This window comes from Rhamphochromis sp. 'chilingali' (assembly GCF_963969265.1).
Source record: "Rhamphochromis sp. 'chilingali' genome assembly, chromosome: 12".
Classification (NCBI taxonomy): domain Eukaryota; kingdom Metazoa; phylum Chordata; class Actinopteri; order Cichliformes; family Cichlidae; genus Rhamphochromis; species Rhamphochromis sp. 'chilingali'.
This window is the reverse complement of record NC_137939.1, coordinates 4,313,837-4,381,807: the sequence shown is the minus strand read 5'-3', so window position 1 is coordinate 4,381,807 and position 67,971 is coordinate 4,313,837. Positions and strand designations below refer to the sequence as shown.

Genomic DNA, 67,971 nt, shown 5'->3' with positions numbered 1-67,971 from the left:
ACTTGGAAAAAGAAGGATGCTGTCCAACTTGTCACACTGGAGACTCTTTCTTGGATGCCTTTGTTCACTTTGTCATCATAGGGTGTTGTGTCCAGAATTTTAAAGTGAAAAATAAAATTGAATCCATTTTAAAATAAGGCTGTAACATGACAAAATGTGGAACAAGAGATACGGTGTGAATACTTTCAGGATGCACTGTATCTGCTGTGGGCACCCCTTATGAATAAGGAAGCAGTTCAAAGTAGCTTTCTTTATGTAAATGTCATTTTCAAAAGGTTATGGTCTAATAACTACATTTTCAAGAGCTTTCTGTTGTTGTCTTCATCAGAACATCACTCCTTTGTTAAACCAAAATACCTTATTATCAGACATATTTTGATTGTATGACAAACAAGCTATTTGCATATCTTCAAATCATGTGGATTTTCACATGCAAAATGTCCGAAAGCAAAATATAGCGATACAGAGAGTTTTGTGCTGAACTTGGTGCTCACTCTGACTCACAGGGAGGGGGGACGAGCTGGACATGAAAACAAAGTGCTCTTTGTTTCATGTCTTTTACTCATGATTATCAGCTACTGACGCAAGCACTTCTTACTCCCATGTTCTTAATCAAGTGACGTGCTGCATGTTTGTTACTTTTGAGAACCTTTCCAAATGCATTTGCTCTGCCTGTTGAAAAGAGGAAATCACTCCAATGCAAATAAGATTTATTTTTTACAGACACAAACAGCTTTACTGAACACAAACCACACACACGTTTCTGTGGGAGGACACACAGTGCTTTTGAAATAGCAACAAGCAGCCGTTTGATGACACCAGGACCTAAACTGAAGGCAGGAGTTTGTCAAGTTAGCAGATTCTCAGTTCTGTATAAAAATGACTTTTTGTTGATTTGGCAATGGTTGAACTTGTGCAAGGAGGGAACACCGAGGGAGGGGATCAGCATGCACCACTCACTGTACTATTACTCAGAAATAACTTAATGTAAAGGACAGATGGTACCATAATTAAGTTTAGACTGCCAGAAACAATGTCACAAACTAGGAGTATAATACAAATGAGAAGCGTCACTGCACACAAATGCTTATGTGCCTTCACTGCACTGAGTCATTGAAACGACTGCTAAAATAACAGTAAAACTATCTGAAGACTGAGACTTTTTAAGCTAGTTACCCTGCATAAGGTCCTGTGGGTAATTATAGCAGAAATGTCAACCATATACCCACAACAATTCAACCAAGTTCGTCATTTTTACTACGGACATTATTAAAAGGCTGTTGTACCGGATGCTGAACCGATTCACTACAAATGTCATGACTGGTGGTGGTCAGAGGGCCCGGTGGCGCCTGTGTCCGGCAGCCTCGCCTCTGTCAGTGCGCCCCAGGGCAGCTGTGGCTACAATGTAGCTTGCCATCGCCAGTGTGTGAATGTGTGTGTGAATGGGTGAATGACTGAATGTAGTGTAAAGCGCTTTGGGGTCCTATGGACTAGAAAAGCGCTATACAAATGCAGGCCATTTACCATTTACCATTTAGTAAATGTAACGATTTCAGAAACTATTAAACAATAAGTAATATTTGTAATTTATTTGGCTGTTAATTTAGGAATGGGTCTGTTAGCATTTTAAGTTTCTGTCTGCTCGGGGGGAATTCCTTTTCTACAAGGAAACAAAAATGTTACTGAAGCAGGTTAAACTTTTAATAAACTCTGACAGACTCGCTATAAACAGATCAAACCCCCCTGACTAGACTAGCAGCTACATAATCATTTGCCAAGAAACACTCAAGTTAAAATTATATTTGAACATCTAAGTCTCAAATAACCCAATAATAATTAAGTTAGTGTGACTGGAAACGCATGTGACCCCATTCAGTCAAAATCAATCAGCTGTTCATAAAAAGGGCATGACTGCTGCCGCTCAACTTGTTACACAAACCACAATCTGTAGATGCAAATTTGCTTTTACTAATACTGTGGATGTGTGGATTTTGAAGTAATTTAAAGTGAGAACCAAGGACCAGTGAATTTGTGAAGTCACGATGACTTTAATCTTTGACCACTGAATTCTAATCAGTTTGTCCTTGAGTCCACGCTAGTGTTTAACTCTTTCCTCAGGTTTCACTGCGACTGCAAGGCGTAGTTTATTTTGTTGGTCTAAAAGTAATATGAATTCTTGCTGTATCCTGCTTTGCTTAAGTTTAAGGTTCAGGTTATTTCAGGTTATAAAATCCTGGGAGTTCATCTGCTCCATTTCTCTGGCAGCCTTCCACGTCTATATAGTCAACTTTAGTTTACTCTCCATGGGACTCTTACGCAACACTCTTCAGTACATTTCCAGTCATCCACGTATCCTCTGTATGGTCTGTATTACTGGTGCCTTGAACACCTGCCTTACTTTTGAGACATAGTTGAATAGTTTCTATGCCCTCTCCTTTCTTAATAGTTTAAGCCTTTTACGGATTCTCAAGACAGTTGATCTTGGTTTACTTAAATTGCACGAAAGGCCTAAAAGAGACCTGCATGGCGTTACGCTGGAGTCTTAATTCTTTGTTGGATCCAGTGTATTTTTTATGAGTTTTGAATGTGAATGCTACTCAAATCTGATACAGGAAGAATTACATTGTACAAACATGTAAATATGACACGATATGGTCACAAACCATTAAAAAAACAAAACAAAATAAAGAACAAAAGATGTTATGAAATTCTAATTACTGTGATAAAATAAAGAAAGAGGGACTCAAAAAACTAAAAGAAGCAAACACCTTGGGTGCACAGACTATAAATTCTCTCCCTGATATTGGCTACCAGCAGCTCTCATTATCTTCCTGTAGCGTAGCTTTTCTCTTTTTACATGATGTGATATGTTTACATGTAAATCTGTGCAATGTCCTGATGTAAAAACAGGGAATGTGGTGAGAATTTTGTTTGTGTTGTGCAGCACGGTCACTTCTCCGCCTGCACAGCTCCCATACAAAGACTTCCCTCCTCTCTGATGGTCTCCAGCTCATCTGTGTGAATGGCCTGTGTGATTAAATTTAACTCCTCACACATGGTCTCGTACCGGTACGCCACACGGATGTCAGGAACGTTGGTTCGCCTGATGTCATTGCCTTCCTGTCCCTCTTTAATGTAGTTTGGGCCCAGCCAGTAACGCTTTGCCTGATTTAAAAAAAAACAACAACCCACAAATGTCATATTAAACACTCTGCGAACACCAGAATTTGTGATATGCAACAAAAAATGTATACCTTATGAGAAAATCCACTCATCAGTACACTGTTTCTGGCAAGCTCACACATGTCACAGGAGCTCAGTTTCCACACTTGAGCAGCAATGCTGTACTCTTCCATCAATGGCTCCTAAAAAAAATACACGCAGACAATTATATAAAAGCATTTTGTAGTGAAAATGCAAAGTTAAATTTGAAAATTTAATTTAGTTGAAAGATTTTGTCTGAATAGCTTAAAATTTATTTGAAATAGCCAAAGCTGAATTTGCTGAACCAGCTCAATTACATTAGAACACAAAAATGTAAACGAGGTTAAACGTAGAAGTAGAAAAGGAGTGAACACTGAGGAGGGTAGAATTACCAAAAACTGAATATTGTAATAAATAAACCCCAAAAAGTACCTAAAATAAACATCACTTGTTGAAATTGCCTTTTTTTTTAAAGTAGTTTAAAAAAGCAAAACCTGGAGCTGAAGTGCATCAGAATGAAGAACACACACACACACACACACACACACACACACACACACACACACACACACACACACACACACACACACACACACACGGGAGATATAGTGATATAGCGGGTGTGTTTTTTATGCCAAACTGAAATAACAAGTCTGGATTTGTTGAATATGAATCTACCAATCATGAGCAGCTTGTTTCTGATTGGTTCCTGTGTCTGCAAAGCACAGAGCTTTTCCAACAGTGGCTCCCAGGCTCGGTGATTCTCTCCCTCCGAGCTGGAGATCTGTGGACTCAGTGGTCTCTTTCTTTTTAGACTTGTGCTTGCTCTTTTTTTAAAAATTATTTTCTTGTGAGGTTTATCTCAAAATGTGCTATAGAGATACATTTTGACTTAGTTACTTTACTTACTTAGGATTTTACAGTGGATTTATGACTTAGTGAAGGTGGAGGTTTAAAGCATGTTATTAAATGTTTGACTTACCTTGGTAAAGTGAAATTGCAGAGGGTCATCTGTAGACAGAGAGACCATGAGGCCTCTGGACAGGTACTCTGGTAGTGGGTTACGATGGTAGCTGAGAAACAGGCTGTTATTGCTGAGAGGAGACATGGCGATGCCTACCTGGGCTAGGTAGTATAGATACTGCAGCACAGGAGCCTGGAAAGAAAACATGGCACAATGATGACCAACGCATCAGAAATACATCAGGTCTAAATTTCCAAAATCTTATAAGGAAGAAACATAATACATAATAAATAAAATCTAATAATAATAATCTATAATCTGAGGCCTTCATAAACTCTTGGAAAAATAAGCTCCCCTGTTTGTGAGGTAAACAGCTGCTCAACAGCTGTTGAAGGTCACACCTTCCTGAGCAGCAGCCCATGGGAGATATTCTCGGTCAGCATGAAACCAGAAACCAGGTGATGGATCGGCCCTGCCTCGCCACAGTGAGGACGCAGGACGAGTGTGTGGAACCCCCGCAGCCTAAAACAATAAAGCCACACAATAGTGAGTACTGAGTTCAGCTGTGTTAGGGCTCAGCGCAAACACTCTTTGCTGCTTCCCAGTGACTCATATACAAAGAAGATGACAGATAAAAGCAAAGTGCGAATCTCCAGTGTGTATTATTTGCTCTGTAACCTTAAGCACTGTCGAAACAGAATTTGCATTTGTTATCAAAGTTTTTCGAGCTTAATTCACATGAGATAAATCCAGGCTTTTCGCCTTTTTATCCAATAATGTTATTAATCTTTATTATTGATGTGCTGCATGTGCTTTACAAAAACTGTCTTTTTGTGGTTAAAACAAAGGTTGACAAACCTTGACAAAAGGTTAACAAAATTTTGCAAGCGGGCATTTTTTGCAAGGAAAGAAAATTTTAACACTTCCTTTTACAAATGCATTAAAAATCTTCACCTATTCCTATCAAAGACCAAGATACTAATAACTATAACAAAAAAATAACAAAAAACGCTAATAGCTCAAATGACACATTAAGGATTGATTTATTTGTCTAACTGATGTTAAAAACACAAAAAATATACAATCATGGATCAAAAATCTCAGGCAGTCAGATCAAGTAAAGTCTGATTTATGTACCTGCGCAGGTGATTCAGCACAGTCATGTTTGCATACATGTAGTAGAGGTAGTAGGAATAGGGCGGGTTGTCCTCTTCTGTCCAGTTGACTGGGAGCGGACTGTCCAGGTTGAAGATATGTTGCTCTGGTTTTGATTCATCATCCACGCTGTCGAAACCCACAACCTGTTTGAGGGATGAAGAGCAGATCAATAAAACGACTACCCAAAAAGTGACTGCAGTAAAAGCAAATGACCAAAAAAGCTTAGATGTCGTACGTGCTGAAGGAAGAGGTGCAGCTCTGGGTGGCTGCTGGGGTCGACCGTAACCTCAAACAGAGGCATGAAGATATTCTCCAGCATTTCTTGGAAGTTGCACAGCTGCTTCTTCGTGTGGTAGACGTCACTTTGAAGAAACAAGAAAACAATTCAAGAAGCCCACAGGGGAGATAACTAACGAATGGGTTGAGGAAATAATAGATATCAAATCTTTATTTTACTCATGTATTCAATAGATATTTACAGAAGGATCATTCATAATGTTGACTTGGATTTGTGTCAGAGTTGCTAGATACATGGAAATGCTTAGTTTTCAGTATAAGTTGTATAAATGACACAAAAACAAACAACAAAAACTAAACACAGTAAAAATCGAAACAGTGTCTCTTTTCAGGCATTTTCCAGTTATAAAAAAAAAGAAGCCAAAACCGTTTAATATAGGGACTATTTTCTTTTTACTGTCTACTTCTGCAGTAGTTCTGCGGTAAAATACAAAACATTTTGTTAATGGAGAAGATGCATGACAACTTAGTTACGTTGCTACTCTTCTTTTTATCACTCAATTTTTGTCACATGATATATCACAACACCACATTTATATTTACAAATCTCACGTAACGTCGAGTAGCTTAGCAATAAGGGAGTGCAAGTATCATCAGCTTTTATTAGCTTACTTAAAATCTGCTCTAAAGAGAGAGGGGACTGCTTTTTCATTGTTGTTTATTTAATTCAGTTTGCTACTCTTTTTAAGCTCACAAGAGTCGTGGCACTTGGACAAGCCAGCGCACGTTGTCGGAGTAGACCTGATGTTTGACTGCCCATCTGGCCAGTTTGTCCCACTCGTTTCTGGAGCGGCCGTAGATTGACAGCCTGAGCTCCACGTTCTGGTACTTGCTCTCCTCCAAGTCGGCCATCACCTCCTGAGAAGAAGAGACACACCAAGTCAGCCAGAGGGCGCCAAAGCCCAGAGAGTCCGCCTCCAGGTACCAGAAACGACTGGTCTGTGTAAGAAACAAGTGTTTGCAACTTCAAGTGTTTGTGCATACAGTGAGCACCTTAATAATGTGACCAAAGTATTTCCCCTCAATGTAGTTGTCCGTTTTGATGAAGATCTCTCTCAGGATGGACTCGCCAATGGGATTATATTTGGCATTGAATTTGTCAAATCGGTGGAAAGTGTTACGATCCTGCAATAAAAAGGTGAAATACGGAGTCACAATCTCTGACCAGGCAGCACCTATGAAGACCTTTTTTTAAAATCTCCTTTATGGGCACTACTCACTGCATGCATGTCCAGTGTGTCAACACTCAGGTCAAAGGCTGTAAGGTGCATGCTCTCAAACACCTCCATCAGTGTCTGACCCCTGCCTCTTTCCACGTGTACAATCTCTTTGGGATACTTCTTCATGGCTCTTTTGATAAAACGTAGAAGGTGCTTCTGGTTCATACAAGAGGAAGCATGAATGTGTGTGTCAACCTGTGGAACAAGTCAGACAAACAGGGAACATAAACCCTCTAAGATACTGCAGTCTGCTTCTGGATTTAACAACACTAACCATGACTGGGTGAAACAGAAAAGCTCTCAAGTTCACCTTACGGATATTATAAAAGTCTCGATGTGGGACTTTCTTCTGTGCTGCCAGCTCTTTCATCTCATTGAGCAGGATGTGCATTTGGAATTTGGAGCTGAGGTATTGCAGACGTCTATAGCAGAAGGACTTTCTGTGGCAAAGCCAAAAGAAAGACAAATGATGGACTCTTTCTGTGACAGTCTGAAAATAAACTTCTGTTGATCCTTTTTGAGAATCTATTTTTTAACTATAAGGTTAAATTAATAATTTATTAAAAATGTGGGAAACCTACACTGGCCCATTTATAATGAGAGCCATCATGACGTTCATATCAGCGATGTACTCCTGCAGGTCTGGATACGGCAGATCCAGCTCTGTGGTCCTGTAGGCAACATAACAACTAAAACACTCTTTCCTCAAGCAAAATGTGTGAACTCAAGTCTAAAAACAGACATAAATCTAGTCACGGTGAGGACGAAGCATGTGTGCAGAAAGTAAAAGATTCCCGACAGATATCTCACTTATCCATAGTGTTCCTCGTCGTGTACAAGTGCATAACACCATCCACCATCTTACAGCCGTAACCCATATCAGGGGGCATGCTGGTGGGGTCCACGTTCTCATAGGGGTGTGTTTCAGAAACAGGTGGGTGCACTGTGGCATCTAAGAGGAGACAGAATGATCCAGTGTGTCACGACTTTGATCAAGGTGGGCAAGCAAGTGCAGCTATGGTCTGACTTTAACTGCCTACATGCTGTGACAGCCTGCAACTGATGGATCGTGAGATCTGTGGGTGTCCCTGGTTATGTTTTAATATGAGAGAATTGCACAGATTACCAAATATTTCTGAGCAAGAATGGCCTAAGTAGAGCACTCAAGAACACAGGTGCAAAAAACTGTTGGTAATTATTATTGTCTTCAAGACTGAGCTGAAATTATCCTGCAGTTAAATCTCCTGGGTCAAATTTGTTATGAAATAAATAACAGCTTTGATTTGTATTGAAATATTTAAAAAAAATGAAAAAAACACATACATTTCTTTTTTTTAGTCTAATAAACCAGATAACCTAAATTTACAAAGACAGACATTTACATTAAATAACACACTGACATACAAAGACTCCTAACATTTTGAACCGTAACATGTTCCTTATTTACTTGATAAAATCTAGTTTAATCATGGGTTTAAAAAAGATCTGTTCATCCATCCCTCCCTCCTTCCTTCCTTCCTTCCTTCCTTCCTTCCTTCCTTCCTTCCTTCCTTCCTTCCTTCCTTCCTTCCTTCCTTCCTTCCTTCTCCTTATCAGAAGTTAGGTCACAATTTGGTCCCAGGCCAGAGATATATATGATCTTCAGGTAAGGTTCTGGGTCTTAAAACCCACATCTAGGGGGGCACCCTAACAAGATATCCAAATGACCCCAACTGGCTCATTTTAACATTGTGAAATAGTAATTCAACACCAAACTCCCTCTGGATGTTCAAGTACCTCTCCCTATCTTTATATATCTATATGACCTTACTCTTCCAGTAATTACCCAGGATGCACGACCATATGTTTTTTTTTCTTTTTTGGGGGTGGGGGGGGGGGGGGGGGGGTGGGGTGTCTGGTAAATCATTTTTCCTTTTCAGGCCAGTCCCTTCCTCAACTCTGAGCTCTGCACTATTTTCCACTAAAGAACCGTGCCCTGCATTTTGGAGGTTCTGACTCTCATCCTGTCCCTTTCACACTTGGCTGAAAACCACTCCAGTGCACGCTGAAGGTCATGCTCCAATGAAGCCAACAAAACCACATCAACCGCAAAAAGCAGGATGCTTTTCTCAGGTTTCCAAAGCAGACACCCTCCTTACCCCAGCTACAGAATCTGAGACAAGGGGAAAACCAGGCAGAGTCCAACACAGACTGAAAACGTGCCTGACTTTGTGGCGAGGACACAGACAACACTCTCACCCCGGTTGTAAAAGGACCTGATGGCCCGTAACAACAGACTCAGAACCTGTGGGGTATACTAAATAAATATTGTTTTGACTAATTTAGATTACAGTATAAAATGATGCAAGAGCAATGGTGCAGATGAGGACATTCATACTTGCAGTGACTGTGGTTTCTGGGATCTCTTCCTCATAGATATCTAAGTCTAGGGGTCTCTCACTCAGCTCCTGCAGGTAACGAGCAGTGGTTCTGCAGAAGCTCTGCAGCGACAGGCCCATGTACTTTTGCCTGATGAACAGAGCCTTCACTACACATTTGGCAGCATCCAGCAGATCTGTAAATGGAACCTAGGACAGAAAAACAGATGTCTTCATGAAAGATTTGACTGTAAGAGAAAAAAACACACACACACAGTCTTCCTGCAGTGACCACTCTGACTTACCCCACATTTCTCTTCTCCAGAAATAGTGACTCGCTGGTACTCCCTCTCAGGGACCGGTTCTCTCTCCTGCAGGTCAGGAATTTGGCTCTGCTCCTTCATGTATCTTAAGATAGATAAATAAACATATGAGATCACCATTCTGGCAGTTTAAGATGAGCATTGAGGGGTTCATGTGACTACGGTTGACTCACTCAAGATCTGTGGCACTGTCAGTCTTCATGAACTCTTGCTTGGCTCGTAGGAGTATGTCAGGTTCAAACCTGAGATCACAAACACAAAGGCCGAGTTGAGTTCATAGTCTGACTGCAAAGTCAAGTACCTCTTTTGCCGCTCACGCTTACTTGACATCCTGGCTGATCTGTCGCTCAAGGCGATGACGTTTCTCCTCCAGCTGTTCAATGGGGCTGTCCTCTGGAAATTCATAGGGGGCGCTCCGCATCTCGCTCTCTGCCAGGCTGCGTGAGAACAGCTCCTTCAGACAGAGACAAAGAAAAATGAAAGCCACGGCGTAACTTTGAACATCACTGGTTAATTATTTGCACAGTGGCTGAACACTGACTTCGGCAATCTCCTTGTATTTTCCATCCATGGAAGTACGTAGGTCAATGGATTGTTTCAAGGCCACAGGGATCCCAGGCAAGGAATGCTGGGAAGTGAGGAGGTGGCGGGTACCACGGAGATCAACTGCAGATAAATAGGGAAAGAAAGTAGGCGCTGAGCAGTTTCTCTTCTGTGATAACATATTCTCAGGAGCCTTATTTCGAGACTTCAGTAAATAATGGTCTAATTACAGTATGAAGAGAAGAAACAACCCACTGAGTGGAGCACATGGGGGCTAATGTTTGCTGTTTATCTTTATATCATGTCTTTGCCTGTGCTGCATTTTTAATAACCTGTAGGAAATAATTTGTCATTGGTGTGCATGATAATAGCAACTTGCTTCCATTTAGGGTAATATTTTATAATACAGCCCGTGACTAATGGCGTAATTAAATTTAATTGTATTTAATTCGAAATTGCAATGTGATTATATTTACTTACAAATAATTAATATCCTGGTAACTTATTGGAAAACACAACAAATATTTCCCCATCTTACATCATAAGTACACTGTACTCTTGGGCACACGGGCTGTATTATGGAGTAGCTTAACCTTAACCAACTTCTGGATATTTTGCAGGAAAGGAGGCACATATTATAATGTAAGTAATTTTAAGTACATCATAAGTAAAAAAGAACAAATGAGCAATAGAAACTTCATTATGCATTGTAAATGTAGGATTGGAAATATTGTTTTCCTTCAAAATTACTAAGAAACATAACATTTTCTTGTCTCCCATTCTGTAAAATACCTGAAAGTTAGGCAAGGTTATGCTACTCCATAATACAGCCTGCACCCCAAAAAGATGGCACAACAATGTTTGGTTTTCCACTAAATTACCCAGAAATTACGAAGTACTAAAAATGACATGTGCACTACTTAAATTTATTTACAGTATAATTATTTCTTTCTTTACAGTAAAACTGTAAAACTACATTTTGACTTCAAATGAAACACACTGAATGTCCATTTAATTACAGGGGAATTTTAGCCTTAGTTGCGGGCTGTTATAAAGTGTTGCTCGCTTTGATTTAAAGATTTACTGTCAGAGTCTAAGACGTTTACTTTTTTCTAGGCTCCTCAGAATTATCAAATTATAATGGTTTCGGTGGCTTTCGTGGTTCGTTAAAAAGCTTTTGAGCATGAGGTAATGCATTGTTACAAATTGAAAAATGCACATCTCAGTCAGGGAAGCTCCACTGCTAAAAGCTTTTTATTCACTCAGCAAAAGTATCGATTCAGTGTAATTTACTCTTAATGTTACATGTTAGGACCGATAAGATTGCTTGTAAAACTTTTTCAAAGTCACTAAAACAATCTGCAGAAGCTTGTTGTTCCTCTTCACACAGCAGTGGAGGTCTGAGCTCAGTGGCTGTTTGTGCCTTCAGACACAATGAGCCATTCAGGTGGAGAGCCCATCAGCACATACACCGACTGATGCAAGCCATTGTTGCCACTGCAAGGCTTGAGTTTTATACAAACCCTGTTGTCATGGGAAGCTGAAGAGGGGAAAATAAAGGAGGCTGGTTCTTGACATTCAAAGACTTAGGACATGAGAGGTATGAGTGGAAACTGTTTTTTATAGCACAAAAGAAAACAGAGATCACACTTTCCCCTTTCGGCGTATATTTAGACAGATATTAATCTTCCCCTTGAAACGATGCACCTGCCACTGAAATATTCATCATCCTGCTAAATATTTCATCCTGTGCATGCTAGGCTGTCACTGAGACTGTTGTCCGTCAGCATTTATAGACCATACACACAAGAAGGTCAAAGAGGGCGCACTGTTTGATACTTAAAGTCTGCACTCAAGTTTGACTTATTTAACGCAGCATGTCTGAGCATGCCTGCTCCTTGGAGAAAGCAAAGGAGACCAGAGAGGCCAATTAACTGGGCCGATTAGCACTTCACAAAAAGCTTCATTAAAATTTATTTAATAAAAAAAAAACACTCAGTGAAGTAGGCGAAATGGCTGCTATAAAGAGAGACGGTGGTAAAATAATTGGCTGGACCACCACCAGTTTATCACCTTCTGCTTAACACCGTCCAATCAGCACTTCCCACTCCCACTCACATGGACTACAAGGGAGTAAAGTCAAAACAAGCACAGTATTTCTGGCTAAAAGGTTTTTCAGATCATTATGAGAAACGCAAACTTTTTTCTTAATTATTTGAGTATGATAATGTTTTGCCCTGTAATAGTTGAATGAGTTTAACTCAATTTCCCTTTATAAAAAATATCATTTTTTACTGAACTGTGTTGAAAAATGATCTTTGATATTTGATATATATTTACTAAAAAGCGGATTCATTTGATTTAGGAGATGCACAGAATCATCTTGTATAGCTTCCTCTCTGAAATACACATCAGTGCTGGGAAAGTCTAAAGATAAATGGTTGTAAAATCTTCTTTTTTATGTCATTTTGAAGATTTTTTTTCTGCTTACACACTCAGCAGGATCAGTCCAGTTTAAGTGTTCATCATAGTGCTGTCGACAAACATGGCAAAATTAGCCTCAAGTGAAAGTTGGAAAGCTGGTTTTTTTTTGCATATTTATTTACAATTGTTTGGTTAGAGTCACTATGCATAACTATAAACTCACCAGACACTTTATTAGGAACACCGATTTAACTGCTTGTTAATGCAAATATCTAATCGGCCAACTCAAAGCGTTTAGACATGCAAGCAGAAAGAAAGTGATGACCATAATGTTTCTTCATGACTATGAAGGTAGCACAGCTGATGGTGCCAGACTGCCTGGGTATTACAGAAACTGCTGATCTATTGAAATTTTCCCACACAACCATCTCAAGTGTTTAAAGAGAATTATTCAATAAAGATAAAACATCCAGTGAGCTGCAGTTCTCTGAGTGAGATGCCTTGTTGATGGCAGAAATCAGAGGTGAATAGCAGGAAGCTTCAAGCTCATCTCTGAAGAGTATTTCCAGCACCTTTTTGCATTAAGCACAAAGAATTGGGTCAGGGGGGCCTGGAGCATATCCCAACTACCATAGGGCAAGAGGCAGGGTACGCCCTGGACTGGTCACCAGTTTGGTACAAGGCTAACACAGAGACATAACCCCATGCTTAACTTTGGACTATGGGAATAATATCCAGAGAGGCCGCACACAGACACAGAGAAAACATAAAAATGCCACACAGAACTGGATATTTTAATATTCATAAAATATTTATACTTCAATATTGGAAAGCTAATATTTTAAGTACTTTATACTCACTTCAGGTTAAGTTTGGAAGCCATAATTATCATTTCCCACTATTTTGACAGTTTTTAGTGCACACTAACTGCTGATACAAATAGCTGTTAATAGCAGCTCTAGTCATAATGGAAATATAAATATATAATAAATCATTTATATAAATAAGAAATTATACTGATGCTCGTATAAGTCAGCTTCCTCTTTCCAAAAGCAGGGTTGAGTCAGTAAAAAAATGCTGCGATGCTCCAATCTCAGCTGAAAACTGAAGTCACACATAGACGCTTCTCTGCTATTAAGAAAGGGCAAGTCTGTCAAACGTAGCGGTTGCCTAAGATATGTCTCCGCTGTTATTCTGGGAGACATCAAAATCATCATGATTACAGCGGACACTTGTGCGGAGGGCGGGAGGTAACCAGTGGCAAAGACATGCATGCTGGGCCACAATAGAGCAGAGCCTAGCCAAGCCTACCAGACCCCAAGCTAATCCCCTAATGGCTGCTATATTTGGATCAGTAGCATCAATGGTTGCATAACAACTCATCCCCCAACAGAAGAGCAAACCACTCAAAAATTAAAGTCAGCCATAATTCATTTGCCTTTAAACTATATATAATCTGGCAGGCTGAAGCTTTTAATGCACTATGAGGCAGGTGCATGAGGGTCCAATTAAAACACAATTTAAAGTGTTTCCCGGCTCTACCACATGTGTAGGAGCAAAAAACACTTTGAACATGAGACAACGCAGCTCACATGCTCTCTCACAGCTCGTCACTACATATTGCCTCAAAACAAGGTCAGATAGTATCAGCTTGCAGAGAGACTTCCACCACATGAATATTTCAGTAGCAATACAGAGCATGGAGAGGTCCCAGCTCAAGTCTTACAGCATGGTGTAAAAAGTCACCACAGACGCAACAATAACTGGGAAGTCAACCTACTCCTGGAGCTGCTTTTTTCTCAACCTTGTACAGGAATAAAACTTTCCAAAGAGCGTTAATATTCCCTGACCGATCAGAGTTAAGATTACAGGATGGTTATATTTGTATATTGACTGTCTTTTACCTCTACACCCTCCCCTCTTTCTGGCTACAACCACACAGGCCATGGTTCACCAAATGCTTTCTACCTTCTTCCACTGACTGTGCAGCTTTCTGCTCACAAAAAACGTCAGTGACTCACAGCCTCTGTAGCAAATCTCTCTCAGTGGAAGCCGTATGTTCTCACAGCGCACATGTGTCAGCACTGCTGAGATGGCAGGATTACTGGTGATGGACAAGTATGATTAATAAGTCAGGGGAGTAAACGTGGATAGTCTCGGAACCACTGTTTCAGTTGTTTTTCATCGATGGGCGCAGATTACCACTTCAGCGTAACTAAATTACCAAATTTGGCAACTCACCACTTGTATGGGCAGTCTCCTGGTCATATAAAAAAAAAAAAGGATCCTATCCAGCTATGCATCAATCAGCCGCCATCTCTCATTACTGAAAGTTCTTCTATGCCAAGTGATGGTTTAGTCTCTGCAGCTGCACAAACTGCATGTTCACAAATCTCCTCTCTGTATTTATTTTACTGTTGTCAGACTTCTCAGTTGAACCATAAAGAAAAGCAATACCAAAACTATAAAAAGCTCAATGCCCACTAGACTTGAAAAAAAAAATTTCTGCAGGGTCTTGCGGTTGGAGGCGTAGCTCAATTTATCGATCCTGGCTGCTTCTCTTTGCACGGTTGCACCTTTAGAGCACTCTCAAAAGACGCGAGAAAAGCAGTTTTTGGGACAATCAATCGACACACTTTCTTCTCAGCGCACTAAAGACAGCACTGCTCAGGGCTGTTACACAAAGCCACCAAGGGACAGGCAGAGGAGAGTGGCAGTGATTGGGAAAAAGAGAAAGGAAAAAAGGAGGAGAGCGAAAGGGTTATTTGGGCTTTTTTTTTGTTGCAAGGGATGAGGGTAGTGGAGCGTACCTGCCTCCTCAGAACCTGTCTTAACCAGCAGCTAGCAGGGCCGAGGGAGGAAAGAGAGACAGAGAGAGGGAGAGAGAAGCTGTCCTGGCAGGGCGATGGAGCATGCCAAACAGCAAATGGCCCAGGATGGCGTCTGCTGTCCTTTTAAGATGGGTTAAATGTGATGGCAAGGACAGAGGGATGGCAAGAAACAAGAAAGAAACACTTCAAACAGTCAAATGTCAAAACTGGCAAAATAAATGAAAACCCCCCACACGCGTACATATGCTTTCACATCAATGCACTCACAGACTCACACAGTCATACCCTCTGCTCGCTTAATCTGTCCCTGTCATACATACAAAGAGCTGGTCCAGCAGATCCATGAACTCCCCTTCACATCCCAGTATGTGACCCCCCACCCTCTGCTCTGTCTGCCTCCTGGTTCAGGCCAGCTGTCGTTGCACTAGCTGCCTCTGGAGCTGATCCTCCTCATTTGAATGCCTCTGACATCTATCTGGAACGTACCACGGGAGGGTAAGGAGGCAGGGGGAGATGGCGCACATTACCAGAGGATGTGCACTACTACTGCTATGAGTTACTGCAACAAGAACCCCCCCGCTCCTGTCTACCTTATAGTCCATGCTGTATTTTGCTGAGGGGACCATGTGTTCAGGATGTTTGTATCCTCAGTGTGTGTGAGTAAAGCGGTGCTGTCTCAGCAACAAGGTTTGAGACGTCATTGTCTCTCTCTTTTTTTTTTTGCCGCTGAATAGTAGCAGTGTGAGAGAGATGCCTGTCCGATAGATGCAACCTGCCTCCTTCTCTTCTCACATGAATGAAATTAAAGGGCCAGCAATGTTGTCCCCATTACGGTTGCTGCAGCAACATAATATGCTGCAGGTCTGCGACTGCATTCCCAATCACAGAACTATGCATATGCTATTTGAAATTATTCTTCAGTAACACAATGACCCGCATTTCTACAGCCTGATTTCAAAATATTAAACATTTGCAAAACCCTCCACTGAATAAGCTCTTTACTTTTTTTGATATACTTTTGTAATAAATGTAAATTTGCGCTGGATAACAGAAGCAACAATGTGGATCTCAAAAATGTGGTGAAAATGCAGTGAAGGTGGTGAATGTCCCAGTTTATTTATACATATATATATATATATACACGTATATATATATATATATACATATATAGTGCATTATGCTTTTGTTTTGTGTCTGAAACACAATTAAGGCTCATAAACAAAACACTATGTGGCTTGAAACTTGAATCTGTATCATGTTAAAAAGTGAGTGCTTGCGTCAAACATCTTATCTTCTCTTGCTCAATATTATTCAGCTCAGTTTGTCTAAACTCAGAGCTGAGTAAAAGAAATTCCTACCTTTTCAGTCCCTATCTTAGACTCTTTTTCTATGCTGTCTTTTTATTACAAATGATACAGGAGCCATTATTCTCGCTTGGAACAGATTTAACATCTAAAAAAGAACAAATGAAATAATAGCTCACATTTCAGAGTTCAGAAAATGTGACTGAAATGAAGTAAATTGTGCGTTTCTTTACTTTAGCAGCAGAAACATATGTGAGGAATAAACTGTAGCTACCTGTGGAAAAAATAAGACATTCATTGGAACAGTCCCAGGTACCATAAGGTGAGAAGCGGGGTACACCATGGACAGGTCGCCAGCCGGTCGCAGGGCCAGTCAGAATTTCTTCATAACAAATTACAGGTGATGCTGCTGATGCAGGTAATTTGCATAGAGTTTGACTGTGCAGCTGTACTGGACTACAACAAATTACTGATTAAAAGCACTCTGGCCATCATTATACCACACTGCAAAAAAAGTATCCTCTTTTCAAGCTCCAGACTCAAACATGATGCCGTCAAACAAATTAGAGCACTGAAAAGTCCATATAACTACCAGCAAATTATCACTCTGCCTCTCAAGCTAAAGGGATGCGTTTCTTTTTTCAAGGCACTCAGATTCCAAATTGCTTTCAAGAGGTCTAATCAAATTGTTGAGGCCTCGCAGAAACAACACTTTCTTCAGACCAGGCTCCCTCTGATGGTCGAACACAGAGTCACACACTGATTAATCAAAGCCCTGAAACGTGTCATTCTACAAAAACCAGCACCGAGGATCAATATGGAAAAAAACATCAGTATGTTGAAGAGTACCTCTCTGATTGTTAATATGCTTTGATAATTATACATTTCATTACAGATTCATCTAGATTAAATGAGACATTGTAACAATTATCTATTCACCATTTTCAATCATAGCAATGCCTCATATTTTTATATAAAGATGTGTTGTCATTCATTCTTCAATCATAAATTAAACCGATGATTTGCAGGGGTTATTTTGACATGATTGGCATGAAAATCCCAACAGTTCAAATCCAAATATACTCAGCTGATCTGGATATTTTCAGAATCAAGAAAATATTTTTGCTTTCCATGTTGAAGCTTTTACATTAGGACTATTTCCTTACAGAAAAGATTATTAAGCACCGTAATTACTTCTAATTACTCACTTATCACTGCTGCTCTAGTAGAAAGCTGTATTAAAAGGAAATACTTAAAATACACAAAGATTCCTCTAAATGTGTCACACAAACCACTGAAAATATTATCTATATTTTAGCAACTAGATGCTTTCTAGTCTTTCTATTGAAGAATATATCTGTAGTAGCCGGCACCGTACCTTTCAAACAAGACAACTCTCCACAGATCAATGTGCTGCAAACAGCAGATGACATCAGAGGACTCTGCAGTATACCCCTTGTAGCACCACATTATTAAGTACGTGCAAATATCCTTTGAAACGATGGTCCCACCCTTAGGGCACAAGTCCATGAGACCCGTATAGGGCCAGATAAGTTGGTTCATGTAAGTAAGAGATATACCAACAGCTAACCAGCAGCACAGACTGAGGATGGACATAAGGAGTGACTGACTGAAGGTTATCAGCTGAAGGTGTGTTGGGTTGAGCACCATCGTTACAGGATCTCTGTCGGGTCATTACTGTAGCAGTTTATGACACAGACTCTGACTTATGTGACATGCAATGATGACAAGGCGTGGCACATCCGAAGGAGGTGTGATCGAGATGTGGGCGAAGTGCAGTGTGTCAAAGATCCATTACTGTATGAACGACCAATTAGAATTTTGTAATACTTGAAATTGTGTTTGATATTTATTTTTTTTTATGCTGCTCTGCCTTTCCAAAGTACTAGAATGCCTTTTCCAGCCCTAACTCTGACCCTTCACTGCGTTTATATGACAGCTGCTGTATTGAAGATAACGATAGCTAATCAATTATTGCAAATCTGTGAATAAACATCCACTGCTACATGTTATTTGCACTGTTTTAAGTGGTTCAACAAGTGGAACACAGCGCACAGCACGGACTAGCCAAACTGGTGAGTGGGTGTCGGTCTAATATCGGCACTGGCTCTTTCACAGCCACAGAAGTGATTCACCTACTGCTTCTCTCTCTGCCGAGGTTTGCTCCACAAATCCTGCACATTTTTGAAGAGTTTCACTGCACAGCATATGCTACACCACAGCCTTTCTGCCTGATGGACATGGTACAGGGTATTATGTGTACAGAGGTTTTACAACCCTTGAAGAAAATTAAGCTGTGAGAGATTCATTTAGTTCTGTTTATTCCGCTCTGCTGGATTTAATAAGATAAAAGCTCTTCCAGCATGGGGAATATCAACTTAAACAATCATTCAGCACAGCAGCGAGCACACAATCTTGAATTTATGATCTCTAATAAGCAGCTGGAGCATTATTAAAAACCTTAGTAATTCTTCAAATAGAACATCTAATATAGTCACACTCTCGCTAACCTGCAACCTTTTTATTTTTACTCCATCTTATACAGACTGCAGTGTACTGTAGTGGTGTGAACTAGAGGGCGTCCTTTTGAAAAAACAAAAAAAATGAGTCACTTAAATGTCATATTTGCTTACTCAGAAGGTTCCCTGGATGCTTTAACAACATAAAATGTGATGTTGTCCTAATGCGCCTCTGTGGAGACTTTCTAAATCAAACCCCGGAGGCTTCAGTACTGAATCTGTATTGGGCAGAGACAGCCTGCGCTTCCTGTTTCTGCCAGTGCTGCTTCTCTTCAATGATTTCTTCCAACAAGAACGCAATTTTGGAGCAGCAAATGAGGATAATTACAGGGAACATTTCGACTGGAAGGGAAGGGGGCTGACAAATCCCTCAGACATCCTGCTGTTGCATTTATTGTCAGGGTTGAAAATCAATCCCTAACTACCTCGCCAATCATCGTAACGTCATAGCGTGCTGCTGTCTATCCCCAGTGGTGACATGACCTATCTGAAGGAGCTTTTTTTAAAGACGCAGTATATTTTTTAAGAACATGTTGTGCGTGCATTATGTCATACCAAACTCTCAAATGTATTCCAGTGAGGAAAGACTATATTACTTCCTCCAAATGAAATAACATCGAGACTCGGGCGTCTTCTTCCATTTAAATACAGTTATCTATGGCTCAGTTCATTTTCTTGAATCAAAAACCTGCGGTGGGGTGAAATGATTTAATATTTGCGTATTTTACTTTCTCTCTGAAAAACAGATGACCAACAAAGACTGACAATAGTTCTGAATGACACTGAGGTGTTTGATTCCTTATAAACAACTCATAAGGTCTAAGTGTGATCTTTCATTATATCACCATTTGCATGACGTAAATGTAACTGAATGAAAACATTTTGCATTTCAAAGAAGACTAATGAACAGAAATAGCTGCTATTTGATCTTTTGGTCATTGTATACTCTTTGTAGTTTCAGTGAAAGCCTGACCAGCGTGTGCATACATCAGAAGGGAGGCTAATCCTCTCATTCAGTGGGGGATCAAGTCCTGATGTACCAACTTACATATTCTCTGCAGGCTACATACCACCATGGGGCTGAGTGAAAAACACTGCTGTTGCTGTTTATCTAAGCATCCAATCCCGTTTCTTAAAGGAGAAGACTAATTCTACATGCTGCACAGGGACTAAAATTGTTTTTTCACTGCATGCAATATGTTTCGAAAGCATGCAACAATATAAAGCACTTCCAACCTGTCAAACAGCCTGTAACCCTTTAGGCTAAAACAGGCAAAACATCAGTTTTCACCTAACAACAACAAGTTATGCAACATCAAATTTGCTCCATACAGCAGCAGCCGATCATACTGTAAATCTACTTTGGATGATCCAGCTGATGCATGTTGTGTGTGTTCTAAAATGAAGCTGGAAAATAAGAGTTGAAGGGCAAAACTAGAAGCCAGAATGCTGACATTAAACTGCAAGGTATGAAGGCAAAATCCCCCGCAGAGCATCCAAAGCATCCTCTGCTGCACTGCTCTAATCAACAGGTTTGCATTTCCCAACTACTTACGAAGAAAAAGTAATTACCAAAGATTCTTCTTTAATGAGTTTTTTCTTGTTTTCTAAAATAGAATAATCTAATTTCACCTAAATATGCATAGTACAGGGCTAATCCCCCTGGCTTCAGATCATATTGTTCCTCCTTCTGTTACAAGATCAGGATGCTCAAACCGTCCTCCTTCTGCAGTTCCAGTCTGCCACCACTCACCTGTGCTGGCTGTGTACTGCAGGCTTCCCCTCTTCCTGAAGGGAGACAAGGGCTTGTTTTTGGCCCCTGTGCCCCCGGCTGAGTTCCCGGAGGTCAGGTTGGAGGACATGTTCCCGGGTCTCGCTGGCTCAAATTGGGAAAAGAAGAGTGAGTCAGAGCTGCGGCTGACGGAGCGGCGATAAGAGACACAGTGAGAGAGGACAAGAGAGGAGACCGGGGACAGACAGGAGAGGAAGGATGGAGCACAGATGCTGGGAGTTTGAGGGAGTAGGTGCCAGTCAGGGTGTTCGTGTGTGAGTGTGTGTGGATGTGAGCAGGGATTTCCAGAGTGGTTGGTGCAGCGTGGGGCTGCGGAGCATCCCTCTGCATCGGAACAGTCCCCGCCCCCTCAGAAAGACTCCCGTGCCTGAGCTGCAGCACTGATGGAGGGTGGGGTTGTGATGGAGAGGCCCACCCCCAGCACGCCATGCGCCATTTACATGCACACTGAGTACAACAACGCTCAGCACTATTGCGCAGTCCTGCTGTTGCCATAGCAACCACAAATCTAAATGTGGGCAAGCAAGCGAGGAGAAAAGTTGTGGTTATAGCGAAACTGAAGTAGTAAAAGTCAATTCTACTCACTCTGTTTTTGCAAACCACCTGTTATCTTCGCAGTCTTTGCAATTTAGGGCAGAGACTGAACAGTTACCAAGTAATGAATTAAACACTCATTATTATGATGAATACTGGGATTTTTCTTTTCTTTTCACAAAAAATACAAATGCTTATTACACTTAGTGTAGGTACGTGGAGAGCATCTGTAACCATAACCGTAAAAACTCTGCTCGGATTTATGTCCTTATTTGCAAACTGCAGGGAGAGAGAGAGACGCGCGGATTCCGCGCAGTCCTTCAATTGTTTGAGGAAATGGACTCTTCGACGTAGGTCAAAAAGATCCTCGGATTAGGTAAAACACTCCAAATTTAACTTGTGAGAGTACATTATCAGGATGTTGGTATCTCTCATTTTAGGTGAATTGTCATGTAATTTCTGAAAGAGAACGGCCATTTTTCATTTACTCTTATTTCAGTTTAACCCAGACTATTTTTTCAGGTGCCACTGAAGCACAATCAGCACAATGACATGGGTATTATGAGAAAGATTAATTGCGCCATTGTTGATTCGCCACAGGACGACTGTTTTAAGTTAAGCAATAAATGAGAGTTCATATCTTTGCTGTGAAACAATTTTAAGTGCCTACTTTCATTCAGGAGAATAAAAACTTCAAAACTTAATGTCCTGATGATGGTGACGTCACCAAACAGCTTGAATCCCAGTGTAAGGCTCGCAATGACTCGTTTTCGCCAAAAAAAATTCGATTTACTGTAACATAAGCAGCAAATCCTCATTAACTGAAGCTGGAGCCAGGAAAACATTTGGTGTATGAAAATTTATCACCCCATTTATTTTTATCACTTGATTATTGTAACTTTCATCTCTTATAAGCCAGCGAGGTGCGATTAGAGACAGCAGTAACAAAGCACCCTGAGGTGGGGTGAATTATTTTCTTGGAAAACAACTTGCTGGGTTGCTCAAGGGAAGCTTTAAAAAGACCACATTTAGTGAACGCGTTTGATGCATTATACTAAAAAACACATGGGAGGAAAATCGTTGTGTACGATTAAAGAGGGATTTACATGACGTCAGTGTACTATATTTTAATTCACATCATTACACAGAAACAGAAAATGTGTAATGTTCATATTGGTACTGGAATAATAGGATTGAACGTTTTCTGATTATAAAGCACAGTCGGATATGAGGTCTGTCTATAAACACAGCTGGAAAACTCTGACAGCTGGAAGTCTTTTCTGTTTCTCCTTCATCCCCGAGCGTGTAACTACTGCTGACAATAATCAAGACCTTGGTTGAAACAGCGGTGTCATAAGATTTCCTCTTTTTATGTTGCCGGAAGACAGCTTAGTTTTATCTTTCTGTGGCAAGCCGATATTTGATGCACATTTCTTGACTTGTAAGTGTATAAAATTAGACCTGAATTGATCTGGACGCACAATAATTGATGCCTGCAAGAGGAGGAAGGTGCACTTTGGAGTCAGCGCCCTCCCGTGGTGAAACAGTGAAACTGCTCGAAGGGCAAGAAAAAAACAGCAGACTGTTTTTAATACAGAAACTCGAAAATTGAAAGTAAAATTTTCCCACACACAGACTGCATCTCTGTGTGTGGAGTGAAGCTGTGGAACAGACTAAGTAAAGATATGAAGCAATGTCCAAGCATGGCGCAGTTTAAAAAGCGGTTTAAGGATATGGTTTTTACAGGGTACAGGGAAAAGGTAGAGATTTGATAGGGTGTTCTTGTCTAATATTTTCATGTGTGTGCGCATGCACGGGTTTGTTGGTATGGGTATATATGTATGTGTATATGTATGTATGTATGTATGTATGTATATATATATATATGTGTATATGTATGTATGTATGTGTATGTGTATGTGTATATATATATATATATATATATATATGTATGTATATATATATATGTGTATGTGTGTGTATATATATATATATATATATATATATATATATAAAATTGTAGGTTGTGTATCCTTCAGGTGTTAATGGGGTTATTGAAAATGTGTATATGTGCGTATGTGTGTATATACGTAGGTATGGATAGATAGAAACATATATGTGTATATATTAAAAAAAAAAAAAAAAAAATTACACATAACATATAATGTAATTACAAGGAGGTATTTCTGTAGTCTATTGATACTATAGTGGAAAAGGGGTGGGATTAAATAAGCTTATGCTTCTTCCTGCTCCTTTTTGAACATGGACGTTATTTGGAGTTGTGGTTGCTCGTTTTCCTTTTGTTTGCTTTGTTCATTTGTCTCTTTTAATTCTATTTTTTTTTATACTTTTTCAACATGTTCAAAATAAAGATTCAATCAATCAATCAATCAATCAAACTCAACACCCACAGAATATATTTCTTCCAGCTATATTTGTCCACTTTGCTCACGGTGGGAAGGGGGTAGAAATAAACAATGAAAAACTGCATTGAGACATAATTAGTTGCCCAATTTCATATTATTTTGTACAGTCAAATTTAACTGCAGGCATCCCTGTCTACTGGCTTTGCACACATAGACAGTCTTTTATTTGGCTTAAAGTCAGGGCTCTAACAAGCCACTTAGGACATTTAGCTTCACATCCCTAAGCCACTTTGTCCTTTTTGCTGGCGTATTTAGAAACATCCTGCTCCCATTCAGCTTTCTAATGAGAGCCCAAGAAGCTTTCCTGAAACATTTACTTGTTCTTGTTAGTATCAGCTCTTCTTTCATTATTTTTGTAATGTTGAAAAAACAGCCCACAGCAGACCGTTCACGATGATGTTTTATAGCCAAACAAAGCTGTTGGAGGTGCCACCTTACAAGCCAAGTTTGTTATAGTTGTCCAGTTTAGGGGAAGTTATTGGTCACACCATGTGTCTTACTAATGCTGTGAAGAGTACTCAGAGAGAAAGCCTTTGCTGTCTTTTTGTATCATTTGCTAATCTGTCTGTTATGCACTGATCTGGCCTCCATCGATGCTTTTAAGCAGAGAAAACTGGATCAGGGTGTTTTTAATGTCACAGCGAGGCTCAGTATCCCAGCATGCGCCCTGCGTGTGCTGCTAATGCATCACATGACATAAACACAGACACACACTAGATATTTACAATAAATTTGATCTCAAAAATACAAAACAAATGTAAACAAAATCTATATAGGCAAGGCAAAACTATAGACTATCTACATATTCAGACAATAAATGTAAACACATGAGCTCTGAGCCATAAAAACTGCATAGGATCAGCTGTGTGTGTGTGTGTGTGTGTGTGTGTGTGTGTGTGTGTGTGTGTGTGTGTGTGTGTGTGTGTGTGTGTGTGTGTGTGGGATAGTTAGGAGATGACATTCCTTATTTATACATGCAAGTTTGCAAAAAAATCTCTCTATGTAAAATATCATAGAGCACACTTAAAAGATAAATTAATACAATTTCTATAGAGATCAAGCTTGCTGCATGATTGCTCATCAGTGAGGATTACTATACCATCTTGTGCATCATGACACGGTTCCCAGTGTCATGAGTGGGAGTTCACTTATTTTTCTTGCAGGCTTGTGAGAAAGCTTGTGGACTCAACCTCATGAGCTCATCAGTGGGTGGAACCTCCTGTAATGGATCCTGCTGAGGATTTCACACTCAGGAGAGTAAAGACGATTCATTACAAATGAAATGCTAGTGTGTTCCTATCAGAAGAGCGATCGGATTTTTCCAAGGTTTTAAGAGCACATGGCCAATTTCACAGAGGTCTCTGATCCTGTTAGTTGCCTGCTTATTTAGCAAGTTTGATTGTGTTTGGAGCTCTGCAATCCAAAGCTGCAGATTTACCAAGAAGAATCAGAACTTCAGAATCTATGCCATAAAATAATAATAAAATGATCTGCAACTGTTATGTTGGCAAAGTTTCAGTCAGGCAAATTAAAGAGAGGCAAAGCTGCATTATATTTCACCCTTTCTGGACTGTGATGTAACATAGCACACTCCTACTCTCAGGTTGATCTGAGGCTCTGCGAGTAATCTCGTCAACAGATCAGAGATGAAGGTACTGAGCACAAAGCAGGGCTACACCTTCTACAGCTTAATGGGATTGGCCCCCATCGATAGATGTGCCACTGCGATTAGCCTGCTTGGAAGCAGTCATCCATTTGAATCTCAAACACAGAACTGCAAGCAGTAAGGAGAACAATAATAGTATAATTTTGCAGGACAAAACTGGATGCTGACATGGTGCAGACATGAGTAGCAGTATGTGCTGTTTTTTGATGCACTGATTGAGGATACAGAGTGCATAATTAGCAAAACAACAACATAGAGTCTCTTGTTTCTTAGATGGGATTTAATGCTTAAATTTGACTCTTGTTAGAAAATACTTACTCAAAACAAGACACGAGCATTTTATAAGTATAGGAGGAATTGTGTGTGATGCGTTTGTTTTCAGGATTCTACAAAGAAATCTGCCTGTTCTGCAGGATCATCACTCACAGGTCACACTTTTCCAAATACTCTCTGTCAATCCTTTGGTTGCCTGCTGAGCCTATTTGACCCTGACGTCACTGAACTGGACCTTGCGCTGATGGTAGAACATATTCAAGTTCCATTAAACCCGCCCAACTTAGAAGAAACTCAAAAAAGCTGCAAATATACATTTAAAAAATACTGGCAGCACTGGCAACTTTTACAGCTCAAAGGTAAAATTACGCAGACCTTACAAATCTATTCATGCACATCAAGTTGTCCTTTATATTTATACATATACATGTATGTATTGTTTTAATGAAAAAGCTTTATGCAGTGATGCAGATGTTGGTGCAGTCTAGCAGGAGCTGGGTGTTGAACAGACTCCTTATTACCTGCTAACGTAATACTAATTTGAACACAGCAAACAAATGCACCTGTAATCGCTCCATCTGGCAGCTTTGTGGTGTTTTACTATCACACACTAGACAAGAATGAGGACATCGTTTATTCTAATTATTGTAAATTGACTACCAGATATTTCTGTGTCATTGTGATTAAGCACTTTAGCATCACCACACCTGGTGAACCAGCAGGGTGTTGGAAAAACTGATCCTGGGTCAGCCACAATCTAATGGCAGTGACGCAATAATATTTTGTAATTTAATATGACTTGGTGCTTGTAATATGAAGTTTTAGTCTCTGTGCGTGTGAAGTTCACACAGGGTTTAGTTTTAATCATTAAATATTAATTTGTTTATTTAATACGAATACAAATACTCTCCAAATTATGACTTAACATGCTTTTTAATTCTTCTGGTTTTGCCGATGGAGGTGTGACAAAAAAGGGTTTTTTACCTGCTCTGCAGCCATTTTTCATAAATTTATTATCATTTTATTTACTTATTTATTAACTGAGCATTAAGTTTTTTCTTACAACTTTTTAAAACAAAATAGAGGGCTTGTAATCACTGAGAATACCTTTCTTTTATATGAATATATTATTTACAGCATATATCTATAAAGATCACTTGATTAATTCTCCTTCATGCCAATATCTTGCGAGTGAAGTTGTCGAGTTCGTCTGAAAAGTTGTGCAGTGCCCGTCAAAGTAGTGCATAATTGACTGATGTAACAGTAGATATAAACATTACTTTATTGTACTTAATTATTTAGAACTGCTCTTATTCCATGCATATGATAATGCTGCAGGCATAAGGATTTATCATGTTACAGGCTTGTAGGATGTGTTTTGTGCAGCATGTTGCAGGCTGTAGTGCCCATAACAGTAAAAGACACACATCATAGGACTTATATGCAATGGATATGATTTATTTTAGAAAATCATATGTCAGATTAGGAAACTGATTATTTTAAAAGTACAAACAAATCGATCGTCAGTAAACTTTCACTTATTACCTGTACTTGTTTTCAGTTAAATGTTACACATTTGAAGTGAAACGTGACCATTTCTTATTACCCATCATCTCAACATAACACACACACACACACACACACACACACACACACACACACACACACACACACACACACACACACACACACACACACACACATGTTAGTGACTTCAAAGAGCCTCAGTACACTGAGTAGGTGAATACGGGAAGATTATACCTTTTTTCCTGTCAAAATAAATCCAGTGCCTTTAAACTGATGATGATTATATGATTACATCAACTAAAACATCCACATTAAACTCAGTGTGATCAGCATTTGCATGTAACATATGACTATATTAGAAAGTTATTTATAAATGAGACCTTATGCTACAACGTATTGTGACCAGTCACATATACCACATGTTGAAAAAGACCCATAATACACTTTTAAAAATGTTTTTTTTTCCTGTCTTATTAGAAAACAGAGAAAACATCCACAGTACCAGCACCTCTCTTCTGCTTAGACATTAAATTGATGTAGAGTTGTCACTGAGGTTATGACATATCCCATGATATTGATCCTCAAAGTGGGTTTAAAAAGAAAAAATGATGCTAAAAAAGACTTTGGAGTGTGACACTCATAAACGCTACCAGAAGACAGAAAATATTCATAGTATGAAGGAAAAAAATTTCATATGTTCGTTAAATATACTGAAGTTATTCTTTTTTTAAATATCAGAGACTGATTGATCTTTGATGGATTTTATTGAACTAGTGTGACTGTCCCAGCTCACACTCAGGAAGAGGCAGGGCCTAATTATCGTCACAAGAACGCCATCTGAAAACAAATGATCCAAAGCAAGAAGGTGAAATGAAGCTTTCATGTTTTCTTGGGGCGATAAATTTTAGAAAACCAGTCAACTTTTTAAACACCCTGTTGGTGTCTGAGTCTACACTCAGTCTTCTAATTGAACTAGTAACCTCAAATATGGTGTCCCGGTTTAAGTCCTCTAACATGGAGGGTGAGGACGTAACACGTGCTGAATACTTGGCTCATTGACTTCAAACCATCAGCCCTGCAGGAATCATCAATCAATTCCTCCAATCCTCCAGAAACTGCACCTACAGTATCATCGCAGCTCTTCTTCAGGGTATCCCACAGGAACATTTCTCATATTGTTTAAAGCGTGTCAGATCCCCTTTACACACACACAGATTTACATGTAACAAGGAACGTACGTGTTTTCTCTGAGACCCCACTGAAGAGCATAGTGCAGTGACAGTTGCTGCATTTAGCAGGTACCACACCACCTGGGATTTAAACGTCTTAACTATAAGACGTTTATAAGACTTTAATGCTCCCCCTCCCTGCTTCTTCCGTGTGACCCAGAGTAAAGAGTCCAACAGGCAGGAAGGACTGCAAGGAGGAAAAGAAATACACATTTAACTACACATTTGTTTTTAAAAAAAAGCATCGCAGTAAAAGCGTTGTCTACTCAGAGTATTTAAACATAGTTACCACATCAGTAAGTAGATATTACAGATACAACAGAATCTTGTATCTAAGATGAAATATATTACGCACGGCTATAATAACGCCATTGTTGTGGAATCAAGGTAATTTATTTATATAGTGAATTTTACCAATATGCACACAGTTGTTGCGTAGTATGTGAATGTGTTTATTTTCTCATTTTCTTTACATCATTCACCACTGCTCTCATTATACTAAATGGATTGACTGGCCAATCAGGAAGAGATACCTCATAAGTCAGGCTTTAAGGCAAGTAATTAAAGGGTGGATCTCTGCTTGCCAGAGCAGGTGAATTCATTTGATCCTTGAGAGAGCCACATCTAATCAAGCAGGGCCCGGAAGCTTCAGACTCCTCCTTCCCAATCCCCTTCCGCTAGAAAATCGCCTTTCACAACGATTAGTTGTCGTACCCAGATTTTCTTGCAGCTGTTCTCAGACAACCATCAAAATTTCCTTCCTTGAGGATCTTGAGTTTGAGGAGGAAGAAAGTATGGGTGCAGGAGCCAGCGCCGAGGACAAAAAGTCCAAGGAGTTGGAAAAACAACTCCAAGAAGATGCTGATAAGGAGTCTAAAACGGTCAAGCTATTACTGCTTGGTAAGTGACCTCCTGAATAGAGTTATGCTGTGCATCCTAGACTGCAGGAGAGGAGAAGTGCTCAGACCAACAGGGTTTACCTGTTCTCATGGAGGATTCAGTAAAAAGTAATTTTTAACTTTCCATCTTTGGCTGCAAAGGTTTTGGTTTGCAGAGCAGATCCAAAGTGTTAAACAGATGCACAGAAAAATATGTTTCTTTTAGTTTCAGACTGACTGGTGTGTGAAAGATAATGAATGTAACGTTACAAAAACACCTTAAAATGGAGAAATTTATTTACCTGCAGTCATCAGGTACAGATAAATGTCTTGATGAAGTGTTGCATAGGAGCCATTTGATGGTGATACTATATATATATATATATATATATATATATATATATATATATATATATATATATATATATATATATATATATATATATATATATATATATATATATATATATATATATATATATAAACTCTTAGTTTGTTAAAAGATGTTAGAGCTGTTTCATTGGCATGAGGTCAGGGGAGGCGAGAGATTAGAGAGATAGGAAAGCAGATTGAACTTTTATACCCACAGGTCTGTGATGAAGGCCATTTTGGAAATTGCAAGTTCCATAACTGAAAAGTAGAGCAAAAGCAAAAGCTTAGACTAATGTTTGCCTATCTTTACCACCTGCTTATGCTTATTATATCATGTTTAAAATACATCAGTCACAAAAAATGGAAGAATTTCACGTTTATCGAAAAGATCTTCAAAAAGAAAACAGGAAATCTGTAAATACATATGCATGGAATTTAAAATAACATATTGCATTTAGAAATCTACTGGTGAAAAGAACTAATGATCATCTGACTTTTACTTAAAAATGACTCTTCACTTCTGATGGAAGGACATTGGTGCTTAAAAGATCACAGCCTTTGGTCTAAATGAATCACAGCCTGGCAGTGATATGTCAATCCTATTAACTAACCAGTTTAGTGCAGATCCACTTGGTGAGATCTTTGTTGACTTGCAGCTCGCACAAAATGTATAAAATGTGTTCTGTTCTGAGAAATCAGCAAAAATAACTCACAAACGTTTATACTTCTACAGGGGGAACCTAAGCTGTTCATTTGTACAAATTAGTCTTGAAAGTGGTTTGTGTTTTTCTGACAGCAATTTTTTTAAATTGCTATATCATTTGCGATTGAAAAGCTAGTCAGCGATTTAATATAGACTTGCAAGTGATTTACAGAGATGTTGCTTCTTCTGCTGCACATGGATCAGATTGTAAGGGCAGGTAAGAAGAGAGCCATCACGTGGTCTCAGGGGGATATTGTGAAAACAGGAAAAAAAAGACCACAGAGGATCCCAAACTCTGTTTTATTACAGCTCCACAGGCTTGCAGCTGATTTCAGTAGCGAGCAAGTTGTCTGCTAAATGGTGAAAGTAACAGCTGAAGCATTTTAGATGTCTTAATGAACTTTTTTCAGTCCGTAAGTAATAAAACTGGCTGACAACAAATTTTGTGATGATTCTGCCATCAAGGGAGTAAACAAAAAAATACACAAGCAAAAACGTAACATAAAAAACAAAAACAAAAAAACCTCAGTAACAACAAAATATAGGCCTTGAGTGTAAATTTTTCCAAACAGTTTTGCATATTAGAAATGGCTGTGATTTCACTGTTGATATTCTATATTTTCGTGGATTTGTATTTTCTTTAAAAAAAACAACTTCCCTCCTTTAGAGCCGCATGTGTAAAGGTTTTAAATGCTCAGCACTAAGTCTGTCCATGGCTTAAGTGATGTGGCTCAAGTGGGAGCAAGACGGTCAGCTTTGGGTGTCCTGTGACGCATAAACTCCTTCTGGCCTAACTTAGCTTACAGTGTTGGAGGGAGCCTGATCTGCAGGGAGGCTTTTCTGCAGTCAATTTTACATAAATGCACGCCACTCATTATGTATGCATGCATGTACTTACTGCAACTTGCTGTCATTTTAGCTGGTTTCAGTGTTTTTATGTCAGACGTCCAACATTTGGTGATGTCTGCCGACAAAAGCTCAGTGCTAATCATTAGTGGGTGAGATTTAAAATAATAATAATAATAATAATAATAATAATAATAATAATAATAATAATAATAATAATAATAATAATAATAATAATAAATAAGGGAGTTTTTTTTATAGTTTAGCAGGGGGAAAAACTCCTATGAGAGCTGTGGCGTTGCTGCTTCTGTTATCTAAGCTTTGGCTAGTTCGGTGTCCTGTGTTAAAACAAAAAAGCTTTGCAAGAAACTGAGAGTCAGAACACATCAGAGATGTATCAATGCACATTAAAATCCATCTCCTCCACTTTGCATTTCTCATCCTACTTCTATTGTATTTTCTTCACTTATATATCAGTGCACCTGGCATTCTTATGCAATATATTTACATTTAGTGTTTTTATCTGCCCACTGTCTTGTGTTTGCAAAGTAAAATATCTTCATAGTATGAAATTTAGGATCTTAACCTTTGTTCTCTTTTCCACAGGTGCTGGTGAGTCGGGGAAGAGCACCATCGTTAAACAAATGAAGTAAGCGTTAAAATAAGTGCTGATGGTAGCTTTGAGTCATTCACTGTCACAGGTAGACAATGGGAATTTGGAGTTTTTCGGGAGTTTTTATTAATCCCATCAGTCATGAATTCGACCATTTGGCTAAAGCTCTTCAATCTCTGTCTGTTTCATTTGCAGTGAAGCCCTTTACGAAAGCTTAACAAGGCAAACATCCGCTTACTAATTCGTCAGCACTTCTTTTGTGCACTTGGTTAAACTTTGGCAGTGAAACCAAAGGGAGATCACTAAGACACCACAAGGTGGCACCCTCTCCCTCTCGGCTGTTTTCTTTCTGCCCATCAGCTCAGTTAAAGTAGTTATTGTTGAGAAAGTTTTTTCCTGAGTTAAAACACTTCTGCCCCCACTCTTCTACTCGCTCGCAGGATTTTGCATCAAGGTGGTTACACAAAAGAGGAACAACTGGAGTTCAGAGCGATCATCTATGGCAACATCCTGCAATCTGCTCTGGCTATCATCAGAGGCATGGAGATGCTTGGCATTGATTTTGGCGCATCATCTGGACAGGTCTCAAGTTACACTTAAGAGATAAAAACCAGACATGATAAACTTGTTGAGTTCATTCTCCCTGACATTAAATGTTGCACTATAAATATTCCAAGCACTTTGTCCATGCTGATGGAGTTTTATTCTGTGTGCACAAAACCACAGGTGGATTCACAGAAGCTGCAAAACTTGTCAGACTCTATAGAGGAAGGCACAATGCCTCCTGAGCTGGCTGATGTTATCATGAAGTTGTGGAAAGACTCTGGAGTGCAGGCCGCCTTTGACAGAGCTGCTGAGTACCAGCTCAATGACTCTGCTGGCTAGTGAGTCGATGTCATATGTGTAAATCTAAAGAGTCAGCTCATGCAGACTTTATAAATACAGATGATTTCATATACCAAGACTGACTGCTGTACTGTTTGTTCTGGAATCATCAGCTACCTCAATGAAATGGACAGAATCTGCAAGGCAGACTACATGCCCACTGAGCAGGATGTGCTGCGATCTCGAGTCAAAACAACTGGTATCATTGAAGAGCAGTTCTCCTGCAAAGAGCTGCACTTCAGGTGAGTCACTGGGAAACTGGCTAAAGCTTACATGTCTGCGGTTCACAGGTACTTAGTGAGTGTGTTCTGACTTTCTGTGGTGAACAGGATGTTTGATGTGGGTGGCCAGAGGTCAGAGAGAAAGAAGTGGATCCATTGTTTCGAAGGTGTGACTTGCATCATCTTTTGCGGAGCTCTCAGTGCGTACGACATGGTGCTCGTAGAGGACGATGAAGTGGTGAGTCAAGGAGTCTTAGTCCTAAGTCCTAAGTGACCACAAAGAAACTTGTCAGTGAGTAACTCTGCGTTCACTCTAACTTTTATAGAACCGTATGCACGAGTCCCTCCATCTGTTCAACAGTATCTGCAACCACAGATTCTTTGCACTGACCTCCATCGTGCTTTTCCTCAACAAGAAGGATCTCTTTGAAGAGAAGATCAAGAAAGTCCACTTGAGCATCTGCTTCCCAGACTACGACGGTAAGATCGCGTGCTTTGGATTTCAGTTATACCTGTGGCATGTGGCAGGCTTGAAGAAGGAGAATTTAGCAGTAGGCCACATCTGTCAGGCAAACAGTGAGATGGAAACCAGACTGGTACATGGCACCAGAACACAAATAGCAATAAAGAAGGAAAATTAACTTATAACGTAAGCCGCGATGCAAATACGTCACTTGTCACGTCATATAACACAAGTAATTATTCTGAACCTTCTCCCCTGATCAATTGCTTTCTTTTAGGCCCCAACACATACGACGATGCCAGCAACTACATCAAGTCGCAGTTCCTGGAGCTGAACATGAAGAAGGGCGTGAAAGAAATCTACTCTCACTTGACTTGTGCCACAGACACAAAAAACGTGGAAATTGTGTTCAACGCTGTGACAGACATCATCATCAAAGAAAACCTTAAGGATTGCGGTCTCTTCTAAGCAGCTGCAGAGTGGAAAGAAGGTACGTAGCGAGCACGCCACATTGCTCCCAGAGCCTGTGTCAGTGAAGACTAATAGAGTCAAGATCAGATCCCAGCTTTATCAACTTAACCTCATCATGTCTGGCCATCCTACATTGCCAAGCAACGGCATGAGAAATAATCAGTTTGGACCAATTGAGGCTGTTGAGGATGAGGAAGATAATCAGAAGCAAAAAGCAGTTCCTCAGTGGCTTGATATGATCAGTTTCACATTCCAGAAAAGACTGACAGTAAAATATTTCATGTATGATTTATGAGAATTAGTTCATGTTTATCACTTTCTCCACTTTGCAGAAATTCCTCTCCTACCTTAACCCCTCATATATTGGCATTAACTAAGGAGCGCTAAAGATGGAGCACAAGGGATCCTCAGATTGTTGTGTTTACACCATCGCTTCCATGCCAAGACACGACCCTTGACTGATCCTAGCACCTCATCATCTCCAACAGTTACACACCCCTGCAACACAGTGCATGTCCAGCTGGGTTGAAGCAAGTATCAAGCACCCATATCAACATCGTGGACACACAGCTTTCTACAAGACTCGTTCATTTTTCTAAACTACGCTATTTTTCTCACACCAAAAGCTGAAAGTTTGAAGGTAAGAACAGGAAATAGTTGCTGATTCCATCCTTTGACTTCTGTGTCATGAGTTTTATTTACTATTAAAGCCAAGCTCTGTAAAATAAACTAAATAAAATAAAACAATAACTCTGGGATTTATAAATATTTTGAATAGCAACATCTCAATTTTATTTTATTTTATTTTGAGTACAGTAGTCTCTGTGGTCTTGATAATTAAACTGTGTAAGTTGCTGAGCAAATATCCCATTCCCAGTGCAAAATAATGTACATGTAACTACATAGTGTTGATGTATTCATTTCGCTTAACATTTTAATGTGATGAATAATTTTCAGGACATCAAACATGGTAGAGAAACTTTGTACATAAGAGTAGATAATGCATTATATTTTGAAAGATAATCTATGACAGAGGGAAACACTAGAGGGACGATGCTTCATTATAAAAAGGGATTGAAAAATCTACAGAGTTTGTCCTTTCTTATGAAATGTAGAGGCATGAAATAAAGACGCATTAACTTCACCTTTGTGTCCGTGTCTTCGTTGCAGAACCACACTGTCACTACAGTATATTGAATTAGCGAAACAGGCATGCTGACACTGACAGACCAGCTCGGGCTGTTACTTGTAGGGACAATGCTGCTGTTATATAATTTCCCTAATCCAGTCAAAGGGGAAATGGCAGCGTAGGGAAGTTCATTAACAATAACCCTATTGAGAGAGCAAAACAAATTAAAGCGGTAATTAATCTGCTGGGTGAGATTCGCTCTAAGATTGTGCAGGGACGGATACACGAGGCATGACAGCAAGCAAGGGCAAAACACAGTGTAAACAATATCTGGAGCTTAAAAGAGGAGCTATGGTTTGACTTGAGTGAGTGGGATTGCTTCCTTTTTGTCTCTCATGATATATTAGCATTTCCAAATCAATGGAGAGTATGATTCTGTTCAAACAGCCGGAGAATGCCAACAGATTGTTACAGATAAATATCACATTATTATCCTCCCTATGAAATTAAAAGGTTTTGTCAAAAGTTCTTTTTTTTTAACAGAGCAAGGGATTTTCAACATAGCATTTCTAAACATGAAAGCATGAATTAGGTCTATTTTCACACAATAACACAATTATTTTAGAAAAAAAAATACCAGGTTCAATATTATTAGCCTGTAAAATCAAGTTAAAACTGAAGATTATTGTCCAGTTTATACACAGTATAAAAACTTCAGCAAGAGTTTTTGCTGTCACTTGGAAAACATCATGGAAAAACAAAAGAAATCAGCTTAGACTTGAGAAAAAGAATTGTTGATGTTCACAAAGCAGGAGATGGACATGCAAAGTTATTGCAGAGTTTCCAAGTGTCAAGAATCATGAAGAAATTCAGAGAGTGGCACCCAAAACAGAACAAGCCTGGCAGAGGTAGGAAGCAAAAGATTTCAAAGACTCTGGAAAGAAAACTAGTGAGGAATGTGTCTAAAGACCCCAGAACAACCGTCAACACACTCATGAATGATTTAGTCAAGTTGGGAATTGTAGTCTCAACTAAGACAATCACTAGAGCTCTCCACAGGAATGCACTGCATGTGAGGCTTGTAAGGCTGCAGACCAAAAACAATTCTACTTCTGCAGAAGAGACACTTTCAAGTAAGACTGTAGCATGCTAAGAACAACCTAGAGAAAGATTATAATTTAGACTCTGGTAGTTTTTGGTTTGTGTGAAATAATTTAGTTTCTGTGTGCAAAGTAAAATAATAAACATCTGCAGCTGTATTGGAAACTGTGTTAAAAATTTCCTTGCTCGGGGGGGGGGGGTAATAATTCTGTCCTCATCTGTATGTCATTGTCACTAAAGCCAAGGAAAAGATCAAAGTGATGTTCATCTATAAAGCAAAAAAACAAAATTAACTATTAAAAACACACGAGTGAGTCATCGCAAAGCCTTCTTAAAAAATATAACCGATTCTCAATTTTCTTTAAAGATTAACAGCTCTGGTTGGAACAAATGAGGCTGAGTGCTTTAGGCAGTAAACACAAGTGGAGCGATGGACCAACACATTGTTGGCTTTAGTCTGATGTTACCTGCTGACAACATGAAGTTTTAGAATGTCACAACCTATATCCTGCAAACTTAACATAAAAAATTGCACATTTTGTCTCAAAGAGTCTTTTCCTGTGTGCTGTCATGTTGACTCGTAGCTTGCATCTCATTTGAGTTTATTTCATGGTTTTACTCTCAAGCAGAGACAGCAGAGAAAGACAATTTGAGCTGTTTTGTGTGTGCAGCAGCTGGAACACACTGACCCTCAGCTCCAAACATACAGATGTGTCGCCGAAGTCTAAAAATACTGTTTCCAACCTGAATGACCTCAGTCTCTGCTCTGTTTCGGTGAGAATATGACTATATGGTTTACAGTGGATAGCATCTGGTTAGTGTTGCCTGTTATTTTGTTTTAAACCAGAAGAACAGTCAGACAGCTTTGAGCTATGAGGTTAAAACAGGGCCAGTACAACTGCTCAGATTTCAAGTGAGCTATACGTCCATCGGACACCTGCCTAACAATATACAGCTCTGACACACTGGACATAAGACATCTGCAGATGTATTATGGTGTTCTTTGGGTCCTGTAGACTGCAGGGTGGGTCCTTTTTGAATCAGTCTTATTGTTGTGAACTTCTAAGACGTTTGGAGGCTCAAAGGATAATTTAGGTGGTGCACGCTGGAGGGAGGCTACTTCCTTGATCCTTGGTCTGCAGCAATGTTTTTAGGTAGGCGATACATGTTGACATAGCATCTATATGAATCCCAGGATCCAGGGTTTTACCAGAAAATGTCATCACTTTACCTTCAGTGGTTTTAATCATGTGGCCAATCAGTAATAACCTTTGATGAACTTTGCTTTTGGGACCAGGCTGTGCAGGACTGTGCTCTACTGCAGAATATACAGCAGCAGTCTTCCTAAGTATTCAGTCTTCATGTACTGTGTGCATCTAAATGCCTTCATCAAACTATTATCCCAGTTTCACAGTTTAGTTTTTATATTTCTTTACTAGTATTCACAAGACGGCACATCGACCTTTTAAAGGCTACATAATATTTATATTGCAAGATCAATGAAAAACAAAACAGCACATCAAAATCAAATCCCTTCACTCACTGATTTCAATAAAGATGTTCAGTACAATGTGTTCATGTTAAAATAAAACAAACAAACAAACAAACAAACAGACAAACACCTATGCAGATATGGATGTGGCTACTGAGTTCCTTAGACTTCAGCTAACTAATCCCTGACCCAACTGCTTATATTTTATGTTTGACATCAAACTAATCACAAAAAACTTTGTACTATACATAAGATATGTCATTCATGCATCCCCCCAAAAATGGAAATTCTCCATAACTAAAAGTAAAAATTAAAAATAAAATACAACAGATGCAAATATTTAGTAACGTAATGTGCCACAGCTAAGACAAAACGCAACACGATGGTGAACAGAATAAACATTTTAGCCATAAAAACTGCAAAATGAAACGATGGATCTGATGAACAGGCAGTCAGTTTTGGTCCTTGTGCAGATGACAGCGAAACTATTAACCCGCCTGAGTGATGCAAAGATCTTAAATATGACAGGGATCATTTCACACGCTTTGCCCACTTTCATCCTCTCAGAGCACGCCACATCTTAAAAATCTATTAAGACAAATGTGATAACAATTGCAAGTCCCAAAGTTAACGCAGTTTAGGTCCTGCAGCGTAGTCCTTAGTGACGCCTACTTTTGAATTTTCCCTCTGCAGAAAAGATCCCAGAAGTCCTGATTGTTCTGAAACCTGCAGGGAAATGAAAAGCTATCATTAATAGTTCAATCAGGAACATTATAGTAAAAATAGGATTGTTGTTCTATCAGCAGTCATTTATATTAGGCAGTATGGCTCTGTTCTGGGACCTCCCTGCAGGTATAAACAAAGACATGGAAAGCACCTGGTGAAAGAGAGAGAGCAGCAACAGCAAACCAGAACAGTTCGAGCATCAGTGACAACAGACATGACATTTATTCAGACAGAAATGGCACGAATAGCACTAAATGTAGGAGGTAGGTTTGCAAAGCGGCTTGCAGAGGCAACAGTAACTGTTTACTGGTAGAAGCAGCCTGCCAGAACTAGCATGCTCAAGGCTACAGAACACAGCATGTTTAACTACAAATACCCCAATCCTACCCTAAACTGTGGAACATGACTGTGGAACAGTTTTCCAGTAGACTCACAGCAACCTAAAGCAAACATCATTCAGTAAAAAAAAAGTAAAACATGCTTTTTAGTAAGTGTTAGTACTAAGTATTAGTATTTAGTAAGATTAGCAAGCATGTACGAGCTTTATTCTACTGCATTTCCGACTTAATGTCAGACTATTTTGCTTGTGCACATATTTGTGTGTGTGTGTGTATATATATATATATATATATATATATATATATACTCACACAATGTCCAAAATAAAAGGTTATCATCAAAATAATATAATTTAAATTAACATTTATAAGCTGCTTGTAACAGGCAGGGGTTTGACCCCTGGTTCCTCCAAACTGCTTTACATCCACAAGCAGACTGAAGGATCCACTGGAGGAAGATGCTGGACCTTGAATTTATTGACTGCATTTGCATTTGCAGCTGACTTGCACCCAGTGCATCCATCATCATCCATCATCTATGCGAGTGTGTGCATGATAGATGGATATAACCACCAGCATTTTTTTCACATATAAAAACTGTATTGATATAAGGCGTCGGTCTACCAGATCAGTTTTTAAATTGTCTGCTGCGCTCATCTGGAAGGAAACTTACCCAGGTCATGAAGTACAAAGCAAAGTGAACTGCAAACCTACCTCAGCACAGAATTTTCAAGGTCCTGTATGTTATACCTATGGATGCACTTAGGAATACACCAATCTCAGCCCATCCAAATGTACCAGGAGGATACATATAATCAATAAAGTTACCTCAAATCTTCAAATGATTATCTTCATATTCAAGCATTAATTCAGCATGCTGACCTGAAAGGCAGCCGTAGCTTCAGTAGAGCCCAATCTCCGTCAGGTTGATCTTGATGATGACATCAGTTACTGCGTCGAACACAAACTCCACATTCTTGGTGTCTGTCGCACATGTACGGTGTGTGTAGATATCCTTGATGTCCTTTCGTTTATTCAAGTCTTCGAACTGGCACTGGATATAATCTGCTGCCTCTTTGTATGTGCTCTCACCTACAGTGAAAGACAATAAATTGTTTAAGAAACATCCCCTTAACGATCTCTGGATCACCTAATTATACCTGTTTTTCTTTGTAGAGAACATCATACACAGACTGTCTGATTAGGAACAGTCTAGTTCAATTATGCACTTATTTAAAAGAGTATAGTATATCCCACAGCTTAAAACTTCATATATGTATATATATATATATATATATATATATATATATATATATATATATATATATATATATATATATATACATATATATATATATATATATATATATATATATATATATATATATATACATATATACATATATATATATATATATATATATATATATATATGCTGCAAATACATAAAATACAATAAAAATACAATAAATATTTTCTCAAAACATTAAAGCTTACACCATATAAGACCTTCCATAAACTAATGTTTGTCTCACCAGTGTACTCGGGGTAGCAGATAGTAAGGGGACTTCTGGTGATCTTCTCTTCAAACAAGTCTTTCTTATTCAGGAAAAGGATGATGGAGGTGCGGGTGAACCACTTGTTGTTGCAGATGGAGTCGAAAAGCTTCATGCTCTCATGCATCCGGTTCTGAGGAAAGAGCAGATGTGACTGTGACCCTAATTGGCATTTCTTGCAGAGGACATCTTGACCTGACACAAACTGAATATCATCAATCTGCTTTGCTTTTAGGGTCCCGTCACTGAGAAACCCGACTGGCACGGTGCCGGTTAGTGCCAGCTGGCGTCCACCCCTTGCTAGTTATGTTGACCTGAACCAATGGCTCTGTGTGAGTTATGAACAAAATGTACCACATGTACAAACAGTGAAGTAGGCCAACAATAGCGTACTTTACTGTGCTTGCAGAAAGTGCAGCCAATCACTGACACAGACAAACCACAGAATCTAGTTCACTGTCACACTGTGTTGGCTTACCTGCACATTTTATGTAAGCAATCTTTCCCTTTCCTTCTATCATAAGATATGTAAAAAAGGCCAACAGTGTGCCAACAAGAAAACCCTATGCTTTATGATTTATAAAGTGGACCAGAATCGGAGTGTTCGCTTCACAGTGCACTTACCATTTCCTCATCCTCAGCCAAGACGAGGTCATAGTCACTGAGGGCCACACAGAAAATGATTGCAGTGACTCCCTCAAAACAATGGATCCACTTCTTTCTCTCTGAGCGCTGACCTCCAACATCAAACATCCTGCGTACACATGCGCAAACAGATTCAGTTACTGCATAAACATTCTCTTTCATGCTCATATTACAGTTGTGATGTCTTTTTGTGTGTTTTCTACAAGGATGTGCACCAACACACACACACGGGGCACGCTGATGTCTGCACTCTCACATCTCATGTCTGTGCCTCGCTCTCCACCTGAGTCCCTGAGAGGCAAGCCTAATCTATACTACGATTTTCAGCTGAAGCCGAAATGAAATTAGAGAGCACCGCGTTTTTCAACACCAATCGAGTGATTACACATTTTTAGATCCTGAGCATTTTTATGGGATTACAAATGAAGGGAGGCCAGGAAGGCTATTACACTAAACGTTTTACCAATATTTATAAGTACAGGAGCTATATAATGTAATAATGTGAAAGGACTGAAGCGATGTAATTCCATTAACAGCCACAAAGGTGGGTCATCTTGAGCTCAACAGCAGCAGCATTTGTGAGTTATGTAAGAGGTCGAAACCAGGTCTATGATTTTGTGAAAACAGCATCCACTAAGCAATTTTATTTTTCAATCGTGTTTTATCAGCATTTTATTTTTGAGCATCTTTGATGCTGTGACTACAAAGATGTTTCATTCCCAGGTGAGGCCTGTTCTCTCATTATTCTATAACAAATTAAGCACATAAAAGATGTGTGATTGAATCCAAGTGTTGAACTCGGATTTGATAGCTGTTCCCTGGAACTCTCAATATGTCGGTGCAAATGAAAGAGGCCATCGTTATATATATATATATATATATATATATATATATATATATATATATATATATATATATTAGGGGTGCAACAATACACAAAATTCACGGTTTGGTTCGGTTCGATACTTTGGTGTCATGGTTCGATATTTTTTCGATACAAAAAAAACGTTCATGCCTTTTTAATTTGTCATTTATTAAATTTTCACGGCACATTCTGCACCACATCTCTGTGCGTTCATCATTTGTTTGAAGCCAGCTCACCTCCTGCAACTACTTTTCCGAGAATACGTGCTTCTTTTGTGGTTCGGACTCCTGACATTTCTTTGGAGGTGGAGGAACATCACAGTAATTGCTTAAAGGAGCTTCTTCGACATCTTTAAGAGTTCTAAACAAATGTCTGTCCTCCTCCTGAAAATCTTATGTATGCAAACACGCGTTGCAACTTCTTATCTTGTGCCCGTTTTTTATTTTGACAGCGAATGCGCACCTGCGGACCACTTATGTGCAGCCTTGGTTATTTCGCTTGTCATATTGCAGCCACAGAAATTCTTTTGTCCATGAAACCATAAAGCTGCACTTTCTTTTTGCCTTGTGGTCTGATTTGTCATAACTTTTCCGTTTTGTGGTAAGCTTTTCTTTGGCTGCCACTTCTTCACCCTGACCTGTCTTATTTGGCTCAGCAGAACTAAAATATTGTGGCGAGCTCAGACAAGGAGGAGACGAAGGTATCGTTTGGTCTTGCTTCCCGTGAGCTAGCCAGGGAGCACAGCCGTTTATTGACATCTGCAGAAGAACACTGCCGCTAGCTAACTGCTCAGCGAGGCAACAGCACAGCAACAACAACAACACACAGGGCGCCCTCTGACCCCGGAAGGACACACCGTCGCAGCGAGAGGGCGTCACCCGTCACTATGGCAACATAAACAAAACATAACTGTACAAACAGAACCCCGAACAGCCCTGACCCACTACATACCCCCCACCTAAGGGGTCAGTCGTCCCCGACGACAGTGCAGCCTAGGCGGAGTAGTCGAACGCAGATTCACTGAGCACAGGGCAAGCTAGCGAGACAGAAGTTAAGCTCTCCTTGCAACATGGCAAATTGAACCTCCCCCACCCTCATTCAGATCTGGCGTTTGGAACTATTTTGGTTTTCATGTGACGTATGACCCTGAAGGTAAGCGCGTCATGGACTAAAGTAAAACAGTATGTTGGATGTGCCACGCAATGCTCAATTACATGGGTGGGAGCTAGTGTGTTAGCACAGTTAGCTCGTTAACGTGTTGGCCGTCCAGCCCCATGCATGGGCGATCCGCGGTAGCTCGTTAACGGAGATTTGCTGTGTTGTGGCGTTAACGTCATTTCAACGAGATTTACGCTGACAGCACTAGTGGGAACACAACAAATATGACTGCACATTTATGCTGACATTATCCTAGTGCAAAGACAAGTGGAAGCAGACAAAAACAACAAGCACGCATGCTACAAACTTTACCCGAGTCATTTAGACAGCCGTTAGCACATGATTCTTCTTATGGGGACCTGATATGTTTAATATGCTGCTGAGAATATAGCCCAGAAGAAGCGTATAGTATAGCTTTTATTTTGGAAAGAGCCATTTCTCTGTAATAAACTCTCTTTTCCAAAGATGAGTGATTCCTCAATCAGATACAGGGCTCCTGCCCGACGTCCCGGGGCTAGCGATTTTTCCAGTCGGGCTACCAAAATCTATCTCTGCCCTGCCCGTCAGGCTATCGTAGGAAGGAAAAATATATGTCAATGCTTTTGCATTCTTTCGGAAATGTAGCTGGGTAATTATGCCATTGGCATCGGTGAGCCACTGTCAATATGTGACATATTGAAATCGCGTTTGAATTTGCGCTTGTTTTTTGCTTTCACTTTGCAATCGCGTGAACTGTGTATAGAGAGCGACAGCACTGATTGGTGAGTGATGATAATTTGCGCACCAATTCCTCTGACATCGTCTTATCAATCGTTAGCTTACTATGCAAACATGACAAGTGAAACCTCCCGCAGCAAGCTTAAACATGTGAGAGGTTGATGGCGCAGAGAATCGCTGAGCGTTATGTGAGTGCGTGTGTAAAAGCAGCAGGATACATATTGTAGCGGGTCAGGGCTGTTCGGGGTTCTGTTTGTACAGTTATGTTTTGTTTATGTTGCCATAGTGACAGGTGACGCCCTCTCGCTGCGACGGTGTGTCCTTCGGGGGTCAGAGGGCGCCCTGTGTGTTGTTGTTGTTGTTGTTGTTGTTGTTGCTGTGCTGTTGCCTCGCTGAGCAGTTAGCTAGCGGCAGTGTTCTTCTGCAGATGTCAATAAACGGCTGTGCTCCCTGGCTAGCTCACGGGAAGCAAGACCAAACGATACTTCCGTCTCCTCCTTGTCTGAGCTCGCCACATTTGTGTCAGAAGTGGGATGATGGTGGCACCCCATGTTCTGACCCGAGGGACATTTGCTGGACTTTGTGTGGGGTAATGGGGTCGTCGGGGACGACTGACCCCTTAGGTGGGGGGTATGTAGTGGGTCAGGGCTGTTCGGGGTTCTGTTTGTACAGTTATGTTTTGTTTATGTTGCCATAGTGACGGGTGACGCCCTCTCGCTGCGACGGTGTGTCCTTCCGGGGTCAGAGGGCGCCCTGTGTGTTGTTGTTGTTGTTGCTGTGCTGTTGCCGCGCTGAGCAGTTAGCTAGCGGCAGTGTTCTTCTGCAGATGTCAATAAACGGCTGTGCTCCCTGGCTAGCTCACGGGAAGCAAGACCAAACGATACCTTCGTCTCCTCCTTGTCTGAGCTCGCCACAATATTTTAGTTCTGCTGAGCCAAATAAGACAGGTCAGGGTGAAGAAGTGACAGCCAAAGAAAAGCTTACCACAAAACGGAAAAGTTATGACAAATCAGACCATAAGGCAAAAAGAAAGTGCAGCTTTATGGTTTCATGGACAAAAGAATTTCTGTGGCTGCAATATGACAAGCGAAATAACCAAGGCTGCACATAAGTGGTCCGCAGGTGCGCATTCGCTGTCAAAATAAAAAACGGGCACAAGATAAGAAGTTGCAACGCGTGTTTGCATACATAAGATTTTCAGGAGGAGGACAGACATTTGTTTAGAACTCTTAAAGATGTCGAAGAAGCTCCTTTAAGCAATTACTGTGATGTTCCTCCACCTCCAAAGAAATGTCAGAAGGAGTCCGAACCACAAAAGAAGCACGTATTCTCGGAAAAGTAGTTGCAGGAGGTGAGCTGGCTTCAAACAAATGATGAACGCACAGAGATGTGGTGCAGAATGTGCCGTGAAAATTTAATAAATGACAAAAAGGCATGAACGTTTTTTTTGTATCGAAAAAATATCGAACCATGACACCAAAGTATCAAACCGAACCGAACCGTGAATTTTGTGTATTGTTGCACCCCTAATATATATATATGTATAATATATATATATATATATATATATATATATATATATATATATATATATATATATATATATATATATATATATATATAATATATATATATATATATATATATATGTTATACATATACGTGTGTGTGTAGGGTATATTCATCAACAAACTTCAACGTATCCAGAACTCTGCTGCCCGTATTATTACTAGGACTCCCTCTGCTCACCACATCACCCCTATCGTGAAGCAGCTTCACTGGCTCCCGGTTCAACTCTGCATTAATTTCAAAATACTCCTCTACACATTTAAGGCTATTCATTCTCTCTCCCCACCATATCTCTCTGACTTGGTACAGATCTCCATCCCATCCCGGTGGGTGGGGGGGCTTTTAGTTGCTCTGCCCCTCGACTTTGGAATTACTTACCCCCTGACCTTAGATACATCAGTTCTTTCCCCCTTTTTAAGTACACCCTCAAAACCCACCTGTTCAAGATAGCCTACTCGGTATAACTACTCCATGCTCTTAAACTTTGTTTTATTATTGTGCTCATTTCCTGTTTTTATGCTTGTCTTATTTGTTCTGTAAAGTTGTCTTGAGTGTTTTGAAAGGCACTTTTAAATAAAATGTATTATTATTATTGTTGTTGTTGTTGTTGTTGTTGTTGTAATTATTATTATACAGATATAGGATCAAAGCGAGCCTTTTTATTTGTAAAAAAAAGGAACGGACTGGCCAGCTCAGCGACACCAAAAGACCTGAAACAGGTCACAACTAAAGTGCACAATGACAGAGTTATTTCCATGGTAAAAAAAACCAAACATTTGGCAACATCTAAACAGGTCAGCAACACTTTTAACAAGCTAGCTGTCAAGGTCTACAATTGAGAGACACCTTTAAGAATGGAAAAACAGAGGGTTTACAACAAGGTGCAAACCACTGGTTACACTCAAGAACATGAAGAGCAGAACAGACTTTGCCGGGAAACAAATTCTGGACAGATGAAAACAGGATCAACTTGTCCCAGAATGATGGGAAGAAAAAAGTATGGAGAGAAACATAAAACATCCTCTGTCAAACAGAGTAGAGGCAGTGTTATGGCATGGGCATGTACGGGTGCCGCTGGAACAAGCCCACTAGTGTTTACTGATGATGTGATTGCTGATTGAAATAGCAGGATGAATTGCGAAGTGTACAGGGCATTGCTCTCTTTAATTAACACAAATACCTTTTGTGTTATGTAACTGTTTCACACAGGGAAGTCTTTTTGCACTCGACCATTACAATTTACATAAAAAACATAAACAAGAAAAGCCTAAAAATAGTCCTTATTTCCTGAAGTAGAATCCGCTCTCTGTGTTGGGAACTGCTCTGTTGAGTCTACAATGAAGACATCTAGGTAAATGTTTATAAATATAGTAAACCAGTATAGACAAGAGCTGCTCAATAAGTCGCCCAAAGGAGGCCCTTTGTGAGCAATATGAAGCTGTACTAACTTGAAGTTGAGTTCTTTGAACGTGAAGTGAGTTTCAACGATCCCGGTGGTCTTCACACGTGTGCGCAAAACATCCTGCTGAGTTGGGATGTAATCTGTCTGGCAGATTCTCTCCATTTCGTTCAGGTAGCTGAGGGACAGAAAAAAAGTAGTATGCATTCAGCAGGGTGTAAAATACATTTTTAGGCTTTCCACAACAGAATCTGCTGAATACTCTGCTGAAAATCTGTACATACATATGATATGTTTGTTTGTTTGTTTTCTTTTATTGCCAAATATTTCCAAAAATGCTAGTTTAATGCAGAGTAACAAATGTTTGGTCATGCGGAGATCATCCTGCATGCACACATCTGAGGACGCCACAAAATGATACTAAATATGGGCTCATATTTTCGTGGATGATAAACACTGACTCCTTTTGGGTTGAGTATAAACAGTCTATCTCTACAGGCTCTTCTTTTCTCATAGTGTGGACACAGAGTCATGACAGCCCGCCTGTTTTGACAACAAAGAGAGTGTGTCCTTCACGCTAAGCTACGCTACGTTTTCTTTTCAGGACGAGTGTGATATAAACGCTACAGAAGCACAAAAGAACCTTGAGCTTTATCCTCGTCTGATTGGTAATTAAAGTCTAAGCTATATTTAGCTCAAACTTCCCATCAGGTGTTCTCATTCTGAGTTTCACTTTAATAACAAACTGTTTTGCCCAAATGCCTTTAAGCGGAGGGCTGCAATTTCCATTTGCCTGTTTCTCCTTCGTTTCTTGCCCTGTTTCAGGAATGCAGTCCGTTGTGCAACAAGCCGACACAGGACTTCGAGGAACAAGACACATCTTGCCTCTCTGTGTTTCAAACATGAAGCAGGAGAGCAGCTTTTAGTCAAAGCTGTCACACTCCAGGTGACGAAGAAAATGCAATGATAAAACTTTTCTTGAGAAACCGATTTATATTGACTGTGTTATGACTGCAGTCATCTGTGTGTCAGCTCATCTAATATCTATGTGGAGAAGTGAGTGCTCACTATGCAGCCGAGTCGTTGAGCTGGTACTCTCGAGATCGATCGAAGCAGGCCTGAACTCCAGCATCGCTCCACAGCCTCGGGATCACGCTGGTCAGCTCTGCGGACATCACCCCTTCATCTGCTGAACTCGCCAGGGCAAACAGCTGGCGAGCGTCATCCTGGCAACACGAATAACTGCTCACATCGTAAAATTCTCTCTTTGAACATCATCTTTTATGTCGACCCAGTGCAGTTAGCTTACCGCTCGCGCCTCGTCTCCGAAATCTATCTTCAACTGGCCCATTGCCCTGATGATGGCCATGATGGACTGGATGGTGTTGCTGTACACGACCACTTTGTACTGCTTGCACTCCTCTTCTGAGTAGCCATCTTCATGAATGATCCTGACACAGACACAAAATCCAAACAGGATTTTAGAGCTCGTGTAAATATTTGACAGTGTTAACAATGTGGCCTTAACAAATGTGGGGCAAATTGCACATTAGGAAAGTTTAATGCTTGTACTGTCATTAATGCTGGAATTTCAGCTTCACTGAGCATACAGCATGGCTAATGTGGGAACTGGGGGGCTCTATTCAGGCCCTGCCAGGCTACAACCGGCCTCTGAAGCCATTGTTTAAAATGTTATTCACAAAGGCCCTGAGTGGAGCGCAATGAGGCTCCAGATCTGCTTTCCCATAAAAATGTGCTGCAGCTATACGAGGAGCTGGGACTGTCTTTCACCAATGTAGAAAATAAATAAATAAAATAAATAAATAAATAAAGGTTTCTTCCAGGAAGAAGGCGTTTGATACACAAGTTGTAACTTACTTCATCTGCTTAACTATTGTGCTTTTCCCAGATTCTCCAGCACCTGCAAAAATGGACAGTATTTACAAACAAATAAATAAATACAAACATGAAAGCTACTACAGAATGTCTTACAGTCTAGTCCCCTGTCACATGGATCACACCAGCTTTTCATAACAGCTGAACTTAATCCCATCTCATTTAATCATACATCCCACAGTGTGTGGCATGTTTGCACCAAAACCACCAGGAAAAAAGCTTCTTTGTGATGAATTTCAGAAACCAAACTGGACCCTGGGGGGAGTGCAAACAGTCATGTAGTACTCACTTGCTCGAAATCAACTGGCTGCACCACTCAGCAGTTTCTCAGCGTGAGCACATTCAATTTTCCTTCATCACCGGAAATAGACAGTCACCAACGTCATGTAGAGGAATGAGACGCTAACTGCTTACTGCAAACCGTAATAGCCCAGATAACAGTGAAGGAGCACAGTGAGTCGTTCGATGAGCTGGTGCACTTGATTCAAAATAGTGGGAATCTGCGACAAACAATGAACTGATGGCAGTGGTGATGTCAAAGCCGCACCAAGCTTCCATTATAATAAATGATACCGTAATGATGATGAGTAGGGAGGGATTTCACATGAACAATCATTATAGTATTTCTACAATAATCACCCAAACAGGAAACAGTTGTCACGCTTCTGGCTGAAACTGTGTTTTTCCACTGGAGAGACAGTCCCAGATATCACGCTGGTCTGGGCGTTTGAGAGCAGTTAGGCCATAAAAATACAGAATATGAATCAAACAGGATGTCAGCAAGTTGACCCCCCCCATCCCCTCCAATAACAAACATAAACTTGTTTTCTGGCTCAAATCCAATGTTGCAGTATGAGAGGGGATGATCCTTTTCTCTTTTTTATATTAGATAGATAGATAGATAGATAGATAGATAGATAGATAGATAGATAGATAGATAGATAGATACATACATACATACATACATACATACATACATAGACGAACATTATTCAGTCACCTAGATCCACCTTTTCCTGCTTTTTACAGCTAACTGCACCTGTTCTTACACATGTTACACTGAAAAAAAGGGATTGGCCAGCTCTTGGATTTATGTAAGCATCTTGCGTGTATTTAGCACAATTGCCTCATGGTTTAAAGTTAAGTGTAACTATATAGTGTAGAAACTACATAATATGCAGAGCGGGTAGATTAAATTTTTCATATCATGTTCGAGTGAAGTAAGTCAATAAAATTAAAGCAATGTTAAATCTTGCGACACTGCAAGGGATTTCAGTCTTGCACGCTTTGGATCGTGGTTTGAGGAAGGCATCCATCTCAGTCAAGTCGAACAGCTGCCTCTACTTTTTTTGGTAAACCGAAAGAAGTAAATTGGGTGGTTGTTACATTAAAAAAAAGTCTACCTTGTAATTTGAACACAAAATTTTCATGTTTCTATCTTGAACGTAATTAAATCATGTAGGATCTGTACGAAATTCAACAACTTAATTTGTTCTTGTTGAGATGACCTGATACAATCTAGTAAGAGTGGTTAGTTGCTGGACTCATGAACATTAACAAGATCACATGAGATTTCAAACTGCAGGAAAATCACTAGAACGTCTTGATGCATTCTCAGTCATCCAGGAAAGTAAATCTCCAAAAGTTGATTCTGTTCATCTGGACGTAGCATTTTGTGGGATGAGTGACGAAATGTTTCTCCCACAAAACGCTACGTCCAGATGAACAGAATCAACTTTTGGAGAAAATCACTAGAGTTACAAGAGGCAGACAACTAAAGACACACACACACACACACACACACAACGTGTATGCTATTGCTTTTTATTGTGTTTTAACCTGCATGTCAAGGACAAAAACGTACAGAAAATTCCGCATCAAGCCTTGAAATCATAGCTTTCCTACTTATGTCCAGCCTGGATTGGTGACATGGTGGTTAGTGCTGTTGCCTCACAGTAAGAAGGTCCTGGAATCAAATCCACAATATGGCTAGTTTGCACTGATTTCTCTCTGGGTATTCTGGTGTCCTCCCACAGTTAAAAGTCATGCAGTTACAAGAGTTAGCTTAGGTTGATTAGTGATTCTAAATTCACCATAAATGTTAATGCAAACGGTTGTTTGTCTCTATGTGATTCACTGGTGAGCTGTCCAGTGTGTACCATGCCTCGTAACCTAGCCCCCCTGCAACCAGGATATAGGAGGATGTTAGTTGTTGTAGACCCATTCAACTTTTATGTTAACCAGACTCTAGACTTTGTTGAACATTATGTAATATGAAGTCAACATGTAGTATTTAAGAGATCAAGTAGTACTGTGGTAAAGGTTATTGAATAGTGTTGAAATAAAATGACAAAATTGTGAAGGATTAAAATATTCCAAGAGCTCAACTTACTTCATCTAAACATGTTTCAATCACGTTTTATGAACACAAAATGCACAGGTTTATTGACTATGAATAAGTTGAGTTGATTTAACTCAGTTGTTTAAGTTTCTGCCAAAGCAAAACGTTTGTGTGCAACCAATGTCCATTATTGAATCAAGTAAATCCAACATGGCCTTTTTTTCAGTGTACGTGTGAGCGGACCTGACAAAAGACACGTAAGGTGCATACAATAATATTTTAGTCAAAACAATTTCATGTGTAAGTGTAAGTGTTGAGAAAGCTTCCCAATAAGCGTTGCACAGAATATAACAAAGATGAGGGCACGCCAGTGAGAGAGTGAGGGGAGAAGCCAACAGGGAAAATATTGTCATCGTCATCTGAGCTGTGTAGTCACTTCACAAAAGGTTACATTAACGTAAAAAAAGAAAAGAAAAGTAAAAAGATTATTGTAAATGTAACTAAATGTTTTGAAATATGGGCGACTGCTTTCTTCCTTAACCTCCTAGGACCTGGCGTCCACATATGTGGACATCACATTTTGGGTTATTTAGACCAAAATACTCGATTTTGCTCTACAGAGCCTGATATCCACTTACGAGGACATTATACTGCTACTGTTCTATCAAAATTTTAAACTAATATCCTCATTTGTGGCTCTCATTTTCTTAGAAACAAAAAGTAGGTAAAAAAAATCTGGTAATTGTTTGTTTTTACATTCATCAGGTCCCAATCAGCCCAAATATCAAAGAGAAATTAAAAATGCATGCAATGGAAGAGTTTGGGTCTTAGGAGGTTAAAACACCCAGTAAGCTACATTGTCTTAACACAATGAATCCCTCAAAATGAGACACATTCCCATTGCCAGTCAGGAATCTACAGCAGATGAAGTTTGTCAAGGAGGCTCAGAATACAGTATCGTGTTCAGATGGACGGCCAGCAAGAATAAAATCCATGAATTCTTTGGTTAAGCTGTCAGCAGCCAGAGAGATTTATGCTCATCGGGCTCATCAGACAGAGGGGAGAAGACAAAGTGTGTTGATCCCACTTCTCAGTTCTGTCAGCAACCAGTTCTCTCATTCATGGCATTTTTGGCTGATTGTCAAGCATGGCCTGCTGCCAATTAAAAAAACCAACTTTACACAGGGAGCCAGAAACACAGGCAGGAATTAGACTCCAAACCAAGCCTCATTTAACAACAATCTGAAATGCAGATTTAAAAAAAAAAAATTGTTTGTGGTCAAATAGGAGACTGTTCATTGGATGGGTTAGCTGGCTCTAAGGTTTTGTGGTTTTGAATAAAGCACAGCAGCTGAAGTCCTCTTTGTTCTTCCCATGAACTCTCCTCTTCCCGTACAGACAGGGAGTGAAGGGCACTGCCTGGAAAAATCTCTGAGGTCAAAATTTGACAATAAATCTTTCCATACAGTAAGAGTTTTGCCTGAATTTAGTATTATAGCGCCACATTTTTCCACCTGAAGTCAATCCTCGTATATCTGCTGGTAGGATTTGTGTGTATCCAAAACCCACATATGTGACTTCATGTGGAATCTATTTTTAACCTAGCAGCTTTATTTTTTCCCAAACAACAGCCATGCTGTAGTCTATTAACCTAACAGTGGAGAAAAAATAAAAGGTAACCTAACACTTGTGGGCAGTAATGGCTCAAAAAATACAGTAAGTAGATTTACTGGCAGAGTTTAGTTCTGTCTTATCTTTTAAATCAAGGTACAAAAAATCATTGCAGACACAAAGGACAGCGCACTGATGGAAAAGCTGCCTCATTGTGAGAAAAATGCCTCTATCCAGAATGTGACACAGAACACAAACAAGGGGGGAAAAGCAGGAAATCAGATATAGAGAAGCATGAAAATCATCTCAGTCTTGATCAACAACCGCAAATGTTCACACAGTGCAGTTCCTGTTAGTGGAAAATATTCATGTTAAGTGAGGTTAAGTGGGTGGTGCCTAAAAAACAAAACGTTATTTCAGGGTATTACGTTACACTTTGTCTCTCCAAAAAAAAAAATCACAGACAATATCTTTACCTTTGATTATCTTTCTGATTTACCACCACAGTTACAGTAATTGACAAATTCATTTGTTCCTTTGAACTGTCCAAGCTGAATCATGAATAAACACTTTCTACAGTTTTATGAGTAGATTTTCCACCATCATTAAAAACTGTAATTTACAAACAGCGCTATGTTCTGGCATCCTGCTGCGTGACGAAATTAACACTCACTGGCCACTTTGCTCTTTAACAAAAATATCTAATCAGCTGATCACATGGCAAGAAGTCAATGCATTTAGGCACACAGATATGATCAAAATGACCTGCTGACACTCAAACTGCGAATCAGGATAGAGAAGAAAGGTTGTTTAGGTGACTCTGAACGTCATGCATGGTTGTTGGTGCCAGACTGGCTGATCTGAGTGTTTCAGAAACTGCCGATCTACTGGGATTTTCCTTCACGATGATCTCTAGGGTTTACAGAGCATTGCCCAAAAAAGAGAAAATATCCAGTGAGTGGCAGCTCTCTGGGCTAAAATGCTTTGTTGATACAAAAGGTCAGAGGAGAAAGGTCAGACTGTTTAGAGCTGATAAGAAAAGCAACTCAAAAGTAACTCAAATAATCACTGGATACAATCAAGGTATGCAGAAGAGCACGTTTGGATACACAACATGTTGTACCTTGAAGCAGATGGGCTACAGCAACGTAACACCAATGCGGGTGCCGTTCCTGTCAGCTAAGAACAGGAACTTGAGGCTACGAGTCATACGACCTAACCAAAATTGCACAATAAAAGTTTGGAAAAATGATGATGAGTCTTAATTTGTGCTGCAACATTCAGACAGTAAGGTCAGAATTTGACACACTTCTTTTCACACTTGTTTAAACGCGACAGCCTTCCTGAGTACAGTGGCTGACTCTATCCATGCCATTATGACCACGGTGTACAAATCTTCTGATTGGTCATTCCAGCAGAATAACGCCCCAGGTCATTTCACAAAGCTCAAATCATCTCAAAGTGGTTTCTTGAACATAACAATGATCACTGCACTCAAATGGCCTCCACAGTCTGCGCATCTCAATCCAACAGAGCACCTTTGGGACGTGGAGGAAGATTTACATCATGAATGTGCAGCCGTGTGATGCTGTCATGTCAATGTGAACCAAAATCCCTGTGGAATGTTTTTTTAGCACCTTGTTGAATCATGAAGAGTTAAAACAGGAGATTATACCTGCTACTAGCAAAGTGTACCCAAAGAATGGTATGTTACGTATGATATTGTTACGTGAATAAAACTGTGTGTTAGACAGCGGTCTCATATAGTGACAAACAACATCTTCCACCTCTCTCCTTTAGTTTTACGACCCATAACTCTTCTTCTGCTTTGGTTTACGCCCATTCCTAAATCTCTGTATCATATTCTTGTGATCATCTTCACATATAGTTCATTATATTGAAATGACAGCGATTAGCATTCAGTATGAGTGTGAACAGCAAAGTTAATATGTTGCTCATCTGGGAGCGTTTACGATATGATATTTTCTGTTATACTAATACTTTAGGCAAGGTCAAACGCAGTAAAGGATGTTTAATTGTCTGGTTGGTTCACTTTCTGCACTGATAAGTCTTTTTTTTGTTTTAAACAACAGATGGCACAAAAAATATCACAGAGTCATCTCTCTGCTCAGTTTAGAAACAAAATACCACAAATCTGGGCAGGCCCAGATCAACAGACCATAAAATTTTAATGGAGCTTTTTGATGTTGACGTTCTCCTTCTTTTTCCAGAATGGAAAACAAAAGAATCTACCCTGTTGTCTCAAGTTTAGGCAAGTCCGATGGTATTTACATGAATATTTTAACAGACATCATATTCAATTACAGGATCTTTCTCTGTTCTTACACATTTACACCATGAAATACATCCACAGGCACAGAGAATAAAAACACTAAGCCTTGTTAGACTAGGCTAATTTAATACCCCACACCCACAGTGACAGTGTAACAATACAGCATACAGTTATAGCATGCTGAAATCTGCACACACTGTGAAGATAAGGCCTGACTTTTTGTGTGGTCGGCAGGATCCTCTGCCTGAAATTCACCACAGCAACAAACTGCTTTGGCTAAAGACAAAACGATTCTAAAAGAAGTTAAATTACTACATTTAGAAATGACTAAGGTGAAGAACACTAAAAATATGCAGACCTTAAATAATGAGCGGATTAACTGATTGGGTTCCTCATTCATTTAACTGCATATGCAGGCATATCAGTCTTGGTGTGGCTGCAGGCTGTATGCACAGATTGCCAGTGCAGCACAGCTCATCACAGGTGGACACTTTTGTCCATGAACTTGTGATAATGTCAAGCTCAGCTCTTTCAGAAGCTCCAATACAATTCATTTTAAATGCACTTGTTCTCAAGTACCAGAACAGACTGACCCCAGACCAGCTTTTACCTGCAGCTCTAAATCTGTAAGCACTGGTGTAAAACAGACCCGAGGCAAGTGACAACACTTGTCAGCTCTGGGCAAGTACTCCCAATTTCAGCAATGCAACACAGACTGAAAACCAGTGAGGTGGCTAAGGACTTGCATTTGCCCTCTCACCACCAACATCTGGTTTACTTCTGAAGGAAGAGGAGAAGCGATGAGCCGCAGCTGCTTAAAGCTGACAGGAGGAGGGGGAGGGAGGAGTGTTTGGAGTCAACCTAAAACCTAAAACGATCCCACACTAAAGAAGTGAATATTAAAAGTGGACTTCTCATACAGTCGTGTGATGACACAACATCTGCTGTACATAAAAAAAAGAGAGAGAGACTGTAAATAAAGTTCATACCGAGTAAAAGTAGTTTCACTTCTTTGGAGGATTTGTCTCTGTCTTCTCGCAGGTTTTTATCAATCATTTTACTCCTCTCCACCGCAGCTTTGTCCTCGGCGCTGATCGTGCACCCCATTTTTTTTCCTTCAAACTAATTCTTAGGCGACGGACTGTGGTTTCAGCAGCTCATAAGTTGAAAACACCGTCCAACGAGCTCTGAGCTCGGCGTGAGCTGAAGTTCCCCAACGCAGGGCGAAGCCGAGAGAGAGAGGGGGGGAAAGGCGTTGGCACAGGAGCCTCAGTCCAACTAAACCCACAGTCTGATGCTGCTGAGCTCGCACAGCTCCAGGCCATTCACTACCAGGAGACTATCAAATATAACTTTTCAAATCATAAAATACTTTAATCCAATTTATCGACACTTACAGCTAAAATCATATAAATAAAAAGAAAGAAAGTAAATATGAAAACTGTGTGAAAATCAGGATCCAAATCCAGCGTTTCCGGTGAAAAAGTCCAATAAAAACTACCAAATGTTCTTTTTCGCCCCCCAAAAAGTGACTGCCGCACAGCGGAGCGTCCAACCAGCTGATCCAGCTGCGGACCAAGAAAACCCTGCTGAAAAGGGAAAATTGACGCTCACCACGGGGCTGACGGGAAATGTAGTCAACTCCATTCAACCTGCTATGTAGCTTATTTCTGCCTGTGTTCCCAGAAGTAATGCTCGTCTAAATAAATGTAGTCTACTTCTTAAAGCTTTGAGCTGTAATGTTTAGACCACGTGAAGGTTATCTGCAAGTTTTCTCTGTAGCTCATTCTGAAGTACAGGCAGGAGAGTTTTGTGTGGTGTGACTGCGCCCTCTGGGGACTCACGAATGAAGCGCATTGAAATGCGGAATTCAATTAACCTTTATTCAGTCTGTATGATATTGTGCCTGCCCAGAGAGGTTGAGGGGCCCAAAAAACGGTTTCCTCCAGCTATTAGATATAACTTTGACTTTTTGAACAGGAAATAGTTTGGGGGCACACCTTTCAATGAGCCTGGAGGTTCGTGCGCGTTTATTATCGGAACGGTTAAATGCAGCAGTATTAGCAGAGTTAAGCTAATGTTTAGAATTAAGATTTTACACGTTAAATACGTGAAATGAGTGACAGAGATGTATCCAGTGTTTTATGTGTGTTGGATTGATGTGACAATCCTGGTCATTTTTATCTCCATCTGGATTAGCTTATTGACCCTTTTGTTGTGAAATCTCAGCAGTTAAAAAGTTCACTACATTTGAACATCTGGAAGCAGATAATATTTACTGGTATCAGTAATTTAAAAGAATTACACTTATGTCAGTGGACTAACCTTTTTCTTTCTTTGTCGTGTCCTAATGCAACCAAAGATAATTTGAATTTTATATCTACCATCTTTTTAAAAGACTATTAAAAAAAACATAGGTGCCATTCTAAGAATACTTTTATATGTGACATGTATTTTAAGAGGGACAATTTAATGTTTGGTTGTTTTGTTTTGTTTTTTATAAATGATGCAATAACCTTTTATAAAATATCGTTTTTTCCCCAGCTCCTGCTGCCAAACAAACTTCACACCACTGTCATCAGCACAGGTTACCAGGGCAACAGCTGATTTCAGGGAAGTCAGGATTGGGAAGTAAGTGAGAAATTCGTGTGAGCTCTTGTTTGACCTACACTTTGTTTTTTAGTAGCTGTGAGCCTGTTTGTCAGAGCTTAGAGGCTCGTAGGCCTCGGTTTAAATGTTTGGTTTATAAGAGGCAATTCGTTACTACACCCACTGACGGTGGGCCACTGGGTGCAGGTGTGGGATGCTGCCATCATGTCACATTGACTTGATGTTGGCATCAGTCCCTGGGCACTTTCACTGGGCGTGTTGTAGCCTATCGAAAGGTCAGGCTGTTTGAACTGTTTCTGTGCACTGCAGGAGGCTCCCGCTGCTGCTCGACATTAAAGCTATGAGTCTCTCTGTCCAATGGGGTGCAGCACACGAGAGTGTATGAAAATTAAAATAATCAGAAAGCTGTGGTGGAGCCTCAGATGATGCTTGTGTCCTCTGTGTTTTGATGTATCTGGTGAATACAGAAAGGGGATATGCTGATATGTATTTGCATATGAAAAAGAAATTAGCTTACAGTAACTAGTGCTGCATGTGGCCTATTAACATATAAACTTACGATAACAATAAACAAAGAGGGGAACTAAGTCCCCTGCTACCTTACGAGCTACGGTGTTGTATAGTCCATACACAAAGCAATTAAACATTACTAAAACATAGTAGTGGCTTTAGTTTTAGTTTAATATGTGTATATATATATTTTTTAAAAATAATAAAAATAATTATAACTTGAGTAACCATGCATGTTTTGCATGGGCTGCTGCAATGACTTAGTCTTTACCCCTTGTTAGAATAAATTATTCTTATTCTTATCTATTCTTATTCGTATTCACATTATTTGTGAAATTTGTGCATTTAATGATAAGGCTGTCAATGCAGAACCCCAAGTTCAGTCAGAAAGTTCACAAATTAAATGATTTCATCACAGCAGCAGAATATAGTTTGTGCTGGCCTCTAGACTTTTTAAACTATCATTCCACCCAAAAATTGTTACACGTGATAATGGAAAGTATAAGTTAAATACAGTTGGGTCCTTAATTTGTTGGACAAAGAGACAATGACGGTGGATTATAGATCAAACCATTAAGACTGAAGAGCAGATTTTTCAGCTTTAATTCAAGGTTTTTAACAAAAGCTTTGCATTAACTTATCAGGAATTACAGACATTTTATACACAATCCCCATCAGAGATCAGGTGACTCACTCGGCCATGGAAGAATATCCCATTTCTTTGCCTTGAAAAACTCTTCAGTTGCTTTTGCAGTTTGTTTTGGGTACATTATCCATTTGCACCGTGAAGCGCTGTCTGATCAGTTTTGTGGCGTTTGGATGTATCTGAGCAGAGAGTGTGAGTGCTTTTAGATGTCTTCTAGTCTCACCTGGTTTTTCTGGTCTTCAGTGTAGACCTTGATTGTAAACCCTCTGCATTTACATTCATGAAGGCATTTCTTGATTGTAGACCTTGACAATGATACCCCAACCTCCGCGAGTGTCGTCTTGACATGGTTAGAAATTGAGAAGCTATTTTTCTTAAACAATGAAAAGAATTTTGGCCTAATGCACTTTAGCTATCTTCTGTGGTCTTTCAGGCTATTTAGTGTTGCTACGCTGATCAGTGAATTCAATCTTTTTAACAATGCATCACATTGTAGGTTTTTGCTGTCTCTCTGATGGTGTTCTGGGGGGTTTTCAGCCTAATGATGATTTCCTTCACTCTTTAGGTCTCATAATTAACATTAAAGTGACAGCTATAAAAAACAAAACAAAGTAAACACTTTGAATCAACTTCAGATGTTATGCCTGCTCCATTTGGCATGAAATAACAAGGGAACAGCCTTCATCTGGGCATGAAAGTACCTGTCAGTCAACTGTCCGGTTAAATTTGAGCCTCTGAAAATGTGGGACTTAGCATAAGAATGGCTGCAATTCCTCAACAGCTCATGCAAGGTCTTTGTAAAATCCACTGATTTTAAGCTGAAATTCTGCACCACTGCAGTGGTGTACAGAGGTGAAGCTGCAAACAACTCTGTCTTTCTAGAGCAAATAGTGGATCTAACTGTGACCTCCTAAATCCTGCAGGTGGATGTTGGGGTGGTGGAGGGGTCAGCTGTACAGGTCAGCTGCTGCAGTACTGACATGTCAGAGGGATGCTGCAGCGTAAATAGATGCCAAATTGAGAGAGTGTGTTTGGTAAATGACATGAGGAGAATGAGGTCTGTTGTGTGTATGATGCAATATGGCTGTGTTGTCTTACTAGCTCGCAGGTTTTGCTACATTTGTGATAAAAGTCCAGCATGGGGGCAGTGTTTTGTTGAGGGATAGCAGCATCCCACCTTACTCAAAATGTCACTCCTCTTTCATCCTGTCCTACTGTTTCATTTCACCCCCTACCTACATCACACACACACATACACGTGTGTGCAAGGACACACGCACACACACGTGTGTGCAAGGACACACGCAGAGGTAAAGAGCAGGAGGTACCTAGAGGGCACGAGAGAAAGGAGATGATTGATGGGGTTGCTCATGCGATTGATGCAGTTATTGATCTGGAAAAAAAAATATGTCTACAACTACAAATTCAACCAGCAACACTCAAGTTAATCTTCTTGCTGCATCTTTAATGATTTCAGTTGAGGGAGGGAGGTACACAGCAAAATCTTAACATGGAGACAAACAAAATCTTAAGAATTAAGAATAGGAGCTGCCTTTGCAGCTGAAGTGCGAAAAAGAGAAACACAGAGGAACATGGAAAACATCACCACTGTACTGATGATTTACAGTACAAACAAAACTCTGTTTAATGATGTCCAGAATTCTCCCAAAGGTAAGAATATTATCTGCAGTTCACCTTCAGACCAGGTTATTTCTCTGTCCTCGCAATCAACAGATGGTCACAGAAAGACAGCTTAAAGCATTTAATGAGATTGGTCTGGGCGATTTTGCCGCTAGAGTAATGGAAACCAGATGATTGAGCGTTGGATTGATGTTCTCTCGGTATAAGGGGTTTTGTAATGACCCCAGACTGTGGGAAATATCACTGAAGTTATTACAGCATTGTATCATAAAAATAATAAAGTAATACTCCACAGAAAAAAAACAGAGACAATCCAAAGAGATTAAACCCCCGTTCAGCAGTGCAAGTGAAATAAATCGAGTCAGTTTTAAATTATTTTTTTTAAATAAATAAATTGTGTAATAGTTTTGCATTTGGAAGGTTTTAGCAGTCTATCAGCTGTTAATAAATTATTAAAAAATAAATAAACACAGAAGAAATCTGAGCATCATGCCAGTGATTGTATGTCACTCGCTCGTCGCTGCTAAGTTTAAGGTAGGGCTTCACGTTAAAGCTCTTTTTAAGAGAAGCTGATGGGGCAACCCTGCCTGAAAAACAACATGCAGCACAGTCATATCGCAAGATAGTTAAAGAACATTATGCCTTTCCCTGACAAAGAGACCTTTTTTTGTTCTGACTCCCAGCAAGCTATGAACCTTCTCCTGCGCGCCTTGTGTTTAGTGTCTTGTGATCATTGCCGTCCGTCCGGTATGAGGCAGTCCAGAATGGATGAAGGCAGCAATAGATAGGAAGTATTTAAAAAAGAAAAAGAAAGAAAGAAAGTGTTTAGCAAGAGACTTGTGCCTTGTAATTTGTCTTTGGAACGTTTGTCACTTCTCGTGTGACTTGTGCAAACAGTTTGTATTCCACCTGAGATCAGAAAAAGTATCGCCAATGTCTTCCATCTGCCGTTTGAATGAGGCCAATGGCAAAGCTTTCCATGTGTAAGCATTGCCACACCTCTGTGCTCTATGTAGCCACAACAAGCCCTGGTTGTTTATTGCACAAACACGAGAGCACTCACACAGCTCCTTATGTTTACCTGTAAACAGTGCAGACATTACAGGGTAATTAGTACTGGTGTGCGAATCTGTTCATCCCGAGCCGTATTTCAGCTGTTTTAATGCTGTAGTCAGTTTTTTGTTTTTCCTTCTTTACAGCCTAAATCCTTAACGCCACCTCTATCGAAACAATTAAAGCAATTCTTTGAGTGGGGGGGCTGGGGAGGAGGAGGAGGGGTTGCAATCACGAGTCTGCCAATGTGAGATGATTTTGGTGAGGAGGTGATAATCACAAGACTAAGAACAGATAAACACGATAATAACGTTCCTGGAAAATGGTTAAAAATACTCTGTCAGCCTGTTTATTATAAATACCAGCAGCAGTAACAGCTGTGAAATGATCCCTGTTCAGCGCGATGAATATTTTAAACTCTATATGGAGGAACATTTTTGCATTAATTCCTTGGTGTAATGAGATGTGCAAGTGGAATAAATACATGATAAAAACAGATTCTTTACTCACTAAACAAACTGGCAGTGACAGCTACAGGAACTAAGAATCTTTTACTTAAACAAACTGGCTGTTCTGCAAACACTTTGTTGGTGCACGTACGAGTGCCTGGGGCGGTGCTCTGTCTTTTAATGATGAAAGTGTTTGTTGGTTAAATCGGTTATAAAGTATCTGTTTGGTTTAAAGACCCAGCAGTAAAACCTTGAACTGATTGCTCTGAATACACAATGATGAGAGAAAATTTTCATCTCTTGGTGAATTCATTTTAAACAATAACCAGGAGGGCGAAAATGCAGATGGCAGGGCAGAGGGGCTGATATGATGAACTTTGTATGGTGCATTGTCTTTGCATATTCAGCGGGGAATCCACATTTAAATGAATGCATATCAAAACTAAACACTCTAACAAAAAACTAAACACTTGAATGGCTCTAACACACTGTTAGAGCCATTCAAAAAAGTTCTTTTGAATGGCTCTAACAGTGCGTAATAAAAACACTGACAACTATGAACATTGCTTTGACAAAGTTTCCACACTTCTTATGTTTATGTGACATTTGTCACTTCACTGGACTATGATAAGCACAACAAGGGCTCGGTGTTTGTCCACTGATGTGACACAGAAGCGGCCTCACACCGTATGGCTCTTAAAGCATGTGATGCTACAGTGCATCTGACTGTTGGGCTAAAAGTAAAATGAAGCACAAGATATATTGAAGTCTGTCTTTCACTAAAAAAGCTACATAACTTAAATTCTTCCAAGAAGATACCGTGTTTACAGTTCACTTTGCTTTAAAGCACTTTGTAGCATCAGCTAGAGATGTATTAATTCAACAAATTGTAAAAAATATGAAGAAAACTAAATATATTTATTGGCTTATTGTATGGCAGAAGAGTGCGTACATGAGTCGGCTACAGCTCTGGTACAGTTTTGAAGCAGTTCTCTGATACATGGAGCTCATTGTTCAGCTGTTGCTGCTGTATGAACTCTGAGGTTTCCTCAAGGATCTGCCCTGGGATGTGGAAGTCAGCTGGCATGTGCTGCTGAACAGCTGATTCCTGAAGATCCTCAGTCTCTGGCAACTCTAGGCTGGCTCTGCTGTGAGAGTTGCAGGGCTCCAGATTGCATCCAGTGCCCTGAAGGAACTGCAAAAAGTTTTCCTCAATAGAGGCCTCTCGGCTGGGCAGCTGCTCTCCTTCTCTGGGCCCAGCGCGCTTGAAAAGGCAAGCCAAGTGGCGGCTCAGCTCCTCGCGGATCTGACGGTTCAGGCAACCGTAGAAGAAGGGGTTGGATGTGAAGCAGAAGTAGCCAATCCATGTCACCACATCCTCCAGCTGGGCTAATGAAGCAGGGGAGGTAGACACTACAGCCGAGTAAAGGTGGAACGAAAAATATGGCAGCCAGCAGCAGAAGAACTGGCCTCCCACTGCCACCAGAACCACTGCAGCCTTCCCCCCACTGAAGGTCCTTTGAGGGGTGGTGCGGGAACCAGTTCCTCCGAGGCTGGCCGCCATGGTTGAATGGCTGCTCACAGACTCGGATCGTTGTCTTGGAGTGTCCATCCAAGTGGGGAGGGGGCCGTGCTGCATGGCTGCTACTCGTGCCACCTTAAACATGTTGCAGTAGACCACCAGTATGATCAGCATAGGGCACAGAAAATAGATGACTGTAAAGAAAACCATGAAGACCAGGCGTGTGATCCCGCCACCTGTCCAGTGGAGGGAGCAGTGTCTCTGAGTGGGAACGAGGAGGGAAGAAGCCCCCAGACCCTGGTTTCCCTGGAGCAGCCGGCCCAGGAGTGGAAGTACTGACATGACAACAGCTTTAATCCAGATTCCTATTAGTACCATCACCACCACCCCCACTGTCATCTTTACCTCGTGACGCATGGGGTGGACAATGTAGTAATAGCGCTCCACATTGATCGCACATATGGTGAGGATGACAGCGCTCACTAGACATACACTCAAGCAGAGGTAGCTCCGACACAGCGCTTCGTCCACCAGGATTTGATCTGACAGCATCCCCAGAGGCATCAACACCAGCGCTGCCACCAGATCCACCAGACAGAGGTGGAACACGAAGGCAAACTTACGCAGCTGCGGCGTTTTGGTGATGACAATGATCACAGCCAAGTTGCCCACCACTGCAAGCATGTTCATAATGAGCATAGCACACAGTGCCAAGGAGCGATTCAAATCTATCCCACCTGGGATGCTCGTCGTGGGTGAGGTGACATTAGAGATGTTTGGCTGCAGTGAGGGTGGAAACAGGGAGAAAGAAGTGTTCCAGGAGGGGCTTGGTGTGACAGGACGCTCCATGAGAGGATGGGATAAAGAGGAGACAGTCCGCTGAATTTCACGGGCCCATCACCCATCCTCCCCTTTCGTAGAGGATCGCTGAGAAGCTCAGGCAGTGGTTTCTGTCATGGCAGCTTGAACCCTACAGGTCCTCACTTCCATAGACCTTGGCCCAAAGCTCAGCAGATGATCAAACACGGGCGTAACAGAACTCTTAAGGAAGACGTCCTCTTTCTAACAACACCACAAAAGATCTGAAACAAAATAGAAAGTCCAGCTCAGTCAGGTATTGCTGAAGATAAACATTTGAGACTCATCTTGCCACAATGAATGAAAAAAGGTAAAACTAGTTGTCTGAGACTAATTTAAAAGGTAAATAATATTCTATACAAACGAAAAATCATGCAATGATATCACTGAGGCATCTGATTGGTCAATGTAATGTGCAATGTAAATGTAAAATTAACCCTAAACAAAGGGCCAGATTTAAATATACTGAGGAGAACTGCTGTTTTAACTGGTGGCCACAACAAATATTACATTTGATTTATTTTCTTTTGTATAACACAGAAGATTTTTTGAAGCATCCTCTCTTGACTTTCAGTGGATAAAACGTGTGCAGTTGATAAGTGATTACAAAATTGCAAAATTATAGATTAAAAGGCAGTAGTTATAGAATTTGATCATTTGATTTTAATATCCTAAAAAAATCACTTTTTCCCTTTTTTGTTTTTTGCTCTGTAACTTTTCTAATTTCAAGTTGATTAATTTTAGCTCTTCTACTTAAATGTAAACCTATCAGATTTGATCCAGTCCTGCTTGTAGCCTAGCATATAACCATAAGTCACCATTTACTACATATTTGAGTTTTTGAATCATCAGATGTGTCTTTTCAGGGCAGCTGAAACCCCAGGGAGAGGCTCAAAGCACAGAGTAAACCGTATGCCCTCCTTAACTGACAGAAGATCTAAACTGAAATAGAAAATAATCTGCAAAACTCACAGATCACCGCTGGGTCGAAAAGATCATCAAGTGCAATCCTGACATGTAAAACAAAGTGTTTGTTTTACTTTCTTTTTATAAAAAAGTTCTGATAGGACTTCTGAACAGTTTCTTAATTATCTACGCTGTATTTTAACAGTAATGTATTAAATGTGTTTCTGAGTGAAAAAGTATGCATTTTAAAATTGCCTAAAAGGGATGTGAAGTAAAGAAGAGCACCTTCAGCTGTCCGTATTAGTGTTTGCTACTGGAGTAGATCCTGCACTGTTTACTGTCGCAACCTCACCTGCGCTCAACCCCACGCGCTATAAAAGCCGTGGAACGAGCACAAAGCCTTCGGTACATTTCCATATGCTGCACAGCTGCAGGTGCAAGTTTTCCATTTCACAAGTGTGACATCCCTGCAAAGCACCTCTTCTTTTCCTGCCCACGTATGCACATCGAGCACAACAGCCACCAGTCAGACACAGAAGCATAAGTAGGTGGCCTTTGCTGAATCGGTCAAAGGGAAAGAGTCACCTTCAGCTGAATTTTTTTTTAAAAAGCAGCTCATCTGTGATGCAGAGACAAGCGTGGAGCAGTCTTCTGGAGAGTCTTAGTCTAATCAGCCCTGATTGCTTTATGGAAACATTTATCATCAGTGTAACTCTCCAAAGTGAAGTGGAATAAACTCTCAAAGGATCTTTAATCTTTATGAAAGTTTTACTGGCAAAAACTGGAGAAAGATTCGAGGACTCTAAACCAGCACAAGCTGTTGTGCGACGTTCAACTCACACTTGCCCAGTTTATATTGCTTTAAGAGCTGCACAAAATTCATACAAAGCTTCAGCCTAAGGTTGTGCGAAATCTCTCTAACTGCTGACTGAAAACCATATGACCCTATCATATGCACATGACACTGTGTTTACCGTGAGCAGAAAACAAGCCTGTTGTTCAAGTGTCCTTTTTCATTACAAAGCACTTTCACTTCTCAGCAGCAACATGCAAGCGAAAAACAGGGTTTTAAATGAGACGAGAATATCTATTCTCACACGTCCTTGTCCTTTAATGTGGATACGTTAACGTAATGTGTGATTTGATGAGAGAATACGCTGCCCCTTGAGTCAGTTTCTACCGCCTTCAGCATCCCGTCTTTCACTCAATCACAAATCTCCCCACGTGGCGCAGGTATTGTGGAAATGCGTGTGATGACAATTCAGTGACATACCTCAATCTGGAAAGGGCTGCTTCCTCCTGTGCAGGTTCACAGTCCAGTCTGCTGAAGCATAGCCGACCTGTTTCACTCTCTCTCTCAAGCACACACAGCAAACACGCACACACACCACGTCACAGAGAGAGAGAGAGAGAGGAAGCGAGAGCAAGAGAGAGAGAGAAGGAGAAGGGGGAAAGAGGAAAGGGGCACTCCTGTGTCTCCTCCTCACCTGGCCCCTTTCATCTCGTCATCATCCTGACCACCCCCACTCCCCCTCCTCTTCCCTTCAAAAACACAACGCACACCTCCGTCCTCTTAGATCTCGTGCAGCAAGATTGGAGGTGGAGAGACAGAGCAGAAGCAGAAGGTTGAGATGGAAGGAAAAAAAAAGAGTGCAGGGGCTCTGTCTCTCACACTCACACACTCTCCCCACACTCTTGCACACACACACACACACGTGCTATCGCCAGCATGCGACCAAAGAAACTGCAGATTCGTGTAGCGCAGACAGGCAGGCAGCGGGGGGGGGCACCCGCCTTCCCTCCCCTCCACTGGGTCTTAGTGCCTCACTGGCACAAGATCCACATGGACTTGGGGTTCTTATTTTGACTATCATGACAGGCCCGCTGCAGGTCACATCAGGTCCATCTGATATGCACGGCAGCATCCAAAAAATTGCAAATCAGAAAAATCACTTCATCCAGGATTTCTCTGATTCTTTCTCCTTATGCTTAGTTTACCAAAATCCCCCTCGATGCTCAATCTGGCAAAATCCCTCTCACAAAGCTCGATTATTGATTTGTAGAAAAGAAAAGAATTCCAGTGGTTAAAGTTAATGAGGTGAGATTAACATTTACAAGAGCCCAGCCCATGCAATACACACTGGTGCATTTGTTGTGGGTGTGAAGTGTTTAATGTCATCATATTATATAAATAATATTATAATTAGTTTTTTTTTTGTTTTGTTTTTTAAAAGAAGATTTAACATTCTCTAATGTTTTTTAATTGTCTTTATTATCATTCTGAATGCTACTGATTGTGAGATTTTGCACAAGAAAAGCAATTAAATAGTAATGGAATTAAGTGCAAGTGTTACAAGAGCAATTACAACATCAGATGTTGAATAATTAAAATGTCCGAGAGCCCAGAAAGTTTTTTTTAGCAGTTTAACTTTTAACAGACGCAACGCACAAGACAAAATGGAAACTTCTGCTTAGTGAAGAGAATAAAGACATTGCTACATGCGTCTGGAAAATAAGTAATTGCTTGACTAAACTTGGCTTATGCTTGTGTATTTGTGTTTTGTTCTTTTAGATCTCACATCAGTAATATTTGCCATGTTCTTTAAACTGGAAAGTCTTTGCACTCATGTTGGGTTGAATTTGTGGGTACAGTTTAATGACCTAGTTTCATGAGCGTGCAGCGAGAAAACGATGATAAGTATCATATTTTCTCACCTTGAAATTAGTTTCATCGGCAAACAATGTTCATGGGGACTAAGGAACAAAATGATCAACAATGCCCTGAGAGTTTCATGTATAATAGCCCAAGATGTGATGATAGCAATACTACTGTGATATTTTTAAGAGTCGAACATAGAAGAACCTTTGTGTTTGTT

General features: G+C 40.2%; 4 protein-coding genes across 4 annotated transcripts; 1 reads left to right on the top strand and 3 right to left on the bottom strand.

Moving 5' to 3' along the window:
• Positions 1-710: 710 nt before the first annotated feature.
• ampd2b (adenosine monophosphate deaminase 2b) lies at positions 711-21,232 on the bottom strand. Its single transcript, XM_080899119.1, has 18 exons — positions 20,919-21,232; positions 10,065-10,189; positions 9,847-9,977; positions 9,697-9,765; positions 9,506-9,608; positions 9,221-9,410; positions 7,654-7,795; positions 7,425-7,514; positions 7,154-7,283; positions 6,844-7,038; positions 6,617-6,748; positions 6,318-6,481; positions 5,562-5,688; positions 5,306-5,469; positions 4,570-4,690; positions 4,187-4,360; positions 3,255-3,365; positions 711-3,165 (listed from the first exon to the last, which is right to left on the bottom strand). The coding sequence occupies exons 1-18, from the start codon at positions 21,025-21,027 to the stop codon at positions 2,950-2,952; spliced, it is 2,493 nt and encodes an 830-aa protein (XP_080755245.1). The 5' UTR covers positions 21,028-21,232; the 3' UTR covers positions 711-2,949.
• Positions 21,233-29,406: 8,174 nt separating this feature from the next.
• gnat2 (guanine nucleotide binding protein (G protein), alpha transducing activity polypeptide 2) lies at positions 29,407-34,720 on the top strand (the record flags this gene model as incomplete). Its single annotated transcript, XM_080898265.1, has 9 exons — positions 29,407-29,512; positions 32,018-32,060; positions 32,465-32,606; positions 32,751-32,908; positions 33,023-33,151; positions 33,239-33,368; positions 33,457-33,610; positions 33,871-34,083; positions 34,397-34,720. The coding sequence occupies 8 exons, from the start codon at positions 29,407-29,409 to the stop codon at positions 34,059-34,061; spliced, it is 1,053 nt and encodes a 350-aa protein (XP_080754391.1). The 3' UTR covers positions 34,062-34,083; positions 34,397-34,720.
• A 3,027-nt stretch (positions 34,721-37,747) lies between these two features.
• On the bottom strand, positions 37,748-56,637 carry gnai3 (guanine nucleotide binding protein (G protein), alpha inhibiting activity polypeptide 3). The gene is made up of 9 exons (XM_080898264.1): positions 55,890-56,637; positions 48,638-48,680; positions 48,069-48,210; positions 47,828-47,985; positions 46,809-46,937; positions 41,031-41,160; positions 40,386-40,539; positions 39,733-39,942; positions 37,748-38,512 (listed from the first exon to the last, which is right to left on the bottom strand). Exons 1-8 carry the CDS (start codon positions 56,005-56,007, stop codon positions 39,752-39,754), a joined length of 1,065 nt encoding a protein of 354 aa, XP_080754390.1. The 5' UTR covers positions 56,008-56,637; the 3' UTR covers positions 37,748-38,512; positions 39,733-39,751.
• A 3,527-nt stretch (positions 56,638-60,164) lies between these two features.
• gpr61 (G protein-coupled receptor 61) lies at positions 60,165-66,660 on the bottom strand. Its single transcript, XM_080899566.1, has 2 exons — positions 66,369-66,660; positions 60,165-64,413 (listed from the first exon to the last, which is right to left on the bottom strand). Exon 2 carries the CDS (start codon positions 64,178-64,180, stop codon positions 62,771-62,773), a length of 1,410 nt encoding a protein of 469 aa, XP_080755692.1. The 5' UTR covers positions 64,181-64,413; positions 66,369-66,660; the 3' UTR covers positions 60,165-62,770.
• Positions 66,661-67,971: the final 1,311 nt, after the last annotated feature.

Excerpts from the sequence above, each read along its gene's own strand:
- gpr61 (XM_080899566.1), bottom strand. The coding sequence starts at position 64,180 with ATGGAGCGTCCTGTCACACCAAGCCCCTCCTGGAACACTTCTTTCTCC.
- gnai3 (XM_080898264.1), bottom strand. The coding sequence starts at position 56,007 with ATGGGGTGCACGATCAGCGCCGAGGACAAAGCTGCGGTGGAGAGGAGT. Across the intron at positions 48,211-48,637 it reads ACAATAGTTAAGCAGATGAA|GATCATTCATGAAGATGGCT; the intron begins GTAAGTTACAAC and ends TGTCTGTGTCAG. Across the intron at positions 47,986-48,068 it reads TCGGAGACGAGGCGCGAGCG|GATGACGCTCGCCAGCTGTT; the intron begins GTAAGCTAACTG and ends TCGTGTTGCCAG.
- ampd2b (XM_080899119.1), bottom strand. The coding sequence starts at position 21,027 with ATGTCCTCCAACCTGACCTCCGGGAACTCAGCCGGGGGCACAGGGGCC. Across the intron at positions 9,978-10,064 it reads AATACAAGGAGATTGCCGAA|GAGCTGTTCTCACGCAGCCT; the intron begins GTCAGTGTTCAG and ends CTCTGTCTGAAG. Across the intron at positions 4,361-4,569 it reads ATGGGCTGCTGCTCAGGAAG|GCTCCTGTGCTGCAGTATCT; the intron begins GTGTGACCTTCA and ends TTTTCTTTCCAG.